This window comes from Hyalella azteca, unplaced genomic scaffold, assembly GCF_000764305.2.
Source record: "Hyalella azteca isolate HAZT.00-mixed unplaced genomic scaffold, Hazt_2.0.2 contig16191, whole genome shotgun sequence".
Taxonomy (NCBI): Eukaryota; Metazoa; Arthropoda; class Malacostraca; order Amphipoda; family Hyalellidae; genus Hyalella; species Hyalella azteca.
The window spans coordinates 13,051-85,139 of NW_025946018.1; the positions used below are offsets into that span (position 1 = coordinate 13,051).

The following is a 72,089-nucleotide window of genomic DNA, read 5'->3' on the forward strand; positions in this document are numbered from 1 at the left end:
AAGTCCTCTCTTATTTGTATCAGTGAGGGAGAGGGAGAAGCTATAGCGAGATTGTACCACATCAGGACGTAAAGTGAATCGCGATACAGACAAGTCTTCTCTTATTTGTATCAGTGAGGGAGAGGGAGAAGCTATAGCGAGATTGTACCACATCAGGACGTAAAGTGAATCGCGATACAGACAAGTCTTCTCTTATTTCTATCAGTGAGGGAGAGCGAGAAGCTATAGCGAGATTTGAGGGAGCGAGCGCTAACGGCTTTACCGATACCGCCACGAACAGCAGACGCGTTTCTCCATCTGATGGTGTTTCTCTTTTAGATTTGTTTTCAGTTTCTTCTTATGCGCTTCTTTTGAGTTTTTTTTAACTTTCTTGCTCTTCTTCGCATTTTTATCATTATGATATTATCCCATATCTCTTGACAGATATGCGTCTCTTGCTTATGATTTGCCTATATCCTTGACGCGTTTTTTCTTGTTCTATTGTACTTCTGTAGCCAAAAATTGTACAATAATTGTTGTAGCCACACTAATAATCACTAACTTCTGTAGCCACTGTACTTCTGTAGACCCTAATTGGAACGAAAACTTTGACTGGGTATATGTGTCATGCACTCTGGAAAATGCATGGATCATATTGTTTAAATAGTGACACACTTGCCGCGTGTGGCACTGATGCGCCTTTTCTGGGCCAAACTGGTTCAAGATGACCCACATAACGGCAAAAGTGCATCGCTATTTGGAATAAGTATCATCAATATCGTTGAATGCGCTTTGTCTGCTTCAGATGTTCTTTTCATGTATTCATACACAAAACTTGGGAAGTGGGAGCGGAAAGTAGAAAGTTATTTTGAACGACTCTATTTATTAAATGCTACAACTGTGAAAATTATTCCAGTAAAATTAATTCATTTCTTGCTTGGCAAGACACATTTATAGTCTTCGTAAGCTAAAATGACTACTCATAATGTATAAATCTTAATGTAACTTTCGTTCCTAATAATCATCAAATATGTTTGAATGCTGAAGAATTCAAACTTATTGTTTAACATACCGCATTGTAAATCATTAATCGTATTTACCAGTAGCACAGCGACCGTCTCATCAACGCGTGAATATGAAGAATTCTTAGCGTATTCCTTTAGGAGGCTCCATCCTTCCCTCTCCTCAGCACTTACAAACTCCAGCGTCTGCGAACAAGAGACTCGTTACGGCACCTCTCAGAAAGTCTACGGTAATTGCTACGAGTGCTTGGCGACTCAACGAGCAGCTCTTGCTTCTTTGCTGTTGCTGCCTTTGGGGTGCGTTTAGCTGTTAAACCTCCAGTTTAGGGAATTTAATTCCTCTTCATTTTAATTGGTCTTATGTTCGTTCAATATTGAGTTTAGAATTAGGATAAATTTTTTTACTGATTCAGTTTTTCATGTGTAACATTCCTGAAATTCCTCTACTTGTTAGCGCATTTTCTCATTTATGGAAAAAATGCACTATTGTGCTCACCATGTCCGTCCGTCCGTCTGTCTGTCTGTCTGTCTGTCCGTCCGTCTGTCCGTGACCTCAAGTTTTCGTCGACGAGAAAATGCGCTCTCTGTCACTCACTGCAGTGAGTACTGAGTTATATTTTTGTTTAATTTACATTCACCCGCTACATACTGACATTATTCATATTTCATAAAACAGATATGATGGCAAATCAGTGTTTTTAACGCAGGTTTGCGGGCAAAAATTTAATTGCTAAAATATTAATTTCCAAGATATCTATATTATTAAATGTTCATGATTTCCAAATTTATCTTCATTGTTATTACTGAGAAATAAATAGTCTCGACCTCTCGTGTTTCTTAAGTGAGCTATTACGTGACTCATGCCATTAGCTCATCAATTGCTTCAAATTGTACAGGAATACAGGATGTATTCACTCCTTCAATTCTCATTATCATATATTTCGTAGAAATAGTCGAATAATAAAATTAAACGTTACCGTTTGTGCACTTATTATGATTTGTTAGTTTTTCATACGAGAACTTTTAAAATTCTTATTACATTCTATTAGTTACAAATCATTTATACAAAAAATCTGGATATCCTCCTCGCATCTGATTTCAATTAAATTGCCAGCAAATATATTATGTTGTATATTAGAAATCGGTTCCAATGACACAGCTCTGTCCTGATCCAACGTTCCATTGTGACATTAATACTCAATGCGATGTTCCCTGATTAAATATTACTTTTGACATCCTTGTAATGCTTCGAACTTTAAAAAAAATACGTTCATCAACTGCAACGCAAGCGACTGCTTTAGAATATATTCAATCACTTAGAGTAATTTATTTTCATATTGCTTCACTTTCCCATGACATACATCAGGCATCTTCATACTACGATCAAATATTTTTATGTTCTCCTCCAACTCAATGATCAACATATGGATTATCGTTATTTACGGACCGTTAATCTAGATCTTCGTTCGTATTTGCAGGCGCTAATGCACTTCTCTCTTCTTTTTTCAAATCTATCCTGTTTTCAGTCGCGTGTTTCAAAAGACCGCATCGAGCTTAGGGTTGTTGATCAGGTTTCAGAATCCACTGGTGAATCAATTCAATTAATTTCTCTAATAATTTCTCTAATCTCTCCAAATTTCTAATTAGTTTGATTTTAAAGAGACTTGAGTTAATTGCTAACGACTTTACGGTATGATTTTTTTCTAAGCTTGCGCGGAATTTCATGTAACCGAAGAAAGTGAATTTTTAGTTTCGCTTGGAATGAGCAGAATTTTTGTTGAATCCGCCCGTTCCAAGATTTTTCATATAGAATCCTATTGAATCTTATTTCTATTAATTTTTAAAAAGAAATTATTGAAAAACATTCAAATCCAAAATTAAATGCCTCACATGAACTTTGTTAGTCGAAAATTTACTCTTAAATGAATTTTTAACCAACAACATAAGTGACAGCTATAAAATGGAGCACATCAATAAAAACATTGGCAATCGCCACGTGACATATCTACTGACATCTGAAGACAAAAAAAGACCAGCTGAAGTTGGAGTTGAAAACTTAAGTTCAATACCGTAGAGTTGTGAGACGATGTCAGAAAAACCTCCGAGCGCGTGATCTGACTGACTCATGATCGAGTTCTCTTCTTGGACGTGGGTTAATTTCACATTAGTGGAACACTGAAAATTTATTTTCTAATTTTCCGCTAGAATTTCAGAAGACTAAGGCATGAAACATTTTCTAACGATTTTTTCCACAGATTTTAACAAAATTTTCTGAAGCGTGTATATAGATCGTCAAGCAGTATTTCGTACCTCTTCGTCTTCTTGATCGTTTATGTATTCCAAAATTTGTGTAACTCAAAATGGTGCATTGCTGGCAATTTGAAAATTTTCAATAGATTCATCGGAATTTCAAATACAAGTTACACTTGCTGATTTACCAAGTAGACGCAAAGAATTTAACCAAAACCAAATAAGACCAAATAAGAATAAGCTCATCGATTCCAGCCTCAGCTCACACTTCTCTCTATTTCACTTATAATAACTGACAAAAAATTATGTGACCAGCCGAATACAATTAAATCGAATTAAAAATTGACAAGGTGTGTGCATCCCTGAAAGCAAAGTAAAGCAGAGAAATTATCTTTTCAATTCCACGTTTGCTTTGAGTAGTCTAGGGTAGTACCGGCAAGTGTCGGGGTAAGTTTTAGGGTAATTTCCGCATGGCATCCGCCGTTTAGGGTCATAATATCCGCCCGACTGCACTCCTTTTCCGGATTCACGGAAACGGACCAGCAAATTTTCGCACTTAACCTTTTATCAGAAGCGGCTGTCTCTGCTTGCTTGTAAAATAAGCAAAAGTAATTATTAAATTTTGACGTGGAAGCAATGGAATGGAATTGCTGCCTCCATCGTTATAAATGCCTTAACCTGAGATATGTTTTTAATAAGCGATTAAATTCAACAAAATATTCAATGGATCAATTACGATTCACATTATTTTTTATCATAAGAAAATTTTTAGGCCAAAATTATAAACTGATTAAACAGAGTTGGAGACTTGAAGATCATTAATAGATGGCGCGAAACCTGCAATTATTATAATAATGCATTCAAGATCAATCCGTAGTACTTAGTTTATGGTATTCTAAATTGGTTTTCCTCGCGTTGATCTTCTGAAATTATTGCACTTGAACACTATTTTACCTTTTCTATCTCCGCAATGGGTTTCATAACATATAATTACATGGAATTCATGCAGACCGTTCAAATAACTCTCTAAATTTAATGTAACGTATAACATTAAAATATAAAAATAAATAATATGAACGGAAAAATCGTCGTACACACCGATTTGATCCGTTGAATGCGAGCGTAGCATAAATTCCACAATTTTATTTTCGAAGTATAAATTAAGAACATTCTTTCATTATATAAACTAGCGTAGTTAAAGAAAGGAAAATAATTTAGTAATGTTTGTTGTTGGCTCACTATTGCATGGCGAGATAACCTTTCACTTCACAGTCCCCAAGATTCAGAAGGCCTGCTTTCATGGGAACTACTTTAATAATTACAGGCGTCCACAGTCAATAATTAGCGCTTTCTGGTAGTGAGCGTACGGACTCGAGACCAGAAATGTAGACTAAATTCTAACTTCAGCAGAACGATGCAAGAGGTGCTAACTCGATATTAGTTTACTTATCTACTTAACTTATTAGTATTTAGTACTGGGAAGTTCAAGGCGCGTGATAGAAATGTAAAAATTAGTTTTAAAATTAACGCCAAGTAAAGTTTGCACTTTCTTGATTTCAACTATGATCCTCTAATCTTAAAAACGATATTTCTTGATCGGTGATCAGTGTTTCTTTCAGGGCTCATAACTAGTTTTGAGAAGAGAAATATCGAGCTAAGAAATAATCAATATCGAGCTAATATATCGAGCTAAGAAATAATGTAGCTCGATATTGTCTCAGTTAATGGGTCTAGTCTTCACTTGGGTATCGTCAAGATTAATCGGAGCTGCTGCTTTGAATAACACCACCTCAATGTGGACACCCGCTAGCTGCAGCACTAAAAAAAATAAACACTAAAAAAATATCAAATCAAAACTATCAAAAAAACACTAAAAAAACTATCAACGAGTACATTCATATGCTGTCGCTAATGGGCAGACTTGAAATAACTGATTTTAAATGTTAAATTTTATCCATAGTATATTGCGCAGTTGACACGAGGCGTGACTTATAATAAGTTCAATTATCGATTATGTTAATCTGTTACGTAGGCCTTTTTAGGCTGCTACGCTGAACAAACCTGCTAATAATTGAAAATTTAAAAGGAATGATGATCTGAATTTTTGTATAAAATGCCTTATTAACAGGCAACAATGGTCATTCGCATATTTTGAAAAAATTAAATTTTCCAAAAGTTGCTGAACATTTTATAACTTTGAGAACATTGGACCAGTGAACTAAATCTCTCCTTCCTACGACAGTCCGGCTTCATCTCACGTCAAAAGCCGGAATCAACAATGTTATCTGCTCCGCAACATCAATTCTAATCTGCGGACCGTCGAACGGGACCGCGAATGGCTTGTGACTGAGCGCAGTCTATATGCTCTGTATTCCGGCAAACCAAGCCCAGATTCTGGTTACTATTGAGAGAAATTCATACGTAGTTTGAAAATAATATCATCCTTGGTTATATTTTTTATAATATATTTTGATGAACATATTTAATTTATTTTTTTAAGGCCTGAAATATTACCGCCATAATATATTATTATTACTTTACGAAATTTACCTATAATATTACCTATATTACCTTATGAAACGCCCCACAAAACATTTTATAGCGTTATGTTAAATCAGTGGTTCCCAAACTTTTTCAGGCTGGCGCCCCCTTTGGCTCCCTAGTGAATTTCTAGCGCCCCCCCAGTGAAATTCTAGCCCCACACATAAAAAAACATACGCCTCTTTCTTGAAATTTAGTACCCTGCAATTTTAAAAGATAAAGGTTAAACACAAATGTGTATTTCACAAATAGAACCACATTTAGTGAACCAATGTGTTTTTAAGCTGTTTTAACTGTTTCAGCACTAGAAACATAGGACGTCGCGGGCGAATTTACGGCCGGACTCGAGGCCGGTTGCTCGACCAATCTCCAAATTCAATTATTATGTAATATCTCCCAAACTAATGAACGCAGCTCAATGAAACTTGGAACATGTATTCATCAGAACCTAACGGTGATTGTTAGGTCGTAAAAAATTTTAAATTTTACCTTCATTCGTGAGTTATATTGCCATAAACGCTGAAATTCGAAGTGATCAAAGAATTTCTTCCAAACTATCGAATAGATTCGAACGAAATTTTGAAATTATAGTCCTAACTACCGAACGGTAATGTTTAGCTCGTGAAAATTTATTCGATTGTGCCTTTGTTCGCGAGTTTTTGTACATTCCTAGTTGTAGTTTATATACATTCCTAACTACCAAACGGTGATTTTTTAGCTTTTAGAAAAATTTTCGATTTTACCCTCGTATGCGAGTTTTTTTCATTTCACCGTCATTCCTGATTTCACGCTTCCTTATATTCGGCCCGTATCGCCGGATAATTTGTCGCTTAAATTGGCGGCGATCAAGAAATTTCTTCTAAACTACTGAACAGATTTCAACGAAACTTTGTATATAAATACCTAACCTCCCAAAGTGATGTTTAGCTCGTGACAATTTTTCTATATATTTTGCTTTCGTTCGCGAGTTATACAGATATAGGAGGAACGACCGGCTTTTAACCAAGAGCTGTAGCGAAAAAAATTGTAGCGAGCTTAACATCACCGTTGCTGAGGTTAGGTATTTAAATGCTAAGTTTCGTTCAAATCTATTCAGTAGTTTTGGAAGACATTTTTTTATTACTGCGAATTTAAGCACTTATTGCTGTTTAAATCACGAATGAAGGTGAAATGAAAAAAAAAACTCGCGAACGAAGGCACAATCGAATAAATTTTCACGAGCTAAACATTTTCGTTCGGTAGTTAGGACTGTAAATTCAATATATCGTTCGAATCTGTTCAATAGTTTGGAAGAAATTTCATGATCACTGTGAATTTTGGCCCGTAGTGCCATATAACTATGGCAAAAACAAATGAAGGCAAAATTTAAAAAAAATTCACGAGCTCAACATTACCGTTAGGTCTTAATGAATACGTGTACCAAGTTTCATCGAGTTAAGTTCATTAGTTTGAGAGATATTCTTTGATCATTGAATTTGGAAATTGGCCGTGAGACCGGCCGTTAATTTGTCCGAGACGTAAACCCAGTAGAGGTTAAAAAAATATAACTCAGTACTCACTGCAGCGCATTTTCTCGTCGACGAAAACTTGAGGTCACGAACAGACGGTCGGACAGACAGACAGACAGACGGACGGACGGACATGGCTAGCACAATAGTGCATTTTTCTATAAATGAGAAAATGCGCTAAAAACAAATCTGCTTGAAAAAACCATCGCTGGGAGTCATGTGCTGCACGTGTTGTGTACGAATCGTCAAACAAACGTTCGAACTTCTGACTTTGACGTCGGACTGCCGCTACCCTATCGCCCCCCAAACGCCCTCTTCTTCCTTACCGCCCCTCAAAATCTTTCCACCGCCCCTAGGGGGGCGATATCGCCCACTTTGGGAACCACTGTGTTATTGAATAATGCGATGTTTCCCATTGCTTTTATAAATTCTGCTCAGAATATTAATATATTATCTTCGATAGTATAAAAGATTTCTCTAAAAATTGTCATTTTAATTTATAATCTAATATCACAATCACCATGAAATATACATGGCGACGATTGCACAATGTAAAATATAAGCACTGGAAATAATTGTATTAGTATTATGGCCGAAGAGAAATATTAATTTTTTTCAATATTGTATTCTTTAGTGTCAGAAAACACTGATCCAACCCGTTGTCTTCAGTGGCGTAGAAGTTGATGGGTTGAATTAAGTTATAATGTGTATAATACATTCGATGTACATGATGACATGGCAACGAATTACATTGCATGCAGTAAAATCCCTGTTGCAATGTACAGTAATAAGTAATGCAGTTAAATCCCTGTTGCAATGTACAGTAATAAGTAATGCAGTTAAATCCCTGTTGCAATGTACAGTAATAAGTGATGCAGTAAAAGCCCTGTTGCAATGTACAGTAATAAGTGATGCAATTAAATCCCTGTTGAAATTTACAGTAATCGCTCACATGTTTGAAATTATTAATTATAGTTATATTATAGTATATAATTATTACGTGTGTTACGTTCCAGACCTCGACTGCGATGGAGAATTGATCGGTTGATGAAACTTATTTTGGTATCTATACTATAATTATTGGGTTAGTTTTTAATGTTTTAAGTGCTTATAAATTTATTAAATTAGTCGCTTCTAAACATTAAGACTGTTATACAATTTTAGATACATTTTCTTGAAAACCCCGCGAACTAGCGCAGATCCGCGACTGTTTATTCTCATTTAATATTTCCGTTTAAATATTATCATTAATATTTAAATCTGTGACGAAGTGAAGCCGCGGTAGGTGAAGCGCGATATAGCGAGGGACTACGGTAAATGTTGCTGGCCTGCGACAACTCAGTGGATGCTAAATGAAATAAGGTAATTCTAATCAGACTACATATAGATGATGGAATACACTCTAAATATTTTTAAAGTATTGATAAAGGTTAGATCTTGGTTATAACACGAATGACTAAAATCTACGGAAGGCATTCACATTTGCAATGCTCAACTTTTCAACGCAACGATGCCATATTTTCCTTCACTAACTTCAACGCTTTTTTTCTCTGTGACTTTTAAGCTATATTAAAACTTTGTAACGATTTTAAAAGTATAATTTTTGAAAATTTATTTGACACTCCATTCAATTATCTTTTGAAGAAAGCATTTGACAATCAAATTATTTTTTGCTAGTACTTAGAGCAAGCGGTTTTAACTATACTCTGATAAGTAGTACTGGCTCATTAAATAATAATGAGTTTGTACATTAAATAATATCTTCGTTAACTTTGATACAAATCCTGCTCAGTCTTCTGTCCATAAATCACCGGAATTAGAAGCGATCAAATCGTTTGTGTCTTCCTTCAAATTCTTCTCAGTTGTCTTACATTAGTTGCCCCTAAAGTTCTAGCAAAGCTTCGTTTAAGCTCTCCAAGAGAGAATGAAAATGTGTGAGTAATTACCATGAAGATGATGCATATTTTTTTCCATATTCGTTCCAAGATTTCTACACAAGTTTGGTTCGTAGAGTTTTGTGCGCGATTGCAGAAGGGAATGTGCCCAACAGATGAATAAGTTGAATTTTCTCTCAATTCTTACAAAAGTCTATATAGAGCAGAGTGCCTAGGGATATTTAAAAGTAAGGAGAGAAGGATAAGTGAAAATTTTACATAAATTGTCTTGGGGTAGCTCTGCCAAAAGCAAGAAGTAACACTTCTCATATCACTAACATCCAGAGTATTTCAGAAGCTAATATCTGCTAGTACTATAATAAAATCGCAATTTGAAATCTGATGCTTTCAAATAAAAATTCCTGGATGCAGGTGTTTTGAGCGCTGTAAATTTGCATGATTATGTACGATAAAGTATTTTTCGCTGCTCGGGATGATAGAGCAAGACTATCGTAGTAACTCATCGAAAGTATGACTACTGAACCAGCAATAACATATTAGTGCAGTTAATACTAGCACATTGAATATCAGGTCATAACCTGACGCACAGCATATTCGGAAATCGATGTTAATAATTTTTACATTAAATATTCTTACATAAATGCTTTGTACCTCTTAGTTAGAAAATATGCTTACAAACATTCTCTCTTAAGCAAATTTTATTCGAAACAATGACATAATAGTACATATTTCATCTCCATTAATTGATAGTTGTACGTGAAAGATGATATTTGGCTAATTCGAAAATGATTTGCGTAAAATTGCAATGCATGAGTGATATGTTTTAAGCTTTTAAATTAACATGAAACCCAATTGACGCGCACCCAACTTTGTGAATGGAATTGAAATAGAAAAATGAGCAATGAACGCAAAACAAATCTGAATCAATTCAAGTCCAGTATATTTCGCATATAATTGAATTAAAGTAATATCGATTGCACTGGTTGTTGATTGTTGTTGCAACTCCATGTTTCTGCTTGATTTTATTCGCATAAAATCTCGGGGAAATTGAAAGGCATTGTTCAAGCAGCTGATTAAGCATTGATTACCCGAACCCCTTTTGTTGTTATTTCAGTCCCGTATTGTTCTTCAGCCAAACCAAGGACAATGCAACGCTGCTATATTCCCTTTACGTATATTATAGGTAACAAGTCTACGAAATTCGCCTTGTGCTTTAAGATTATTTGTAACATAACAGAATTTTAGTTTGCCTAGCATCATTCATTCATCATTCAACACAAAAGAAATTCGAACGATTTTTTCCTAGAATTAATAATTTAGAAAACATGTATTACAGTATTTATGTGTAATGATTCCATTACATAACTTGAGCTGTGTTGAACGTTACTCCTATTCGAGGACACAAGCTTGAGATATCATGATTATTTATTATCTTTATTTATCAAGTAAAATATTAAATATCGTCTATTAAAATTTTTTGTATTATGCTTCTAGAAAAGCTATATCGGATCAAGTTGTTACTCTTTATGAGACATTTGTCAGGATCAAAATTATACATTTTGAAACATAAATGAACGTTTCTGCTTCAATAGCTCACACCTTCCATAAAAAATTATTCACATCTATTACCAATCCTTGAAAATATAGTAAAGTTTTATTAAATGAACAATATTTTAAAGGCTGAACAGTTTTAATTAAATCAATATTTAACCCCGTGTATCAAACAATATTTTCAATACAGGCCACATCAGGCCTACTCTTCAGCGCCGACATCACAATGTTAATACTCTATTTCAAGAAGTAAATATCATACGGCTAAGATCCCCATTTTATATAGAATGGAAAGTTGAGAATTGACTAGGCACCGAATATATGCAGGGAACCCAAAAATATAAGTACAAGGAATAAGCATTATCTAGTACTGTACTGGTACTGCTAGTATTGTAAATGTGGTAGTTTGGTAATTGTAGTAAACGCAGAGTAATCACATGCAGCAACTATCTCAATCAATCGTCAGTTATGGAAAGATCGGGTTCCAAAGGCCGGGTCCCTTGTGAATCAAGTCACGAAAAATTCAAGAATCGGCAACAGGCCATGGGCCTATTTCTTCAACTATTCTATTCTATTCTATTCTATTCTATTCTATTCTATTCTATTCTATTCTATTCTATTCTATTCTATTCTATTCTATTCTATTCTATTCTATAGTAGGTAGCATAGTATCGGGATGCTGAAAGGCAGCATGATACTGCAGAGCAAATCCCGCCTCTCAAAGTGAGGGGACCGTCGCTAAATAATATACAAAATTTACCATAGATAGTCAAATATATTATGTTTTTTATATTTTTAAGGAAAATTTATAGTCAAGAATTAAGTGGAATTGTCGTTTTATATTGTTGAGTGTTATTAGATTTTTAGCGAAACATTTCAAAAACAATAATGAAATTTACCCAAAGTAGTAATCATAGCCACGAGTTTGGGAAAAAATTGAATTTGCTAGAGGATCATATTTAAATTATATATCTTCCAAGGCCTTCAAGAATTAGCTCATGTCCTTATTGAGTCTCATTCGAGTTTAATTCTCCATGACTTAAGACTCGCTGAATTCTTAATGATACATTAAGCCTCGAGCGAAAGATAGACTTCAGGCCGTCTTGGAAGTCATGTTGAATTTTCCGATACATTACCGAGGCCTTTCATTGGGATTCGTAGAGGATCAGTCTGATTTGAATTTTGCCTCGAGGACGAAAGGTTCGTCGACGCTCTGCGGCAGCGTGGCCGACCTGACGAGCGCGCGTCACGCACCTCCACTCACGGCAGCCACAGGCACACTGACCACTTAACCCTCGGTTAGCGGAATTTGTGGCACCTACGACGAGCCGTCCTACCCTCGATGATGCCATACTCAGGCTGTAGGCTTGCTGCTAATTTATACTTAACAGTTATAAACAGTTATTATAAGTTATAACAGTTATTATAAGAATTATATGGTAATGTAATGCCAAGCAGGGGCAACACGATAGGAAAATTTCTGTTTTCGTATTGTTTACATCATTGTTTGATTGAGAGGTCGAATAGATTTTCCGAATTTATAGCTGGAAGTTTTACTAGATATTAAACAATTCTGATTCAATTTTGCTGAATTGTAAAACTCCTTTAACTCATTATCAACAAAGCAACAAAGTCCAAAAATTACGTCGTTTTTTCTTAATAACTTTCGTATGTTAAGAACACCAAAGAACAGTTAGTGCAAGTCATCGTGCATGAGGCAGATGCCGTCTCACCTGGAAGGCCACGCCTCCTCCAGGAGATGGGTCTTAACAGCGATCTTAATCCCTCTAACTTGATTTGTAAGGTTACTGCGGCAGCAAGAATAACGCACGTAAGAGATGAGCTTAAGTGCGGCCCCATATTCTGACCTTTTACTGCCGCTTGCTTCTTAGCAAACCAAACTCGCCTGGGTTACTCAGCAGTTACTGCCAATTCAATTGATGTTGCAAGCCCACCTTAAGACATTAAAAGTTTCTTGCTACGTCATTCACTTTACTTTTCGGACCAAAGGAAAGTTTCAAAGTTTTTTTATGTATACATTAATTTTTGCTCAGCGTAAAAATTCTACGCTTAGTGATTTGTAATTATTTAATGTTAGAAAAAATGTTAAGAAATTAAAAGTACTTATAATCTCACTCAACGTAATTTACAAATAATTTCAGGAGATAAATTGTTCTTTTAATCAACTGGAAATCATTGCCTACGCTTTAATGTACTTTATTCTACTTTTTTCTGGTCTATTTCATCATATTTATCTCGAAAATCCCATGTAAAGCACCTACATTGAACCTCTTCAAAAGAACGTGATTGACCTTATAAATGACAACCCAACACAAATTTTGTTATCATTAGGATTTGTAGGATAATTTTTAATGGAATCATTTTACCTCGAGCATACATGCTGCTAACGCCATTGCTTTTTACATGAGGTGGAAAACGAAAATTTTTTCATAAGTGCGAGCTTTTTGCAACGTAAGATGAAGCCGCGGTGCGGTATGTAAGATTTGCTGCGGTGATGTAGGAGACGGCGAATGATATATTGAGCTATATAAACATGATATATTGAGCTATATAAACATATATTCTATCGTCCCTTTGTAGCATTTTCTTGGCGGTTTATGTTGCTTTGACTTACGCCGAGCTAACGGTGAGGAAAAGATTAAAACCTACAAGCAGTAGTTTGCATTAATTTATTTTGTTGTTTTTTAACATGAATCATTTCCGTAACTCAAGTAAGTCAACGGCGCAGAAAATTAGATTTGTGTTGATAACCAATAAAGATTTTTTATATAATATTATGGTAACTACTGAATAATTTTTATTTTATTCAATTCGTGATACGATATTTGTTGTGAAGATGGGGGTAGAAAGAGTGTTGATATTAAAATTTTATTTACATTGACCAGATTTTTAATATATGAAGACTAATTATTGATTAGTTATATAGTTATAGTTTTATCTCAATTTTAACAATTATAAAATTTAGAGCATGACTTTAGTATAATAACACAATTTTGTAATATGATGATGTTTACTTATAGCTTTTCATTTGATCCCTTGGCATTTCATTCTGACTCAGAAGTCTTTACGGATAAAGAATTATTTACGAAGATAAGATAAACAAGATAAGAATGTAACTTCGTCAAATTTAAATATTTTTTTATTATGACTCTTTTATTTATGAAATAAGAAGCTAAAAATCAAACAATTTCCAACCGAGATATTGTATTTTAACTTCAGCTTCATCTCTCGCAATTCTTAAGGATTGCCTTGAAATACAATTGCGCTCCCTGAAAAGCGATTGCCATTCTAGGCCAGAAACACATGGCCTGGGGCGGCAGACCGAGACCGAGATGCGCCAGACCTCGCCAATTGGAATTTCTTTTCCACGATCCCAGACCGGAATTTTTCGTTCCAACTTCTACGCCTGCTTTGAAAATTTAGCCCAGAGTAACGGTATTATATGCACCTATTAAATTTTATGCATCATGCAAATTCCGTCTATCAGTGTTTCGATTCCTAAAGACCCGCACATGAAATAAAAATTTCGTTTTATTTGTTAAATTTTAAGGTTTAAATTAATTTTTTCCTATTTATTACTAGAACTTATCAGTTCCTATCTTCTTTCAAATTACCATCCTAAAAAAATATATCACCGCTGCATTTCAGAACTTGAATCACGTCGCAAATGACTATGCTTTAGCTATAATGACATCACAGTTTCAGGATAAATTCAGGATGCAGGATAAACAGCAATATCCTACATCGGCATACAAAGACGCCGAACAAAAGAAGCCGAAGCATACGGAGCGAGGAAGCCAGCAGCACGCGATCGCTATCTTCAGTAAAACGGGTGCCGATTGAACAAGTTTAAAAAAGAAACTACTTCCAACTTCAGTTCTCTTTTCCAATTGATGCCGTTACCTCTTGCTTTCCTGAGATGCAATTTTGAAAAAATTTGTACTATGTTGAACACGTTGAAAACTGATAAACAAAGGAATTGCGGAGGAAAATCTTATTTCTACCGTAATTTTGACGTAAAAAGTGCGTGGAAGTAATGTTATGATTGATGAATATTAGTAATAGTTCGAGATCACAGCACTTGGGTTTGGTTTAGATGTTTTGTAATTGCAATATTTTAGTGAAAACACTGAAAATTCTTGAGGAAATAGTATGCTATTTCTGCCATAGAAGGAACGACTCTACTGGTCTGACAATAATCTGACAATTTATTTAATAACAAAAATATAACACACTTTATTTTAATTAGAGAAGATAAGTATGCATTTTTTGTTTATATGAGTAGCATAATTAGGCAGGAACACAATTAAACAAGGAAATTTGAAATTTTGAAAATTTCAAGATTGAAATTTGAAAATTTTTCGAAATTATTTTATGGATGCTTAATATCACGAATGACATTAATATTTTAGAAAGCAAGTGTGGCATTCGTGTAAAATATTGCAGGCACGAAACAAAGGAACCTTGAATGCCGCACCTAGCCGGAGCTAGCGTCTCACGCGGCTTTATGTTCCAAACTTATCCAAAACGCAGCCAAGTTTTCTAATGAAATAACAAAGAACTCAAGCCAAGTGCGTTAGTCACCTCAGGAAAGTGGGAACTTCTTTTTATTTGGACAGACTCAAGTTTCAATGGTCGTAAAGCTTCTCCGTGAGGCACGGTCCGACACAGAACAAACTTCTATTGAATTAGATGAATTCTGGACGCCTAGGTACCGGACATGCGTCGCTACGGCGGTACGAGCGAATGTCACTCTCGTGGATTGTGGCCAATGGGTAACTTTTGCCCTTTATGGAACTGCAAAAACTTAGAGGCTGCTCCCAAAATTATGTGTGACTCTCGTGGTAGTATTTGCGACACTTTGAACGATTAGTGGTGATTTTTGTGCTTGGTGCCGTCAATATAGATACATTGTTGCGAAAAAAATTTCCTTGTGTTCAGGAATTGCTTTTGTTGAATTCATTATCAGTATCTTTTACTTCCCATGTTACATCCCCACACATTCCATCACTGTCACTAGTCACTGTCACTCAGTTGCTCTCACTGGGACTTGTCACTACTCAACATTTTTTCGCACTGCTCTTCTTATAGCCTTCAACTGTTCTTCACAAAATTTATCTTTTTTTATTGCACAGACCTCACTGCTTCTCACTGAGAAATTTGTGAGAATTATTTATTATTTATTCCTCATATTTCTCACAAAATCATCTCTGTACCTCTGAGAGATGAGAGGTACAGAGTGCGTACCTCTGAGAGGTACCTCTGTGCGTTCACGACAAATTGCGAAAGAGTTAGGGGTGGTGGTGTTCTTTAACATTTAAGATTGGCCGAAATTACCGGTAGCACGCTTAAATAGCTAGTCTGAACACGCTGTGCTTCAGTTATCCGCCTGCAGTCGTATGGGATGGTTCTCGTGCCGTCCTTCGCACCATTCTTGACAGAAATTGAGCTCCAGTATCATCTAGTCTTGCAACCTTGCACCCTTGAATGTCTATTTCGAGGCGTGAGCGACTTTGTCGGGCTCTACTGAAAAGTTAACTTATCGTCACGTAAAACCTATCTCCTCCTAGAGTTTTGAAGCTACAGCGATGAGACATATACCATTCGATTCGTAAATAAAATTGCTAGAAACCATCCGGTAATTTTTTTATCGATTTCGTTATAGTTTGGATTATATTTTGCAAAAAGGGAAAAGGGGGTACCGGACAGGGGAGGAATGGAGGGGGGAAAATTTGAGGAGGGGGGAATGAATGGAGGGAGGAAAATTGAAAAAATTCAAATTTCTATGGAGGGGTGAAAATTTGAAATTTTTGGGAAAATTTTGGAAAATCCCCCCTCCTCCCGAACAAATTCGAAATTAAAAAAAACATGATCGGATGGATTTTAGATATGATCGTTACAAATCGAATGATAGGTGTCTCGATGTTGTAGCACGATATTTGTAGGAGGAGATAGATTTTTAAAGTACCCATTTTTTCGCCATTTTCTATGAATTTCACGTTTTCTTTCATTTTTTTCGAAAAATTGGCACGAACAAAAAGTTCTTAGATTTCTGTTTTACATATGTGTACCAAGTTTCAAAACGACCCGTTCGTAAATGAAAAAGTTTTCAAAAGAGGGAGACGGTTCCCTTAAATTACTGCACACTGACCCATGTCACTGCTACGTATAACTCATTTTTACGTCTCACTGCCTCATGTCACTGCTCTGCGTCACTGCTGCGCATCACTCCTCGTTACGGCGTTTCATTGCCAAATGTCACTGTTCTGCGTCACTGCTACGCATACATGTTTGGATCGAGTTTACGATTTGTTCAAGATATTTTACAGAAATTTGCATGACGTTTTGTACTAAATGTTTTCGTCATAATTCAAAATCGGATTTTCATGAATTTGTTCACTTGTCAGAGTTTGTGAAAAGGAATAGAATCTTTGTATCTTTGTTTCGTAATAAAATGAGATTGATATAAAATGTTTCAGTTTTTTTCACTTGTAAGAAAGCTCAAGACCGTCTGATGAGATTAACTTTAGGCGATGAAGTGACTGCTAAACTACTGTGACATTATTGTCGTTGCCGCCAGCGCTCTCCAGGCACTGTATTGTCTCTTCCATTATTATGCAAATGAACGCTAGCCTTTTCAAACTTTGCCAGCGGAGTTCACTGAGAAGAGTTTGGCAAGGTTTGAGTTTGACCTGCCAAGGTTGAATCTCGCCTGCCAAGACTGTCAACCAAAACATTGTTAGTTCTCTAGGAGCCGCTCTGGTTCTGATATTGTGTTTTTAACTTCTTAATTGTGCCAATAGTCAACTATTATTATTACCGGCAATGACGATAACATTATACCCAACATATATGTCAGGGGGTGGTTCAAGTTATAAACTCTTGAATTATCTAATACTATCTCGGTGCAGCGGGGATGCTGGTGCTATATAGAGCATTCCGGTATACAGAGTCCGATGCTGCTATACGAGCCTCCATCCGTCATCAGTGGTGGAAAAAGCTACGAGCAGTTCATCCTTCTCTAATCTGAGGCTCAACGTGCCGTGGTTTATTATGCATTCTTCGGGCTCGCTTGATCCATTCTCTTGGCAGCCTCTCGTCCGCGTTCAAGTTTAGGTTTTATAGAAGTGATGTCGGAACGAAAATATTTTACAAGCGTTTAGGGAATTATAATAATTTTGAATTAGGACATTATAGCAAATAAGAACTGAGATCTTTGGTCCATTTATGTCTTCAAGCATTACAGTTTGATTTGTAAGTGGTGAGTAGATGTGATTTTTACAAATGGTCTAAATATGCAAACGGTAGGCAAGAAATTTGACGAAGATGTCATAAAAATTTTAAAGTTTACATTTAGTAAGACTTTTTGATGTTGCCAATCAGTATGAAGATATTATTGATGTGCATCGCCTCAGCTTTGCTACAACTAGGCCTTGTTGGACCATCGCCGGCCACATAGCCGATCTCGCGCAGAATTTTCAAAATTTTTGGTTGCGGGTTTCCAACCCCAAACCCGCTACCTTTGTGATGATAACCACTACTAGTTAATTAGCCCCGCTCGTTTTTTAGTGTTACATCGATAGGAATATTATTTTCACAGAATAATCATGCAGTTTTGGATTTAGATTTATTTTATTTTTCACTTGACCTGCTGTCAATTATTCTACCACGCTTCTGCATCACATTCTCAGTTGGATTAATTTTATATTTTTGCTATACAGATTCTAACAAGCATTATCTAGGCTCTTCCACCTTTTCTCCATCAGTTCCTGGTTGTCATATTGCTGTAATATAGGGTTCTTAATTTTTCAGTGCATCTTCTTCCAATCTACAAGGAATTTAAAAGCAAAGAAAACGCCAAGAAAATTCACCATATCGATATTGAAAACGTTTTGGAGTCCAGCTCCATCATTAGTTGTAGTTTTCAACTATATAGATCCTACAATATTGAACCTCGTATTAAGTTCTTATTATAATATTAGTCGAACTGATGATGGAGCTGGACTCCGAAACGTTTTCAATATCGATATGGTGAATTTTCTTGGCGTTTTCCTTGCTTTTAAATTCCTTGTGAACTTGCGATATAAGCAGACTGATAATATAACTATTTCTTCCAATCTGTTCTATATTTTATCTCATATTCTTCATTTCAAACTTTCATTTCCCTCCAACTATATAGAGTTCCCCCAGACGACGAGGTGTTCTGGTGGAAGTGGAAGACATTAGTGAGGATTGCTGCGGACATTCATCAACCTCGTGTGACGCGGTGGAAGCGCTCATGATCCACCCTAGAACTGCTACAAAGTAGCAGCGTTAATTTCTTATTAACGTAATTGTACGGCCGTAAAATACAGTCTTAAACGAAAAAGAGACGATTGTTCTTTGCTACGTAAATGATGCTCAGTGTTGTGGATAGAACTCGGTTATAAAATATTTGCTTCAATTTTGGTCCAAGAAAATAAGTTGAATTATGTTCATGAAAAATCTCGCGTATGAGACGGGAAAATTCGCTCTACTGTTTGAGGGATATTACCTTGATATTATTATCATATCTACAAAATTTTTATACTCATTTCATGCTCTATTTCTCAGGCGTAATTCATTTTTTATGAGGAGAAATGAACACAAAGAGAGCTTTTTAAAGCAAGCTTTCTTCAACGTGCCTATTGGATTTTTTTAAGTTTCCTCTAGCCTTAATTTACACCAACTTATTATCTGTTAAATAATGTATTGCTATACATTTTACTCGTGTAATATCAGTGAACGGTGCCGAAATAGCGAGTATTCATCTCTAACTCCTTAGGATAATCCGTCAAAGTTGCAGCTGACCGATATTTGGCCGTCCTCGACCTGCCTCTGATTTTTAATAAGGTTGCAGGTCCGGCAATCGTAACTTGCAGCAAAAGTCTGCAGTGATCTGCCGTAGTTGCTGCCTAACATGCGCAACTGCTAAACATCGCCAGATTCAGACGTCTCCAGAGTCCTGAGTCCCAAAACTCTGGTCAAGTCCGAATTAGCGGCAAAGTTTCATGAGCTACTCTCCTCTAATAATGTTCTTAGCAATTTTGAGAATGCGATGTATTGCATTTAATAATATTCTTTTATTCAATTACAGGATAAACATTCTAACAATACTTTATGGTTATGGTCCCCGATCTTTTGGTTTAGCTGCATTCTCCTTCTATTTAGCCAGGGTAATGATTTGAACCCATTAATTGATAAATCCCTGATAATGATTTATTTAGTAAAATAAATACAATAAAAGCGTTGATAATAAAATAAGTTCTAGATGAATGTAGGGGAATGGATGAAAATAGTCTAAACCCGACCATCTCAGTGTCCGAGGCCAGTGGCTGGTCCTATGGCTGGCACATTTAGTAAGCTAAATAGTCTAAACCCGACCATCTCAGTGTCCGAGGCCAGTGGCTGGTCCTATGGCTGGCACCTTTAGTAAGCTAAATAGTCTAAACCCGACCATCTCACTGTCCGAGGCCAGTGGCTGGGGACAGGCCTATGGCCTTAGTCATCCAGCAGACTGACCGTACACCCAGCCATCTCGAAGTCTCCGAGGTCGGTGCCTGGGCTCCGGGCTGTAGGCTTTAGTCAGCCAGTTGGCTGACCGTACACCCAGCCATCACGAAATCTCCGAGGTCGGTGCCTGGGCCCCGGGCTGTAGGCTTTAGTCAGCCAGCAGACTGACCGTACACCCAGCCATCTCGAAATCTCCGAGGTCGGTGCCTGGGCCCCGGGCTGTAGGCTTTAGTCAGCCAGTAGGCTGACCGTACACCCAGCCATCTCGAAGTCTCCGAGGTCGGTGCCTGGGCCCCGGGCTCGTAGCCTCACTGTCAGGGCGCCCGTGTGGCTTGTGAACTCGAAGTCTTGCACAAAGCCGCAAACCCTGCACAAGTCCAATTAATTAATTAAATTTAATTAATATCAAATCAATATGGTTTCAATACATGCTGCTATCAATTGAGAAAATTTCGATAAGGAGATACGGCGGGGGTTTGGGGACTAACTTCCAATATGAATAAAAAGGCTAACGTAAGTGGGGTTGAAATCAACAGTAAAAGACACGAAAATAAGGAAACAATGACGAAAATAATTTCTTGTAGTCTAATTCGCTATATCTAGCATCATCACTAACCGTTCAGATCGTTCCATAGTGTCACCCACAATCATGTGATTGCCTTTCGCACACTTGCGCTCTGAGTGCGTTTCATCTCCTTGTTGGCTACTCTCTGTAACAGCTTGTGTTGTTACGTCATTTGGAAGTACATTTTCTCCTAGGCTTCGTTTTTCGATATTTCCATGAATATTAGTGTTATTCTTTTCGATATTTTCATTCCTCTCTTGATCATTATTTTGCTTATTACTAACTTCAGTAGAAATTTCATATTTTTCATCATCTTCATCATGGTTGACATTTTTCTCCACGTCACGCTTCTGAATGCTTCCACCATCATCGCTGTCGCTTTCCCATTCGTAGTTTCCTACTAGTATTAAATCTTCACAAGTAAGACGCAAATTCTTCGATACTTTTCTTTTCATTTCAACTTCGGTTCCATGTCGCACCTCTGCGGCGTAAAGGTCAGAATTGGCATCTGCGGACGAAGCGTTCAGTTCCGGGACGGCCGTTGCGTTGTTTTCAGCCTGACAAAAATCCGACATCAATGTTAAAAAAATAGTTATATATAGTAAACTAGTACATTTCTCAACTAAAGTTGCAATTATTATACGGATCAGATTTTAATGGAAATTGAATTTTGCAACAATCCTGTCAAATGAAGATCGGCTCTAATAGCGGCATTTTGAATTCGACTTCAGATGTAAATTAGGTGAAAAGTTGTTCCAAGAAAGAAAAATTACAACACAGAAAATCCATAATTTTTGTCACGAGCAGAGGAGTAAACTTTCACGGAAGAAAGTGCTGGTCATTGATGCAAATTTTATTAGAAAATATATATGATTAACTTGCAGCTATCTGGTCTAGTGCTGACCAAGAAAAGCCACATGCAGGGGCGGGGGAGGGCGGCGAGGCTGGCTGTGAGTGCCACTGGGGCGCCGACCCTCACAATGGCGGGGAGGGGGGAGGCCGAGCAGAGGAGCGGGGAGTCCGCTGCCAATATGAAATAATTTTAGCCAATCAGGACGTGCATATAATTAGAAAAGTCTGTGTGTAAGCATATTCAATATTTGGTGAAGGGAATAACATAGCGTTGTTAAATAGCGGTGAGTTTCGTGCTAGATTGCGGTGCTAGAGTAACAAATGACTCAACTTTTTGATTGAGAGACACGAGTGTCGGAAGCCAATAGGCGATACATTGCCAAATCACGAATAATGCGTGTGTTGGATGTATAAAAGTTATTCGAGATGAAAATTGTAATTAAAAATTACTTGCAAAATATAAGATTAATTTCAACCTTCTAGCCCAAATTATGGGATAGAAAACCATAAATTATATTACTTGGCTACATTTTTCCTTCTTATACGTACTCTCTGCTTCAATGTGCTCCAGGCTAACGACCACCATAACCCTGGCCTCATCATCAGTATCGTTGAGAGACACGGCAAGTCCAGTGTGTTCCGCTGGTCCCTTTTCTATTTCTGGTGAACCTCCCTCTACTATTAGAACAGTTGTGTTCTCAAAAGAAGAATTGGATTCTATTCCAGGAGTGCTCAACTCAGTAAACCCAGAACTAATCTCAGTAACTGATCCATCTTGATGCTCATCTGAGGTTCGGTTCTGGGTTTTCATAGCGCTAAAATCCGTAACTGGAGAACTGATCTCCGCATCTGTGAAGTTCAAATATGTTGCCCCAGACTCGAGCGATGAAGCATCAATCTGAGGCTGAAATAGAAAGAACATAATAACATAAGTTCATAACATAACATAACATAGTGACGTCGGCGCTGAAGTGTAGGCCTGATGTGGCCTGTCGCCGATTCTTTTCCTTTTCGTGCCTTGTTCATAGATCTAAACTCGTGTCATTTGACCGGATCTTTTCTCTCTTCATCATTATTTTGCTTATTACTAACTTCAGTATAAATTTCATATTTTTCATCATTATACAATACAACTAATATTCCACACATTGACTCAGTGACACAATCAGAATTCAATATATTAAAAGTTAAAGTTTTGATATCAGTTGAAAGTGTTCGATTTAGATTTGAATAGCTTCCTTTCTATACTTTAGAATAGAATAGAAGTGTCGGCACTGAAGAAATAGGCCCATGGCCTGTTGCCGATTCTTGTACTTTAGGAGAGCCTCGGGTTAAAACCAATTGTTTATTAATTGAATGACATTTCTGAAATTGGCTGCATTAAAAGCCTCTTGTTAACTGAAGAAATGAGTTAATTAAAGGCCATAAGAATGGAAGCAATTGACAGTGAACTTTTCACATATGGTTCACAACTACAAATAACTTTAAAGAAGTCAGTAAACAAAAAAGTGTTTTTATATTTGTCAATTAACGTAAACCTCGTAACGCACAATGTTGCTCTTGATCATTCTATAACCTTTACTATCTTCATATGCAATTCAATGCATGACAATTTATGTGATTCTTTGTATGATTTCTTCAAGGCTCTCAGCCTGCCTATTAAAGAAACTACTGCCGTTTTTAGTGTCGTCTAGGACACTAATACAGCCTCTTAAAAGGTTTCTTTCAGAAAATTTTACTCACCGCAGCATTCGAGGGCTGACTAACGGAAATTAAAGACACCACGAAGAAGAAATTTATCGCACGCATGACTGCTGTATATTAGATTTGTGGAGCTGTTGGGTCTTCTATATCAAATCTGCTTGGTATAGTTGATAAATAAAAATAATTAAAAATGCATATATGAAGGTCTCAAAGGAATAATTTTTCCAAAATATTTTTTCTTTTCCTCAAAACTTAAGAATTACTGCGTTCAAGGCAACAAGTAAACTAATTGGCAAAAATGACTATAGTTTTCTAAATGACTGTAGGACGAAACTTCAAATAAAGTTAAGGCAAAAATGTGAACTTAATATTTCATAAATAATAAATTTTCATTTCCTAATTCTTTATTTCCATACGGGTTCGTGAATGGCCAATACTAAAAATACATGTTACTATTGTCGTCTTTCGTTTCGCTCATTAGCGATAATTTTTCAGTTATACAGGTCGTAAACCTAATTATATACAGGTAACTTAAACCTAATTATCTAAGTTTTTAATAAAGCTTAAGACAATTGATAAATTGATTGAATCCCGAAATCGATAATCTCATTGAATCTCTCAGTCAATTCTTCAATTACATTTGAATGGAGGTACCGAACCTAACAAAGGCATCTCAAAAAGCTTTAAACAGGATTGACACACGATGATAGTATTCAAATGATGAAGTTTTATTGATGAAAATTTTTATCACGTTTCAGAGAGTAACACATAATAACGTGAAACGATTCAGAGATACCCACAGTCCGTGCACTTGGTCACGCTGCGGCTGCGACAGCTCGAGTGTCCGAGACCACCAGTCTGTGCACAACCTAAACTTCCTTACATTGCCATGTTTTATGAACATCATAACAATGGCCAATGCAATTGCAACGGCTTGATTGTTGCGTACTCAGCTGCTGAGAAACAACAGCTCCCTTCAACATGTTTTAATAAACACCAGGTGAGGAAATGTACGCGACGCAGCGACTGCTTCATGGAAGTTTTATTGCTACATTCGTTAGTTGGCTACAAGCCGCGTCTTTTAAAGTCGAAGAACATTCTTTATTCTTCTTAAGTTGAAGCAAAGTAAATTATGTTAAGGAGTTCCATATTTCAAGTTTATTTCGCTATTATGCCTTTAAGGTTAGTAATGATGCTTCAGTAGAATTGTATTTATGCATGTCATGACCACTCTGGACTCGCAGCTAAATCACTTGGACTAGGATGAGATGACGCCCAGGCTATCTCTACCTTCATTTGTCGAGACGCTGTTACCCATGCAAATGCACCCGTTACTGCTGCTGTTTTGTTATGTTAATCAAACTAATATTTCAGATTATCCTGTTGTGTAATAGCGTTTATAGAGGCCTCTTTGGTATCATGGATGCATTTCTTGGATACATTAATCTTTTATTTGCTCAATCAATCAACTAGTGTCGTTGCAATTGTTCGTCGGTCGCGAAAAAGGCTTCATCGGCTCAGACAGTTCCCTATGTACTGAGGGCACAATGTCACAAGATTTACCATACATTTTCTTGAAAGTATTCAAACCTATTTAGTACACTCTCCGTACATTATAAACGTGGATTATACATTCAACTTTCAAAAAATTGCTAAACGTCTTCTTCGTATTTTTCAGACATTTCCATTTCAGTTCTCTCCGTTTCTCCCGGTTTAAATCTGAGTTCAGTTAATAGTGTTAATTTTGAAGCAATGTCTTTGTGGAACGCTGTTCAGTGTTGTAAATTTGCTTTGCAGTTCGATATTCTGTAAATCTTACGAACTTTTATGAAGAAAACTGTCGACTGTCCGTTGTCTTATCTCTGAAGCTGGCATAGGGAGAACCATGCTTTTTTACAGTTGGTACGTATACAGTTAATAATTCTAAGGGCAACTTACTTTGGATTCTAACTTAATTTCATCGGCGCACTCAAATATTTTGTTCCATACAGAGGGTTTAAGGTCGAGGGCCATTCGTTGGGTCCTAATTATAAACAGTGAAGGTCATGTTTATGGCATTACGCTACTCATGCTGCGCGCCATAATCTCATTCAGAACAACGGGACGAATAATTCTGCATATATTCAACACTCATATAATACTACATAAATATGGATGGGTAAATCGGCTAGCCCTGGCCCAGTGAACGACGAATACTCTGCTCTGTATCCGCAGATTCCACGCAGTTTGGTGCTGGGAAATTATCCGTTAAGGCCTCTACGAGGATCAGCTTTAAGCATACAAAAAATAACAGAGATATCGTTTCCTGAGTAATTTATTACCGAACAAAAGCCCTATAACTGCATCGATTGTTACGGTAATCCATCAGTATTATATTATTGTGATACCACACAATTCCCGAGTGAATTTTGAAGATGCTTGCGTTAACTATCTATATTTTTCTTTTGTATGAAAACAATCCCAGCGTCGAGAGCAGCGCCACACCTCGAGGTTTCGCGCACGAGCGGCGGCCTGTGTAATTGCAGGGCAAACTCCCCGTGATTACACTGCAATCTCGAAGCAACTTAACCGAGCTCTTAAGAATCTGATAAATCCTGACTGGGAAAAATACTGAGAAATATTCGAATTAAAAACTTCAACTTTTGTTCAGAAATAAACTGAGTCGGGAATTTTTGTACCATTATTTGTTGAAACTTGGAGAAAAGAAGAATCAAATTGTAAGGAATTTGAGAATATGATGCTTGGCACTGCTCATGCAATGAGCGATCAGAATTTTCACCTATGTTACGAAACTTGATGTGTTACATTGTACTTTCGTCTTTTTCATAAATTCGAAAACATAAAATATTATATAATTCTTCACGCATAAAGTTTAACGTCTTTCATGAGGTTATTTGTTTGTGGGTTGAAATTCAATTTCATTTATTTCTATTTTAAGCTGTGTTATATGAAATTCTTCACAAGAGGATAACTAAAAAGACCAAACCTTTCTCAGAAATGTATTCAATAGACCACTGAAGAATCTAAATTATTCTGTACAAATAAGTAAATAAAAGGAAATTAAATTCTGAATGACCCTACGAACAATAGATATTTTGTGCCTATATAGTCGCATTAGAGGTTGTCATGTTTTCATCTAACCTCAGAACATAACGAAACTGATCAATTAAAAACTTAGCGGAATCGTTCACTTCCCTACAAATTTGTGGTACCAAATAACATACACTTTAGAATCAATATTCTAGTCCAATACACATTTTAGCTTAAATTTAGCGGAGTAACAAATTCTGCAGAGGTTTTATTCATCGCATTCTACATGAATTAGCATAAATTACATGTTTAAGGAATTCTATGTCACCACATTGATAAAGAATGAGCCCACATGCCTGGGGTAGAAGGCTTTATGCAGTATAGCATGCTGATCAGGATGTCGTCGTAGGTTTTAAGAATGGCATCTATAACCAGCTATAATAATTGTTCAGATTCAAAATTTTCACGCTTTACTTAAAATATTCAGATTTCAGAATTTTTATTCGAAAACTCGATTGAAATTACCGTTTATTTTCTTTAATGACTCTCTAAGGGGTTCGTGTTAAAATTTGAAATTGTATCACAACTTAGAAACGAACTGAACATTATATGAGCACAACAAAAATTATCCTTGGAAAGTAAACAACAATTGACGAAACATCAATAAACAACAATAAAAATAATGCAAGGGAAAATAACGGCACAAATTAAGACAGTTTCCTGTATGAAAACTGTTCTTAAAACCTGCTTATTTCTTTTAAAACTTTTTTTTACCGTCTGTACGCCATGATTGCAATGCATCGACGTAGCTTGTATGTAAATAACATTTAATAATCGTATAAAATTATATCTAATATTTTGAAGTATCGTACGTCCGTTGTTTACTGATATTGGAAAGTATATATGCCACTTTTTACAATAACTGAAGTTGGGGCTGCTGTTCCGCAATAGGAATAATTTAAAAGTGCAACTGGTTATTTTGAAAATGTTTGCGTTTAGATTTCAAACTGGCGCAAGTTTTAATGGGTAAATGTTTATAGATCCTTTTCACCTTAAAATAGCGTTGATCAAGCCCGTCTAATGAGAAGCTACAAAAGAGAACACAATGAAGTGCCACGCATACATAGATGTAAATGATTTATAGTACTCCTCACATTATTTTTGTTGAGCGTCGGTTATAAAGTTGTCATAACGTCGATCTTCTAAATTATGACAATTGATTTTAATACTTATAAATCTGAGGTTGTGAATGAAATAAAATAAATGTTCAAGTCAAGATCAAGGGAGTTGAAAAAGAAGGCGACACGATAGTGAAGAATGATTAGAAAGAAAGTGACTTACCACAAAGGCCATCAACATGGATTTATCAGTAAATATTTTTAAAGACCAAGAATAACATTCTAAGATTATCTGCATGGTCGAAGAAAATCTTAAAAATATCAACTATTATTCAATTGAACATTTTTCGAATGCGAGCAAAATAAAGTACGAAAAAATGTTACCACATTCAAACTCAACGAAAAAAAGATTACATTTCTCATATGCCATCGTTTAAGGAGCATAAGACTATAAATTAAAGATATAAATAAAATAAACAAACGCTTATTGAGGCATGGAGTGGATTTTTACATAATGTGTATCGTACAATATATAAATTGAACCTACAATTTCTTATTGTCTTGTGAAATCTGACTATTCGCTCTCGAATACGGCTGAAAAATTCGCACAATTAAAAACTTATTTCATTATATAATTTTTGTGGCATAAGGCATTGAAAAATTAAAATGGAACACAATATCCTAGAATTAAAATTGTAACTATTGTGCATGAATACTTGACTAGAAATAATAGGCTCAAAACACATTTCTGATTGAACAAATATGCTTTCTATTTTTTTTTACTGAACATATTCCTGAATTTTTAATTCCGATTTCATGTCGTGCATTTATCATCTTCTTTTGTCATTAAAATTTATCCAACAATGATTAACTAGACGTGGACTTTTCCGGGGTTCTTACATAAGGAGCCACTGGCTGCCAGTCGCCGTCGGACCAGTTCTCGGGGATCTCAACCTGCCTGGCTGTCCGCAATCCTTGTGCGTTGCTCCGCTGTTCGAGGGTCTTGCTCTGATCCGAGTTCACCGGGATGGTTTCAGAGTCTTTATAAACAAGAACACCGCTAATTTTCTTCCCTTTGATTTCTGGAAGTTCGGGAATGGGAGTTTTGTCATCATCGGTAGGGGCGGATGAAAAGCTTCGAGATTCCTTTTCGTTCATTTTTACGACGCCTCCGTATCGTGCAGCTGCGAATTGCCTGGGCTCTTGAATTACTTCAGATTTTGAGGTTTCAGACTGCTTGTGGTTGGCCAATCGCTTGGTACGAGTGTCAGTTTTCGAGACTTTGTCCTCGTCTGTTTTATTTTTTGGTGCATCAACAACCGTCGGTAAGCTCTTACTTTCCGAACCATACACTTCTCGCAGGGCATTGCGAACGTTAAAATCTAGTGAATTATCTCCAAGTGCAGTATTCAAGTCAAGAACTTCGATCTGGGCATTGTCTAGGTAGCCTGAGTTAATTAGAGTTTGGCTCAACTCTGAGGGTAAACCATTGGGGAACTCTTCTCGCACGCCCTTCAGAGCTCCTGTTAAGTCTAGGTCGTCAATTGATTCATAGGGCTTATCATCGGAGACTTCAATAAAGTAAACTTCGACATCGTCAGCCTGAGGTTGATAAAGCGAAGGATCTATCTCGATGGGAGCAGGAGTGTGCGTGGGATCTGCGTCTTCGAATACGATCTCAATGATAGGATCGTTGTAATTTAAAGGCGAATCATATGTTACGAACGCTTGAGAGGACTCCGAGAATGAGCCAGTTTGAACTGGTATTCCTCCATGAGCATTAACGATTGAACTTGGCACTCCGGTGCTAACCGCAGCGTTGGGAGCAGAATAAGAGGTGTCGACATCAATGCTTACTGGATGCTCAACCCCATGGGTCACTTCTTCGGGGAATGGGATTTGTTTCGATGGAATGAAAGATTTATCTCCTGAATGAATCGATGACACACCAGCGCTGAGAGAAGAGGACCCAACAGAGTTAAGAGAATAAAGAGGGGCAGGCGGCTGCTCGAGGTATGATATGGAGGAAGTTCCGTGCTCTGCCATTGGTAATTGGGCAGATCCATGCGCATGGGCGATAGCAGAAGACAGGCCACTTCCAAACGATAAATTTTCCTGAAGTTCCTTAGCTGCCAATGGGTGGCCTGCAAATTCACCAGCCAGTTGATTACTTCCTGCTTGGTAAACAGGGGGGCGATGATCGATTTGTCTTCCGGTCTTCAGAGCTGTGCTGAAGTCAATTTCATTTACTGCTTCTACGCTATGACTGTCATCTGTTTCCGCTGGTAGTTCATGTTTAATTTCTGCAGGAAGATCGTGCTGTGGTACACTTACAGACTGATGAGAGAATCCTTGTGGTACCGAGAGTTCATCAGAGATGTGAACACCTCCTACACCACCGGCTGAAGTTCCACTTAAATCATTGGACACGGTGATCAGGTCATCATCCTTAATGGGCCCAAAACCTTTGTGACTACCACCGCCATAACTGCTTCCATAACTACTGGTCGTATGAACGGCATGCGCGTGGATATCATTTGAGAAAACCTCTTGAACTGGAGGGGCGATGAGTCCAGTACTGTCACCGTAAGATGTAATTAGACTTCCGTCTTTACCACGGGAATGGTGGAAGTTTCCATCGAACCCTACTGTTGTGTGACTGTGACCAAGAGATGGACCAGACGAATGAGTGATCGTTTCGACGTGGGCGGGTATACTTGAGAACCCAGTGCTACCATAACTACCTAGACTTCCAAACGACGATCCAGAGTCAAAGGATCCTACGCTTCCGAATGATGATCCAGAGTCGAAGGTTCCCAAGCTTGAGAAGGATGACGAACTGAATCCTCCGCCGCTGTGTGAGCCTAGACCTTTTGAATGGATCTCAATAGGCGCTGCGTGGGAAGATTTGAACGAAGCAACTGGAGTGCTTCCGATACTGTGACCACCCAAGCCATAGCTTCCAAGTCCATGGCCGCCGACGAAACTGTGTGTCCCATAACCGACTCCATAACTGGGTACCACAGGCTTCTGGTAGAGTGGTGGAGGGGGTGGAGGAGCGTGCTGAACTATGGGGGGCGCGTTAATGTAGATGGGTCGGTATCCCCCATGGGGTCTTCGTCTGCCGCCTTTTCCTTTGCCCTTATCCCCACCGCCTCCGCCGAACATCCCTCCAAACCAATCGTTCATCCCCGCTTCTGACATCGGGACGAGAGCACACGCCATCAATACGGCGCTGGCCACCTGAAAAATATGAACAAATTTAGTGTTGTTTCTAGACAACTGTACAGACACTCATTTATAAAAATAATGCAAAAGAAAGATTTAAATGACACGTGTGAAATGTATGAAAAAATGTACCGAAAAAGGCAAAAACCACAACATAGATTTCTTGCTTGTTACTACGAGTTGATGGAAATAATTGAACCTTGACGGTAATTGAAGGTTTTCGATGAAACATTTGTGTAATAATCTGCGGCAGGTACCCTGAATCTGCAATCATTTTCCCGGTGGTTAGTCAATCCCTTCGACCTTCTAATCGTTATCGATGTGCGGAAAGCCCAATTCTTCGAAATATGAGCGGTTGGGGGATTCGTAAGATGCGCGCTGTCACTCAGGGCAGTGACTCAGCACTCAGCAGCATCCTGACACTGGCAGTGCAGCCCGAGATCATCTCTTGCATTTTTTCAACAATCCAAAAAGTCTGATTATATCAGCCGTTGAACGGACATCAATGAAAATGTTTTCCTTTGTAAAATTTTCAATTCATTATTTGCTCAGTATATATGTGAGATTCAGTATAATTCTCAACTAAAATTCGTAGATTTGTCAATAGAATATTTATGAAGACTTTCTATAATGCCAATTTATGAAGACCATATATTGGTGAGTTGCATGATGCAAAGTGAACGAAAAGTTCAGTCATTATTATAATATGAGGTCGCCATGAATAATGTTTCATTAATTTGCAAATAATTGTTACTCTGAATAAATCCTTCGAATCGGAATGTTTAACTGATCAGTGGAAAATTGAGAACAATAACAAATGAGTTCACAGAACAATAGTATTAAAGTGTAAATTTACAGGAAAGTGCAATAATATTAAATTCTAATTATAATAGTTTAGTCCGTCGTTCGATTCATAAATTGCAAGAAAACCATCACCGCGTAAATTTCATTTGGTCTGTCATCTTTCGTTAGAATCAAGAAGCAAACTGTCACAACAGAAATACAAAAATTTTCTTACTAAAGCAACGGCATTATGATACATTTTCTAAGGCTTAAGAACGAAAACAGAAAAAATTTAAAATCTGTGAATGTCATCCGATGTCAGCTATGATAATACAGATTCGGAAAAATGGAGAAATGAAATGGTAGTGGGTATAGAAGAAAGTAAGATTATCTAAGAACTTAAAACACTAACAAAAAATTATTTACTCAGAAATCAAAAGGTTATCTTCACGGCGATTAATAATTACAGATATAAATTAATTTAATTAAGTGACATTTGTCATAACTTTAATAACGCTCCCAAGCTCCGTTCAGTCTTTAAATGCCTAGCAAATTACGGACCAGGCAGCTATCTCAATCAATCGTCAGTTATGGAAAGATCGGGTTCCAAAGGCCGGATCCCTTGGGAATCAAGTCACGAAAAATTCAAGAATCGGCAACAGGCCATGGGCCTATTTCTTCAGTGCTGACACTTTTATTCTATTCTAAGACCCGCAAGACTGGGAGTAAAATAGCACAACACTGCGTTGGTCAGCTCACTTTCCCCAGCCACGAAGACAATGCTGTGCTGATGCCATCATGACCGTGCTCAAGTTCCGTCCTTATTCGGTTAACAAACGAACCATAAATTCTGTTTAATTTTGCCCCCTTTTGCCTGGCGATGTAGACTTGGGCCCATACTTTCAAAAAAATTTAAGAGATCGTAAGTTCATCAGCCAATCATTGACGGCCTTTCAAGCAAAATCCACCAATCATTGACAAGGAAATAGAGCGTAAATACTTACGTTCACTTAGCGAGTTTTGAAAGTATGGCCCTTGATGTTTAAAAAGTAAACAGAGAAGTGCGATTCAAGCATCGGATGAAATATCTGCAGGCGTTTAAATAAAAGACAGAGAATTTTTCATTGGGCTTTTTGAATCTTAGTTGAAAAAAAAAACTTAACGAACATGTAGACTTTCTATTTTTTTGCGCCACATCTAACGTGCATTTAATCATCAAAATTAACAAACCGAAAACGAGGTTTTGGGGATAAGAAATAAATTTTATAAAATGAATAAGATCCGGGGAATTTCAAGTTTCTGTTTTTCAATTTGAAAACTGTATTATATAATAATACTCATAATAATGAAAAGTGATTAAATGATATTAACTATTGCTGATAGTTACTTTGACTAACAAGAATCTGAGTCTGCAGTTTGCCTCAATAAGTGTGTTCACGATTAATACCGTTCATGGAATTTAATTGTTTGCTCAGCAGTATAATTCTAGACTCATGAGGTGTCAGAATGAAGTGCATTGTTAAATTACATGGTATTGTTCCCTTTCACTGCGCGCTTCCAGCTGCTTGAATACTTCAAGGAATTATTATGAACTACGAATTAGTGAACGCGACCTGAACAATGCCGAGCAGTACGGCACTGCCTCATTCGCTTCAACATTGGAGCTCCGACGGTACTAAGATTTGCACAACATTGATAACCTTTTGTACGTAATTGCAAAATTTGTATATCATGAATATTTTGTGAAATAATTTCATAATGATAAGCCACTCGCATTAGTTTTGATTCAGAAATAAACATCATTGCTCAATTTTTAACCTTAAAGCAAATGCAGATTGTTAATGGAGGTACAAAATATTTGCGGAAATCGACTCCTATGCCGAATTTATTCAAGGAAAAGATTTTAGTGATTAAACGTGAAGTTTGCTGTTGTAATCCAAAATATTGTTAAAAAGAACCAGAAGTTTGTTCCTGCATAGCAAACATAAAACATCTTCTTTACAAAGCCACTAGCTTCCTCAGTCCAGCGATTTTGGATAGATGATTTATCACGATAACTCTAATAAAAATAACATTTTTCTTGCTAGATTGTATAAGATGCTAGATTCTTTGATAATTACAAAAGAATTAAAAATGATTAATATGACAATCTCTACTGTGAGTATTACCGAATTTATTAACGTGATGTTGAAGTGTTCTGAAGTTTCGTGCCTATAAACTTTCATTTTGAAACGTGGGAATTCGAAATGGAACAGATGGAATGCCTAAAATATATAGTGCAGTTACATAATCGAGAATTTTCCTTATATTCGTTAAAAGATATTATTAGTTTTCACACTTTTTCAGACAAAATTATTTTAAACAAAATCATTACAATCAATAGAAAGTTCATAGATTCATTTTCACGCACTACAAATTCAAAATGTTATAATTAGAATATTTAGCGTACCTTCACGTAACTAAAAATTTCTAAAGCATTATTAATAACATTAGTTACATATTCAAACAATGATGTAAATCAGTTTCCTTCGCACTTTATAACTTCAAAGTCCAGAAAACTGCATAGGTTAAATTGTTTAAATAGTAACACGCTCTCTTACCCACATTAATAGTATAGTGATTCTAGCACCGATACATATTTTTACGAGCCAAAGTGGGTCCAGATAACCCCAAATTAGGGTAAAAATTGCATTGCTATATCGACGGTCTTACTCATTTCTCTGCTTGATATGAAAGAAACCTCCGCACAATTTTATGTAAGCTACACTCAGCCAGGATCGATTCCTGTCTTGTGCAACTTCCTTGCAGTAGAAAAGACGTTGAGAACAGTTGCCGGCGTAATACTCTATATACGAATATAAATAAAAATATATAAGTATATATAAAAAAGTCAATAAGTTCGTATCAGTATTCACCTCAAGGCTCTTGGCTGAGCTTGCAGGTTTTTCTTTCAGGTTGAGTTTCACTTTGCAAGGAAACTGTTTTTTAAATCAAGGTTCGCGTGTACAGGTTACTCGTATATAGGCACAAAAATATCATATCGTGAGCACCTCGTTTTTTGAGCTACGATTCTTGCGCATATAAATGATGTGTGCGATCACCTTGTGGAAGGTATACTGAAATATTCTTGGTTTGATCATATTGAGTAGATTGATATCATTGTCTCGATCACACAATCATAAGCTTCCCTATTTGATATGAACAATATTTAAGGGGCAATTAGAATTTCTGATTGTATATTAAATAAAAATAATGTGCGACTGTTTTTTATTGAAAAATTTCAATATTTTTCTGCCATTTATTGCAAATTTATGTCACAAGCACCCCCAACAGCGTATTTTTCTGTTCACAGTCAAGCTCTTCCTTAGGGTATTCTTTATTTCTTTTCAGGGGGCAAACCCTGCAATTGTCGCAGGGCTGAAGTGTTTCGAGGGCTCAGAAGTCTGTAATTATTGTCATGCGTGATTACAATGAAGAAAGGAAGTGTTGGGTGACACGGCAGCTCTGAACGACCGCGGGACGTGACTCTAGTAGTTCTGTCGTTGTGAGTTATGTGAATGTTATAGTGTACCACGACTGGATAATATGTGGAAAAATTTCCGAGCATTTTGCACGTTGGCAAAATTTTGAAAAAAGCTCCTAATTGCAGACGTATTGCGATAAAATGACCTTTTATTTTTTATAATAAACCAGTCGTTGTACTTATGCTGTAACTTTCACTTGAAAACTACTATTCAGTGCCCTACATGTCAAATTATTATCGATTGAACAATTTACTGATCTTTTTATTGCCTATCTTGTGAACACAGTCACTTCTCTGTGGTGGAATATCACTGACAGTGACTTATACAAACCATGGCTAAACGAGGCTACGTTCGTGGTGACTTAAATCCTAAACGAAAACTTACAATAATGCAATAGCGATCACTCACACTATTAATTCCACTTCGCACATTATTTAATTACAGTGCTCACTGCAGTGTAAATTTCATTAAAACTTCATTGTGGAGATGACTATTTTAATTAATATATTCACAGTTGGTGCAGTGCCGCAGGTCATCGTCATCATACACGATGGTAATTAAGATGCATGAGGCTTCAGGGCTCGGCCGGAGAAAGTGAAGCAGACCGCGACCAATCATAGAGGCGGGGCACCGATGCCCAGTATACCTTGAGCCTATACAAATGTGCTGTGTTGGTGCTATAGATGTTGTGATGATAATAACTGAGGGTAGTTTATACGCTCAGTGAAAGTGTTGAGGAATGTGGCGACTTAGAATTAAATTTACGTTACTTAGAGAAATCAATTATTTGAACGATCATAGAGGATATTATTTCCATTTCTGCGTAGAAATCGTTAGAAAAAAGCTCTTAGGTTAGAGTTCAGAAAAATGAGAGATGGTTTCGAGTTATCAAACAAAGTATGACGAAAGCGAGAGTAGTTGAAAATAGGCTATATCTGGAATGCTAAAATTATATATTTAATAAATTAGATGATAATCCAACTTGAAGCGGCATAATGAAAGCCTTAAATTCATTTAGAATGCTTAACATGTTATTACCAAATCGCGCAATGAATATTTCAAATGCACCGGCTTCTACATCGTTGTAAGTAAAATTTCCAAAATATAGGTAAGCGATTTGAACCGGTCTATGTTCAGTCCTGAATTTATCTCAGCCGAACACATTAGCCGAAACAAATTTTTTAGAATGCCCCGCTGCCCTCAGAACGCCCCAGGTGCCCTCGGAATGTATGCACGGAGGGTATGCGCCCGGTTTCTCTTGACGGTTGCAGTTTCACATTTTTTGTCTCTGCCTGCGGACCTGCCAGTCATTTTAGAGTTTTTTGTCGCAACGTTGAGCAACGTCCAAGAAAGCGGCGGCTGTGAATGTCAGGAGGCAGTGAAAGTAGAGCTCTTGACCGGGCAGTTCAATATGAAACTATGCCGCGAATATAGTGAATATATGCTGCTGCATAATTGCAAATACCGACAATGGCTACCTCATGTGTATGTTCACTTCAGACTATTTATTTAATATCCTTTCCATTCATTCATATACAAGATTTTTTTCTGTATGTTTCAGCAACTTTTGTTTTAGTGTATTGTATTATTTCTTTTAAAGAATGAGGCACATGTAAATTTCACCACAGTCTGCATAGTTCCGCAAAACCCTCAGCCTTTAGCTGCAAAATGTCTGGAGACCTTTATTATATGTCTGAAGCTGTTATTAAACTTCGTTTATACATGTCTTCAATTCATATATAGAGACGTGGCGCACTTGCTCAGAAAGTACAGCCCGATTGGCCAGGTGCGTTCATTAAAACACACCGAAGCCTACATTTAGAACCCGGTAGCCTGAATTAAATTTCTACTTCTTGCCTCATGCAGCCGCTGGGCTAGAAACTGGGCCGCGGTATATCAGTCCCTGGAGCACGCGCCGCAAGCATTCAACCGGTCCGCACAATCCGGTGCACGTCACATCCTGATGTGGCTTCAGGAGTCCGCGGCCTGCGCTTCATGGCTTATATCCTGCTTCATATCCTGATGTGGCTTCAGGAGTCCGCGGCCTGCGCTTCATGGCTTATGTCCTGCTTCATATCCTGTTGAAGCTTCAGGAGTAGGAGTCGGCGGCCTGCGCTTGATGGCTTATAATCTGCTTCATATCCTGTTTAAGCTTCATTAGTAGGAGTCCGAGGCCTGCGCATGATGGCTTAATTATATCCTGCTTCACAAATTGACGTGGCTTCGAAAGCAAGAGTCATGGGCCTGCAGCTTCATGAAACCGCAGCTCTAATGATAATAACATTTGAAGCTCATAATGAAAATTAAAGTCATTCCAAAATGGGCAGAACTCCCTCTAAAAACATTCACAGAAGTCCATCAAAGAATGAGATTAAATTTCCTCTTTAATGGATTCTTACCATTCAAAGAAGATAAAAAATTTTCTGAGAGGCCAGCCTTCGTCGGACTGTAGGCGCATTATCATGGCATTATGCCATCGCGACACATCGGGCAAGCAGGTAAAAGGAAAGTTGCTTCTCGTTATTGTCTGCCAAGTCATCCTTGTCGGCAGCGTGAGCCACGACGTATACTTCCCCCGGCCGCTGAGCACACACTGATTAGTCTGAGGGTAAACCTTTGAAAAAGTTATCGGAAATGCAGCTTTGCCTCGTGGATAAGCTGGATGACCTTGTATGAAAGTTTATAAGATAGAAATTAGAACTGAAGATTTTCTTTTGGCCAGAAAGTATCGTATTTTTTTGCAAGTGCGTGGTTTACAATTGTTCCTAAGTCCTGAGATTTTCCTACTAATTTTAACACAAAAAATTATGAATTTAATTGTATTACGTTTCTAAAATTGTTCCCACTTTTCTAACAAATATCAGTAACTATGAGCATACGGTAGGAAGAATTTAATAATAAGGAGGGAATTTTAGTTACAGGAGAGCTCCTCATGACTGGCAGCATCGACAGCAGCAAATAAATTCGACTTCCCTTGATCGCGCGGCGCGATCCTGGCGCTGCGTTCATCCTTTCAGAAACTGGTTATCTGACGTCCCTGCTTACGCCGTGTTGCTGCACGCGTCGTGTTGCTGCACGCATCGTGTTGCTGCACATGCCGTGTTGCTGCACGCGTCGTGTTGCTGCACATGCCGTGTTGCTGCACGCGTCGTGTTGCTGCACATGCCGTGTTGCTGCACGCGTCGTGTTGCTGCACATGCCGTGTTGCTACACGCGTCGTGTTGCTGCACGCGTCGTGTTGCTCCACGCGTCGTGTTGCTGCACGCGTCGTGTTGCTACACGCGTCGTGTTGCTAACACGCGTCGTGTTGCTGCACGCGTCGTGTTGCTGCACGCGTCGTGTTGCTACACGCGTCGTGAAAGGTTTACCACTTTTTGTTAGTGATCTCTGATTTTCAATGATCACGATCAATGGTCGTTTCTGAATCGTGAAAAACGTTTATTTATAATTAATTAATTTAAAATGATTATTCATGATTAGAAATGAAGTTCGATGGAGGATCATGGCTGACTGTTGACCACAAATGATTATAGGTCAAGTTTATCAAAAGTGAACTTAACGCGCAGTCACGACTGTGAATTTGCTAAACGGTCAGTGTTATGGTGTTTGTGATTAGTTATCTGCAAAATGGTGTTCATGGGTAATAGTCAGTTAAATGTTGCAGCGCGATCACTGATCATTAGAAAGGTGCTGCGTGATTAATGATCAGTAATGGTGTTCGTAATCAATGGTCAGTTGAATGGTGCTCGTGGTTTATGATACGAACGATGCAAATTAATAGATCAGACAATGGAGATATGATGGAAGTTGGACAGATAAGTCGATCCAAATTCATTAAATCCTGAACAGAACTCTATAATAAACCATGCTTTAGGATATTCAGATAAAAGACATATGAATACGATACGTATGCTGCGGCTATAAGTGTAGCCTGGTCATCTTAGCACCTGTGCTAGTGCTACTTGATCGAAGCCTAGTGATTCTACACATGTACGGACCTTTATAAAATGTATTCTCCAGAAATGATCCCATAAATTTCAGCGCATGATAAATTACGTAAAATAAGTCTCAGTTTCTGATAAGGTGTCATCAGCCACTCATCCGTTTATTTTACCGAGATTCTATAGTAATATCTGTTTAGGCACCACAGACTTATTTGTACAGATATTATTTAGTTATCGCTGCTATGCTGTATTTATCAAACCTCACAGACATATTTATTCACTACTCTACTAAATTTATCAATTAATATTCAGTTAAGTAGGTGCACATCGCGCTAACGTTTGCTCTTGCGTCAAGGAAAGGCAGAGGCGACTGCCTGAAGACTACGTCGTTAAGTCCGACGTAAATGACGTAAAAATTTCCGCGTTGCGCAAGACGCAGTCTGCAATTTTCTCTCCCGAGCGACGAAGCAATTTTCTCCCCTAAGGACGTGGAATTTTTTTCCTCTGTAATTTACGACTGCGAATATGTCAGTTCAACGATTTTTTCATTTATTGTGGATTCTCGTTTGTGTAAGGCAGCCATGAGTGTACTCTGAAAATATTTTTATTTATAAATTTTTGTAAGTGTAACTTAGATTGAAAATTCTCCTCTACTGCTAAAGTATGCACTTTTGATTGACTTATTATTCATATTACTATTAATTATTGAAAGAACAAAATACGTTGAATAAACGTCATCCCTTTGTTTTTAAATGAAAGAGGTTATCGTATTAAGGTATTACAAAGGGGTATCTTAAAAAATAAATGTCATAAATTGATGTTGAATTCAACCATGTGCACTGGAAAGCCACAATACTTGCAAAATTACTAGCTATTAACCGGTGCAAGTCCGACTTAAATTGCTTCTTCAAATTTATACGTACGAATAATTTTAGCGGCTTTGATGCGAAGTGAGGTTTTGAAAGCATTTTTAGCTGCAAAATCGTTTGGGATTGGGAACGGGTCTCATAATTTTTTTTAACAGCCGCACATTTTTCTGATTTATTGCAACTTTTTCAGCAGGCTTTCAATTTTCCCGGACTTCGTCGCTTAAAATTCTTGTCAATAGCGATAAAATTTCTGAGTTTTATTTTAGTGATAATAGATAATTTGTCTGAGCTTACCTTATCTAGCTTCAAACGTGGCTAAACGCTAAATAACTTGGGAGCGTGAGCGAAATTTCGAGTCCCAAATTTTTTGTGACCTAATTCTGTAATTATAAATTTGAACTAATTTCATCTAAAGTTCTAAACTTAATGAACCTGATCAAATATAGGATAAATTAGCTAAACCCCATAAAAATTTTGTTACCCTGTATAATTCATGTATAATCACTACACACAAAAATCAGAAGCCAGGCATAGGCCGCCGATAACACGGACAAGATTTATACAATGGGCGTCTCCTCCGTACAACTGCCGCACCCGGAACTATTTTTCTTTCTGAATTAGAAAACCAAGTTTTTGCGCCAGACGAGATTTGCGATCGATTTGCAGGTTTTTGCTCAGAGCGAGAAATTTGGGCAGAGTGACCAGGACGTCTGTTGCGGTTTTCTCCTTCGTCCAGCTAAAACTTTCTGATCGTTATCATTTTTTTTTCTTTGCAAGAGGGTCTATGCAGGCTATTCATACGGATTAAAAATCTAATATCACAATATGAAAGGATGCATGCGCAAAATATTAAAAAATATCATTACTTGTTTCATGCACAAACATCAATTAACCAAAGTTTTCATTAAGTAAAAAATCGAAGGTCGGTTTTTCTTGAATTTCCGGTTTATTCTGTATTTTCATTCAATTAAATTAAATTATGCGGCGTTATTTACAGATGCATGTGATTATTTCGTTCCGATTATCGCTTAGAATTCGATTATTTTAAATATAGAGGTTTGCGCTGCTACGCATGAGTTCACAGAAGGCAGTGCGTTAACATCTCCCTCTTACGTAAAAACTGAACCATGCAAGTAATAACTGGTACGTACTACCTTCCAGCCATTATGTGCCACGTACACATTATCCTCTAAAATAATGCTAATCACATTGAGGTATTTCGTAGACATTGAAGCTCTAGGCATTACGCAATGTTACACTTCCGTACAATAGCCTTCAGCCAAACGAACTCGCTCTGCTACTTTCCTTCTGAGCTCCAGGGCTTCTGTCCAGCCAGTCTGCCTGCGCCCTGCGGGTTGGAGTGAAAGCAAACTTGCATAACATAATCAATTCAGGAGACATCACGCCTTGGCTAATGCAGCTCACAATAACTTGAATAAAATTATCACACAAAACTAATGGAAAATGGAGGGCTTGTTGTTGACATGCAGACTAGTTTGTGAATTTCAATACGGGGAGAGATAAACACTGGTCTGAATCACCACAAATTTAATGTTGGTCTTCGAGTGTCTCGGCCCGCTTATGTTATAAATTATCCGCCGATCATCCTGTTTGATATCGCAAATATTGAACCTCATGATCAACATCTACGCTAGAACTTGAGCAAGTTTCGTTTTCATTCTACTTCGTTTCCTTTTCGCTTTCATTCTACTTTGTTTCGTTATCGTTTTCATTTAACTTTGTTTCGTGTTCGTTTTCATTCTACTTTGTTTCGTTTTCATTCTACTTTGTTTCGTTTTCGTTTTCATTCTACTTTATTTCGTTTTCGTTTTAATTCTACTCGCCCACCCCATGTTTCATTGTAGTTCGTCGTAGTGCCTTGCCCCGGAGCCTTCATTCATGAGCTGCTGATTTGGAATGCATTCTCCAGCCCTGCGTCGCTCATTGTGAGCTGCAATGACTGGGCACTAATTGAACACATTAGGCCCGCTAAGTGAGGTCTGTACACACTTTTTTCGCTTTCGATTCTTCAATTAGTAACTCATGAATCTTCGACATGCCAAACTAAGGATGCCGGATATTTAAGAACTCTTTTTTTGTTTTATAATGAACGTTTTTAAAAAGAAGGTTTTCTAAGAAGGTTTTTAAGAAGGCTTTTGAGAAAGGTTTTTTATACACTTAAAAAATTTAGCGCTAAAACTCTTCTTATTTTTATAAGAAACGTTATTAAGCCCATTAATTGGAGCTAGAACGCAGTGGCTCTATGGCAACTGATTATTCGCTCATAATGTTCCTGTCCGCTGGTCGGCTGTCCTACAGTTTTCAGTAGGGATAAGTGTGACCGGACAATGGACCCAATGGATCGGCATTGAATTGCATAGATCATGAGTGATGACTTCATGCAGATCCATACTGAACAAATCTCACTCAGTGGCAAGCAAAGACGCTGAAATGTGTTTGTTGAAAACAAGATAGATGAATAATGTAAAGGATTTCATGCCACCAGCGAAAAGTTTCGGTAGTTGAACGGACGTTTGTGCGTTTCACTCACCTCTTGCTGGAAGAAAAAATGAATCAACGGATCAACGCAAATATTTTTTTGCAAATGTTGCGATGTTCGAATTGACGATAATCACTTACAAAAGAAACCATTTACAATCCAAGCGTAATGGAATGTAATTCCCTTGTGTCATAATTTAAATTTATAAATAATAATTTTCTTACAAACAAAAGTATTTACTTACAAAAGAGAATATTTAAAAACATGTTTTCCGTAAGTTATGCTTGTGACCAAGCTCGTCGGGAAGCTCGAAGTGAACGCAGCCTCAGAGAGGGCGCATGGAAACTCCTGACTCACGCTCCTTAAGTGCCTTCACAGCGTTGGTTTTATCATGTAGAAGCAGGATTCTCATGCATCTCAAAGCAGCCGAGTGTGCCCATAGTTTGCTCTGAAAGCATTTAAACAGCACCACCAATTTATGGAAACGTCATCTGTTTTGATGTTTTTCGTTGATTATTAAAAAGCAATTTAAATCAGTAAAAAAATTCACTCTCATGTAATAAAAATCATGCAATTCTATTCCGAAAAGATTCATGTCGCGGGTGATTGCAGTCGCTCTTGCTCAATATCGCTGGGATTTTTAAAAAAGAATGTTTAAACATAAATACGTTCTCCTTGTTGAAAAGCAACGTAATTATACTGGTGGTGCCGAAATAACACTAATAAACGATATAACACTAATCATTTCTCATGGGATAATTTTGCCAAATAATAATTTTGTAAGATCATAAATTTCATATCTGAATTTATTTCTATCAGTCATGCTCACGCGAGATATTTCAACCTGCTTCAGAACAGAGCGAAAAGTGTCCAAATGTCCCAAATATTCAATGTCTTGTGAACTATAGTGACGTCAGCGATTAGTGTGCGAAAAGTTGTTAAAAATGGCTGACAATTGAAAGAAATACCTATCAGTTATACCTAATAGGTCTTTCAATGATTGATCGCAAAAAAATTAATGGTCAATTGACGATCGGTAATGAAACATGATCTAAACAATTGACCGACATGATCCAAACAATTCTTTCGGACAAAAGATTATTTTTTGTGCACAAAATGCCTGTGGCGAAACAATAGTTCCATCCCTGATAACATTTTCAAAGGAGTGAATATCAAATTAGCAATATGCAGAAATTATATGTAATTAATAATTATAATAATAATAATAACAATAATAATAATAATAATAATAATAGCGGTTTCAGCGTTTATTAGGCCATAGGCCTGTCGCTGATTCTTAAAATCGCAGAACATGCACAGCTTGTTGCGGTCTCGAACTCGCGACTCACTGATTCAAATTCTGCTGTGCTTAACCGCCCGGCCTCCTTGCCGATTCTGACCAGAAACTGGCGCACAGAGCTGGGATCGAACCCGCGCCTCTCTGCGCCAATCTTGGTACTCTGAATTAGATGAAGCCAGTATTTTTAGCGTCTTGTTTTTCTGCCTGATGAAGAATTCAAAAGCTGATAAGCTTGACGCAAATATTTCAGGTCGTAGTCGTAGGTTTTATCTGTGATATTTAATTTTTTCTGCATCGATTTATCAAACTTCTGATGACATTTGTATCGTCACGATAACTTCATCTTACGAAAGCATTGATGATTTAACTCTTACAAATTTTCCATGACAATAGGTGATTGTGAATACTATACATACTAAGAATTCTGGCAGATATCAGAAAAATAGTAGACCTAACAGTCAGGCAGAGGCAGTGCATTCTGACCGCGATGATTGTGCTTTAAAAATTACCTAAAACCAGGGGGAAAAATTCTCCGAGTGGGATAAATTTTACCCTACGGAAAGAATACAGACGTTAAATTTAACCTGAGATCCAGTAATGTGGAAAGTGAGCATCAATATTTTTTTGGAAGTTCTTATATTGGCGATTGAGCCGTGAGAATGCGTCAAGGTTTATAGACGCAAGCCAGATATGCTGGCCATTTTGATAGACGTTGGAAACGACAAGTTCTAAAGCTGGAAAATTTCCCTTACTCATAGTGGAGTCAAAGACTCATAATGAAGCCTGATAATGAAGCCTCCTGAGAAAACGGCTCAAGTCACTTACTGTGGAAAAAAATCCTCTGATATTTAGCATATACATTATCCAAGCGACAAAGATTTCATTTCAATTAGTAGCGTCCATTGTTTAGAATTGATAATTTAGACGCTTTATAACACTAAATTAATATGGGATGCGTTATCAATCAACATAGTTTACTACAATTTGAATTTGAAACTTTGCAGACTAGAGTGAAAAATATTTCAATGCATTTTCCTATAATAATCTTCATTTCAGTCTGATTATAGAGTTCTTGTGCCACTTAATTAAATTAACTATTGCTCGAAGTAATGTTATGCAAATTATTCAGACATCGAGTCCATGATGAAAATTCATGTAACTAGTGTTGAATTGTAGCCTAGGGAAAAAATTAAAAAAACTATCTTGCAAAAAAGTAAACTAGTGCAGCTGAGCTAACAAAGATATGATGTCAATTTGAGAAACTATAAGAAATCTTTTCAGTTATACATTGCTAGACTCTGCCACTACAAACAGAGAGCAGGAAATATAAATAATCATGAATCTAGCCTTAAATCGATAAATGTGATCCTTAAGACGCTTGTATATTTAAGTACGAGATGTCCCGCAGACACTTTCACTCTCCAGCCTCTTGAGAAGGATCGAGCAAGATTTTTATGACTTCCAACTTCACATAAAAACATATGTGACGGCGGCTGCTGGCGGCCATGACTATGCGACTTGCGGCTCGACGACGCAAGCTTGGATTTAGCTTCACTTCCATTAGAAATCTTGGTCGACTTAGAGGCGGCCGACCACCGCTGCTAAGTTTCAATAAGCAATTTTTTGGCGGACAAGGAGGGTCACAGAAGCAAAAATTGTTTATCAGACAATAATATAGGTTCAGACAATAATATAGACAATAATAATAGATTATTAGTACAGGAGATTGTGTGCTAGTAATTCGTATTTTTATTTTCGATGATCATTTGTTGTCTCCAGATAGCTACTAAATAAACCAAAAATAATATAGGACAACTAAGAGATAACATGAGGCGGTTTATTGATTCATGCTGGATATTCCCTACTAAATCGAGAAGTGAGCCCATTCTGTTATGTCTCCACTACAAGAAGTTCAAACTGCGCCAATACGCAAACAAAAAACTATGTGTTCGAAGTGCTTAAAGACTTGAAAACAAGACTCACTGCCTAATTTATCGTTATTGAATGACGGGAAAGAAAGCGAAAGGCGCGCCAGGAATTTACCAGAAGAATTTGAGAAGGGAAAGTGTATCGGGAAAGAACAGCGCAAGGAATGCATAGGCGATAACTTTCTAGAGTCGGTCAGCTAGAAAGATGAATACAAGACGATGAAAAACCGAGGCTGTTCGAGATCACTGAGGCGTGTTGGTACATATGAGGGAGGCAGACATACCCTACTAAAAGATTTACGGGCGGTACATTTGCGGCCGACAAATATCTAATTGGTAACAACAGTTTATTTGAAATTAGATCGAACATGGGACGAGGCTTCGTTAACGGGAGTTTATGTCCCTTTTGGTTACCAACGTTGGCAATCGAACAAACAATCTATTGTAGTTTTTAGCGCATTTTCTCATATATGGAAAAAATTCCCCTTTCTGCTCGTCATGTCCGTCCGTCTGTCCGTCCGTCCGTCCGTGACTTCACGTTTTCGTCGACGAGAAAATGAGCTCTCTGTCACTCACTGCCGTGAGTACTGAGTTATATTTTTTTTGTCCCTCGGTGCTTTCAAACTCGCAACTAGAATTCCCCACTGGATATGGCCCTCGATTCTAATACCTGTAGAAGGCGGAGCAACTCATACACTTGGTATTTATCCATGCGTCGCGACGCAAAATTAAGCATGAGTTGCAGTAACTCCCGACATGCGAGAGGGTAACTCGAGTCTGCAGGCCCCGTACAGCGTTATGCCTCATGCCGCGATGCCACGCCTCATCGCGCACGAGTGGTTTTTATTCTCGCCTGATAGCCGTAAACGCTCGGGCGGGGGATCAAGGTACAGGGCGCGGCACCGCAAATCTTTGGGGACTTGGTAATGCCGGAATGCCGAACGCTCCCTAAGACAAATTATAAGCTTTCTCTGTTTTTTTTTTTACCTTTCTTGCATGCACACGCGGCGATGAGATGCCTATAATTTGTGCAATACATACAAGAAAGCACGCGCTATAATGGATACTAAATATTTAGAACATGTGGTACGATTTGGATTAGGACTTGTATTGCAATGCACAATTATACGGGACACGAGCGTTTATTGTGTTTTTCTATTACAAGATTACTAGTTAATGCTGAAAAAATCAACGGCATTCCTAACCTGTTACATTGAGTCAGCTGAAATGCCGAGAAATTCACGGACACAAATCATATCAGTTTGTTGGACCCATGGCTAAGCTGTTATAAATAAATTTTCCGCACATTCTACCAAAAATTTCTTCAAGTAAATCGTCCATTCTTATATCCTTTTCACTGTTGGTTCTAACAGCCCTATGACACTGCCGTTCGTGGGAGTGGCATAACTGGGAGTAGTCGGGGTACGTTACATGATATTAGTTGATTAGCATACTAGCGGCACGCAGCAGTAGCCCTCTAGTCCGGCGCACGCTCTAGCCCTGCAAAAACTGGTCCACTGCACACCGCACTTTCACCCTCCAGGGCGGCCAGATTTGATTCAGTAAAGAACCCGAGCGCGGGTAGAACATGTGGATGACAGATATTATGTATGATTCGGAATAAATTATCTTCGATTTCATATAAACACGGTGTGAGAATTTTATACGATTAAAATTAAATAATGGCGAAAAAGCTTCTATGGTGGTTCAAATTAAGTTAGACAGATTTTTTTATTGCTACTCGTATCAGACACGATTGTAAAATTTTTGCAAAGAGCTCACAAAATTCATTTTATTTTTGCAACTTTGATGTAATGATGAGGTACAGCATCGAATAAAAATTATTTTTAATTCGATCATACCATTGTCGACAACGTTAATTCAATCATATTATTGTCGAGAATGTTAATTTGTGCATAACATTGCCCAGCTATACAAAGTTACGTTGTTGCGACATCGAGTAATGCAATTAACGCACTTTTGAATGCTGTAATACCACGCATAACAGCATCGCTGATATAACTCTTCAACAAAGAAAGCGTGACAGCAAAAAGTTCTCTTACGCTCGATTGAACGAAAAACTTTCTCACTCTTACTGGCAGGAATATAATACCAAATAAATGGTAACCATGTTCCAAAATAGTGGAATACGAAAATATTCGAGAACTCAGTTCAGTATATAGCCCTCAGTTTTTGAGGGCTAGATGTTTTGATGATAAAACACTGTAGTTCATGATCAGTTACCGTGCACAAAAAAAAACTCCATCATGATTTTACGGACAAGGTACGGAATTAGCTCGTAACCTTGGGCGTCTATGCTGTGCCGTGCTGATGATTGCAGTCGATTAAATATTAAAGGGAAAGCGGAATATCTTGACGTTCCATTAGTGACAAATGTCACTGTCATGTGATGAATTTCAGTAATGTATGGTGGGAAGTGGAAGTGATTTTCCGCTCCAATACAGATAGGAAATCAGACACACGGATACTCGAACATAAAAGTAAAAATTGTTTATCAGACTACAATAGGTTCTCTATAAGTCAGCGATCTTGAACACGTTGGAGCTACTTGAAGCAAATACGTCAGTTGTGCAGTTCGTGTATTGCGTGGATATTATATGAATACTACAAGACACTTCATTTTTATTTACTGGACCTGATGTCGAAGGAATTTCACTGATGCAAGTGATTTGAAAATAAAACGTTTGCGAAGGTAGTGTGAGAATTTTCAACTTTAACTTGGTGACCATAAAAACGTTCAACTACGTACAAGCAATGTTCACAAAGAGATTCAACAGTACCTTTCGATATTCAGTTCATGATCTCTAAATAATTGAAGGCGAGGAGACCTTACCGCTACACGTTTTATTTTCAATACGAAACACTAGTGAGGTTAAGAGCCTCAATATTTGGTGCCATTTCGTGTTTGAGTACGAAAGTCTCCCAATAATCGGGCTGCATTATAGAAAGAGTAACGAATGAGGGGAAACCGACGCTCACTGGCGCAAGGGAAAGCCAATGTTGATCGGCTGGTGCATGCAGTTGCCTGCGCGATGACCAAGCAGTGCACTTGACTTCAGATTTACACGCACTTGATTTCTTTACAGTATTGTGACTATATAGAAATAACCACCGAATATTATTTTCATGTTGTAACTAAAGTTTTTACTTGAAATGCGTTTCTTATAAAAATTGTAGTTACAGAGAAAATGATTCCAAATAGCAGACGAATATCTAAAACTTATAATCAGTTCATTTCCCATCTAGTGGAATTAGGTAACTTAATTTAGTTTCCACGAGATTCGATACTAGGCTACGTAATTAACCCTAGCTCACTACGGTTGATCTTCAAAATACTTGGCTCACTTATTCATACCCTACTTTTAAATGATCCGCTAATTATTACATTTATTGATCAACTGTCATGTTTCAACTTCAAGAATACAAAAGTTAATTCGGTTGCATGGATGATGATCGTAGTCAAATCGTTAATTCTTCATGATGCAGGATGATAATGAACGATCCTTTGTGATTGCATTCGTGCGAAGCTGCGTGAAGCCGTAAGCATTCGTGTAACGCTGCGTGAAGCCGTAAGCATTCGTGTAACCCTGCGTGAAGCCGTAAGCATTCGTGTAACCCTGCGTGAAGCCGTAAGCGTTCGTGTAACCCTGCGTGAAGCCGTAAGCGTTCGTGTAACCCTGCGTGAAGCCGTAAGCGTTCGTGTAACCCTGCGTGAAGCCGTTAGCGTTCGTGTAACGCTGCGTGGAGCCGTAAGCATTCGTGTAACGCTGCATGAAACTGTTAGCGTTCGTGTAACGCTGCATGAAACTGTTAGCGTTCGTGTAACGCTGCATGAAACTGTTAGCGTTCGTGTAACGCTGCTTGAAGCCGTTAGTGTTCGTGCGCTCAACGTCTCCGTTATTCCTAGTGCATACGACGGCAGTTAAGTTAAAGGACAACGAACGTTGTAGAAAAATACTGCACGATAAACGTGGTCAATGAAATTAATAAATGCATAACGCCACGAGTTTAAAATCAAACATAAAATCATTAGTATGTTGTTAGAATAAATATTTCAAACCATTTGTGCAGTATATATGAATTTTTTAATCAAAATCAAGATATATTCTTAAATTTATGCGTTAATTTTTGCCACAATCCCCTAAAAAATTCACGTAGGAGAAACAAAAATGAAATTGAGTTCCAGCCTTGCAATTTTCGTGGAATTTTTCTGCGTACGTTGCGTGTTGCGGACGCCGCGCGAGTGCGCTATGTAAATGAATTGCGTAATTACGCAGCGCAGGCACCCTTAACAACCACTTGAGTTCCCGCCTCGTCTTAGAGTGAAAGTTTGCCGAATATGCTTTGAGATTTTGATCTCTAATTGAAGGAGCTTAGAATTAAGCGAGTTCTATCAATTACCAACACCGTATTGTAAAAAAATAACGTTTTTATTGTATTTAGAGTGCCCCGAAATTCGTGTACCTCATTTTGAACTCGTCTTATAAGACGGATTCAAAATTGCCGGAATGTTTTAATTACTTAGCAATTAAATCATATTCTTTTCATAAGTTAACGAACGCGACTCGCACCGTTGCAGATGAACTTGTTATTTTTATTTATTTTATGATAAGACAATAGCTCACAATCATCACAATTGGTAATCAAAATCAAGCTGAAATTAAAATCAAATGATATAGGTTGACAAGAATGTCGCCGCAAAACAATTTTCTCCCAATTAAAAAGTACTTAGAAGCTATCTAGCTATAATACTAATTTTTTTTTCTCATTTAATTATTAAAGGCCGATCTTATTGAGCAAGGTTTCTCAAAAAGAAAGTTTCTGTGATGTTTTCCTAACTCTAGTGTATTCACTTCCAAGAAAAAAAGTTGCAGATAACATTTGAATGTCGACGTATCAAATTTGCTAAGTTTTATTTGAAGGCTGCCATGTAAATAATTCTAGGGATGACTCGACAAGAGTCTTCAAGCGTTAAGTCGTAAATGTTGTGAAAATTACCCACGTCCGCACAGTTGCTGAATAAATGCTGGTCGGTACAACACTCCTATAGCTTTACTCCATCGCGCTTATTTGCAATGGTGCAGTAATCGTGACGAAATTGCAACTGATGAGCAAAGAAGCAGTAAAAGACTGGACAAAAAACCAATAAAGGGGAAAAATTAGATGAGTATGCAAAGCGCTTAATGTCCAAGCTGACAAATTATCCCGCCGGTGCTGATGCCATAGTTACTTAATGTTGCCAGCCTGTATCGAGTTGCTCGATAAACTTGTAACATACATTATATGTATGCATTACGAGTAGATCATCTATTTCAAATGAAATTTAAGAAATTATGGACGTCTTTGATGACGACGAATGAAAATATTTTTGTGTTTTAAATATCAGCCGACGCGAAAAAAATTTAGTGGCCGGTCAAAAGATATATGTTAACAAACACAAATTTGTTTCATTGTAAATTTCGAACTTTACATACGGTTTAAAATCATGATTCTGTGCCATTAACTGGTTTAATTTCTTATTTATAATTTAATTAATTTATATTCCTAATTAATATCATAATTCATTTATTATTTAATACTATTATTTAATAATATATTATTTATTTAATAATTTAATAAATAATACCATCGCTACCGCAAGATGCTTGACCCTGCGTTACCATTTATTATTCAGCAAAGCACGTGCATATCGATGCATTTGCTTTCAAATTCGCTGCCCATATTGCAGTTGCTTTTATTGTAAACTTCAAATTTAAATGGAACAATGGCAAATAAAAAGTGCTCAAGTGCATAAACTTTCTATCCTCGCACGTACTTTCGCTCCATGAAAACTGAACTTGCCATGTCTTCTAGGCGATGGCCTATGCGCGCAATCCGGCTTTGCGGTTTGAAAAAAAATTTCTTCGTATGTGTAAATAAAAAGTTTTCTGCTTGATTATTATATTAGCTGAGGTAAGAAAATAAGAATGAATAAAAATGTGAATTGATACAAGCATTTGGGTTTATAGGGTAGCTTCGATTACTCTGATCAAGAACTTTAACGGAAAATAAACAGAGGTGTGTGCCCTAATGATACAAAAATTGACCGTCTGAATTTGATGAATTGTCTGTTTCCGCAATCGCGAGCTTATAGTTACATAAAATAGGCATTTGAAATAGTGTTGTGAATTTTATTTCGGCAGTAAAGGGAAAACAGCAATTATAAGTTGCACTGGAGTCTATACAGAGAATATAATAGGCCCTTTGAAAATTTTCAGAATCGCTAAGTAATTCTGACAAAGAGTTAATAGAATCATGACAAATACATAATTCTGCCAAAGTCAGCTCTGAAAATTATTTCTAAATAAAACATATCCATCTTATATTCGTATGGAAGAAGTCGCCCTAATGGACAACGTACAATCGGATAGAAGACATTACAGTCAAAATTTTTTTTCAAAAGGAATAGCAATTCACTATGAACCTGGAATATCTATGCTAAGTTCATGAAGCATTCTTTTGAATCCTAATTACCATGAAACGAACGGTCGTATAAAACGGGCATATGCCATAAAAGGGCCTAGAAAATTGCGGGCTGCACGCTAAGTTCTTTGGAAGCCAACTAGAGTATCTGGTCCAAGTTTCATCCCCAGCGGCGTCGGCTGAAAGTTTCTGCCCAACAACTTTTTCTGACGCGCACATGAAAGCCAATTTGCACTCATCACATTACACACCACATTACACTCATCACATTACACTCATCACATTACACTCACCACATTACACTCATCACATTACACTCATCGCATTACACTCACCACATTACACTCATCACAGTAAACTCATCACTTATTTTGAGAAACATTCACCTCCCTAATAAACCACTCCCAAAATGCTGCAAAATACTGCCACTGATATTACATTTTACCAAGGTTCTGCGGAGTTATTAAGATCTTGCTCGCTATCTGTTAAAATCATAATTAAATAATTAATAATGACTAAAGTACAAGAAAAGGAAAAACTTAACCGGTCAATTTATAAATTATTTTAACGTAAACATACGTTTTAACGTGAATTAAATGGCTAATTTTGGCATAATTGCTTGAGGACTGCAAAGCGACTCCGGTAGTGATCCACAGAGCTGGCGACGCATCGTTTGCTCGAAATTCCCTTTTATTAAAATAACTTTTTATGATGTTTGGATTCATCCAGAGAAAAGTCGTCAAAAAGGGTGACATAAACAAATAAGTCGTAATCAAAATTTTAATAAAGCTAGAGGAAAATCGATTTTGTACTTTAATTTTAGCTTAACATCATAGAGAAAGTTGGTCCAAAATATACGATAGATTTGGTAGGCTGGCGAATGCTTGTCGTGAATTACCGCACGCTTTCTCAAACGCACGATAATAAATCCAATTAATGATCACCACGACGCATCTCAGTTCCCACATTGCGTCAGCAGGTTCATCATCTAGGAAATAATTATAGTTCAAAGCCCTAATCTCGGGGTTATTTAGGTCCAAACTAGATTACTGACATGTTTATGATGGTTGGCATCCGGCATTGTTAAGGGTGAATCAGGAACCTATACCTACTTTTATATTTTTACAAATTTGCAAGGAAAGGAATGTATAAAAATCATATATAATAATAAGCGATCGAAGCATTCCTTCAGACGAGCACCGCAGATCACGCTAAGAAATATGTTCACTTTTTCGTTGTTCAAATTAGCTATCATATTTTTATTATTTGAGCTCACGACGAGGCGAAGTGACGAATAGATTCTGAAGCTATGATTTGAAATTGTAAAAAGAATTTATTGTAAGGTTATTTTAAGGGCTGGAGAGGTGTTGACGACGACGCAATTGTGATTGCAATGGTTTAGGTACTCCCCGAATATATATATTGTTGACATTAGAAACATGAACACGTATATGTTCATCACATATACATATGTAATGACAAAATAATATGCAGGCTTGCGATTATCAGGAAGTCAATCCTTGCTTTAGTGGAAAGTTTTAACAAGGCGATGGCCAAATAAAAGCAAACAATAAGTTCCCCTGCGATTAATTCAAGCTATTTAATCTATATAAGCTCAAAGATGTAACTCAGACAAAGTTTGAGTTACAGAGTTGAGTCTAAGTTACCCTTGCTCATTGAATAAACTGTAACCACCACTAATCATGTGTTACGAGTGTACACTTTTTTATATTGGTTGTGTTTGAATTTTGCTCCGTTTTCACTAATTTGCAAGCGAATGAACTTATTTCATTTATAAACCATTCTATTTGTTACATATGCGCAATTCACGCACGGAATTTAAGCAGGTATTCACGACCAGTTCGAGTTTTCCCACAACGTTACAACAACGTTACGATTTTCCCCACAGTAGCGCAGGCACAAGATGCGCGCGTGAGGGATATAGCGTGGGAATAGCGGGACGTGCGATGTGTTGAGCAAAGCACACGCCCTAGCCGTGCATGGGAAAACCCGTCATCAATTCCCCCGTAATAGATACGTGTTCGGCTGTGAAATTCATCTTCGTCGGGGGATTTTTTTAATTATGAATAATTTCGCTTATATTTTTATATATATATTATATTGGTACAGATTGTAGATAATAGTAAAATATCATTATAAATCTTATTTGCCTTTGAATAGGAGAACAAAGTTCATAATGTGGTTTTTATTACAAACGTTTCATTTGGATACTAACAATCACTAGACAGCATCGCGTTTGCAGAGACGCAGGTAAAAAAACTTATCTAATTATTCAATAGCCTGTGTTTATTGACTAATCACTCGAAATTGAACTTTATTTCAAATCGAAAGCTTTAGAATTTATTCATAATCCCATACATCGAGCACTGTAAAATATTTTCGCTAATTCCTTCGCTATAAATCCAACAGAGAACACTCGATCATCCCTCCTCCTGACATCGAACGCAGCAGACAGGCACCCACCCTTTCGTCATGGCGGTCTCTATCACGGCTCTAATGGAGGCTCTCTCTCATAACCATCATACTTCACTTTAACTCACTTGCCTGGGAGCTTTCGCGACTTGAATATTATTTTGTAGGTTATATTCAGAAATATTCGCTATTTTATTAGTCTGCTTAACCTTGAGAAGTTACAGTATTAATTAATTCAAAGGATTTAACTTGGACGGTTTTACTGGACTAAAAACTGAAACTTTAATTAAAGCGTTACTGTATAGTAGTCCTTAAAGAATAACGTTCGAAACTATGAACAGAAGCGAAAAATTGAAATACCTTGATACTGACTAAAACATGTTAGAGGTTAATTAATAAGTATAGAGGTTAAGTAGGCGGGGGCGCTGAACCTAGGAGCCGCAATGTAAGTCACTCGTGATGGTTGACGAACGGTCGGTTTTTCTACATTGGTTTTTCATACTCTAGTAATTCTGGGATCCAGGTCACGGTGTTGGTAAACCAAATAAAAACCACGGCCCTGCAGCCTTCTCATGTGTTTTTCTGCACTCCTCACTGGTGCTTGTGTCTGGTATAGTCGATGCTCCAGAAACGGTCCATTGCAATTGCTGATGAAACAGGGACCAAGAAAGTAGCCGCGGTCGACGAGTATTGTACAGGCAGCTTGTATGGAAGATAAGTAAGTAGTGCCACCCGATAAATATCGGCGATTAAAATATAGATCTAATCTTTAATGGATAGAATGATAGAATAAGATAGATTTATGAAATTAGATAAGAAATCCTCATTTTATATTAAAAATCAGAATGCGCTCTGTATGAACGCTCGTAGATAAACTAAAAATAGTTGTGAAATTAAATTGATATTGAGATCCAGTTAACGCAAATATGCTGACAATTATCAATAAAACACAATTCATAAATATACAACGAGCGTTAATGTATCATAGATATTTAAAACGTTTCCGAATCTCATTTAAACTATTCTGTTGAATGTCATAATGAAATGCAATTGAAATGCATTCTCTTGCTCTACAACTGACACCCGCTGGTTAAGAATCAGTTTTATGAGCTGGCGTGACTACAGCGCGATGTTCACGTGTGGTATATCAGCGCACAATCAGGGTCTTTGTTTCCTTATAATGAGACTTTTAAGCGAAGATCTGCATTGAAACTGAAAGTTGTCAGACCAGCTACGTCTTTGTCGGTGCACAGTCAAAATTAATGTTTTATACAATCAAATGCATAACATGTGTTCGAGTGAAAATAAGCTGTGAGCCGAAAAAATATCATCGGTTTTGCACGAGAGAGATACATTATATCTGCAGCAAGCAACTCTCTAAAAGAATATAAAAAATGCATTACATTTGCCTGCTCAGAGACTTAAGAATTGGTCAGAGACCCATTTTTATTATTGGTCAGAGACCAGTTCTGACCAAACCCGTTGTTCGATCAGAGACGTAATATCTGCAGCAAGCAACTCTCTACAAGAATTGTAAAAAATGCATTACATTCGCTCGGTCAGAGACGTAATATTTGCTGCAGGCAGCTCTCTGCAGGCGTTGCAAACATATGCATTATTACATTTGCTATGTCGGAGACGTAATATTTGCTGCAGGCTGCTCACAATATTAATAATATAATTAATAATAATGCTCACAATAATATTTGCTCACATTTGCTCGGTCATAGATGTAATACAGCTTGCAGGCATTTTTCTACAGGCGTAGCAGCCAAAGGCCTCACAATTTTTAGCGGTCAGATACTTACGCCAGTTAATTGGAAGCTTTAATTCTAGCAAATTTTTAAGAACGCAGCAAGAGAACGAGTGGGAAGAGAAGACGGAGAAAGGTAAGAAAATTCATGAACATGTATAGAATTCAGGGAAAGTAATTCATGAACGTTTTGAGTGTGTGGAAGCAACACGAGTGACTGTATAGCAGGCGTGAGAGCCTCTCAGACGTGACGGTCGAATACATGTACCGATCGAGAGGGACATCGACGATGAAACATAGAAGGAAAAAATTCCTGGGGCGCAGCTGTGATACAATTTTAGAATTAATATTATATTAATTTAATAGAATATTTAGAATATTATATAAAGGGAACAATAGAGGAAATCAGCTAACGAAATGAGGCGAAGGTTTACGAATTGAATCCTCGAAGGCTTCGCATAAAATTGCACCGAATATATTAACTGTTGTTATTTTATCTCATTTTTGACTAAGTGGTCATTGACTTTAAAGTTACGAATGAAAGTTACGAAGTATTCTAATATTTTTTACATTTAAATTGAAACACAGAATCAAGTAATAATCTTGAATTTAATATTGAGTGCGTTTGCCAATTAAACTGTAGATTGTATTAGTCTATATTCATTACAACTTGAATCACCATCTCGAAAGCAATGATCCAAAATTTAATTGCTAATTTATCGGAGAAACTCTCTATAAGTAATTTGCAATACAAATAGTTATCAAAAAGCTGTCGATTTCTAATATATACTGAGAATAATTTGTTTTTATTTAATATAAATTTCACTCACCAAGAAGTTGATCTTCATTTTATTGGATGTAGCGTGCACAATATCACTCTCACACTTCACAAGATTCGTTTAGTTCAATAAAGTTTATTTTTAATATTCCACTAGCGGCTGATCACAATAGTTTCTCACAAACATGCATCTACGCAACAAAATCGTGGAAAGTTCGAAGTCGTTAAGGGAACCATGCAAAACTGGCAGTGGTTAGGATCGAAATTAAGTTCTGTCGAGGGTTCTTCAAGTAAAACAAATGGAGCAGCTCTCCATGTACAATGGTACCTCTGGCACTGCCGGTGCACAACTGAGCCGCGCGGGACGATCACCCCTCCTTTATAGCTTCACGAGCGGTGCATCCACGCTACCTTCTCCAAGGACTCGGACCGTCGCTCAAAACATCCAGAGCATCCGTGTTCATCCGCTTCTCCAATAATTAGTTAATCTCATGGTGAATAACTTAATATTCTTATCATTTATATGGGAATGATTCTTAATTAAATACACTATTAAGAGTGCATTTAATACGCTATTAAATACACTTAATTAAATACACTATATACCTGTATACTTAATGAATCACATTATTTTTTTCCGGCGAAGTTCATCATATTTATATTAATATTATTTATGTTGCAATGGTTCGTAATGAAATGAAAATCGCAGTATTGAAATTGAAACTAATTAATACTTCATGTTTCAATTAATGATATTAAAACTAATCATTCGTGTGGCATGTCAACTACCATCGGTTTCTAGGTTAATTTATACGCTAAATGAGATGTCATTAATGAGATTGAAACAGAACTCCGCAAAATACTTAGCGCACCACGGCAACAACGACGCAAAATACTTTGCGCACCACGGCAACAACGACGCAAAATACTTAGCGCACCACGGCAACAACGCAAAATACTTAGCGCACCACGGCAACAACAACGCAAAATACTTAGCGCATCACGGCAACAACAACGCAAAATACTTAGCGCACCACGGCAACAACAACGCAAAATACTTAGCGCACCACGGCAACAACAACGCAAAATACTTAGCGCACCATGGCAACAACAACGCAAAATACTTAGCGCACCACGGCAACAACACAATAATACTGAACCGGAATAAAATTTGCCATGAAGAGGCCGCCTCTTCACTCTACTTCCTCTTGCACTCTTGCCGCTTCCACCAATGCTAATCGTCTTTTGTTCGATTTAATACGGGAAACGCTCGTTCAGTTCACCCTCTTTATACGACCGGCGTTCGCCTGTCACTTCTTTCAGTCAAGGACGTCGGGAAAGTCGCTTGCACTTGCACCAGACTTTAAAACTAACTGAATTTTTTACCTCGTTTTCTGTTCGTTTCCGATCTGCAACTATTATCCTTTAGGAATTTTCATCGAATTATTTGCTCGAGATATTCCTATGACATTGTTATACGGACTGAATATTGAGTTTTATGAAGAGCTTGGGAATTGAATTTAAATTTCATGAAGTATAATAAAAAATTCTAATCAAAAGCGCGGAATATATAAATATCAAACTACATAGCGTAATGCATGCATTAAGTTATCGGTCAATTAGTGTCCGTCTAATTATAACGCCCTGTAAAATCGGGACTTATTGACGTCCGAAATTTAATAATGATATCACGAGCAAGCTTCGTTGTAACATACTGTCACGATTAAAATTCTTTTTTCAATTTGTCCCAATGTTTCATTGGATGTGGATATTTGATTTTTTAAATAAAACTATGGAATAGGTTTAGCGCAATTTTCAAAAATCTTACAAATTCATCCCGACTTCAAATATAAATGCTTTATTAAATTGTGAAAATGACTGAACATCCTAAATTTCTAAACAGCTGTGCGAAGTATTAATTTACAATGAGCTAATGGTTTACCAATTGCTGAGCCGAAATTTTATTACTAATCAATATTACTAATCTCATCCAGGATTTGCTTGCAAATTAGGTTAGAAAATCAAATATAAATGTTTTAACTGAGTAATACATTAAGTTGCTTTACAAAGCTCATCTGTGTCTAGCCTCCGGTGACCATTTTAAACATGCACGTATTTTGTGTATAATATACCTTCATATTCTTACTTCATGTAACATGTATTTTTTGTGTATAATATTGAACTATTTTCATATTTCCCATATCCTTTTATCAGGGTAAGTGGTGACTCGGAGACTGCGATGCGGGACAGGTAGTGATCTACGTCCTTATGACCTTATGACCTTATGATGAGTTTAGGACGTCGTAGTCCAAGGTCACGCTGATGCGCCGCCTTCGTCGTCCTCCGTCTCCGAGTCGTCGTCGGATGTAACGTTGGACGTGTTCCGTCTATTTGCCCTCATTTGGGCCAGCTGATGCAAGATGCTGTTGCTTGTCACTTGCTGAGGGTAGTTTCCCATTACTGGACAGTCCGGGATCTTTCTCAACCACTTGTCCAGTCGTCTCTTGAATGTTGCAAGGGTGAACTCCCCTCCTCTCAGCGCTTTTGGCAAGGCATTAAAGAGCCTCGGTCCTACCACGGACAGTGATCCCTCACGAAGAGTCCGTACTCTGGCCGCGGCTCGGTAATTAAATGGAGGAATCCTGCACAGTCTCCCCCTTCTTTCGTTGTAATATGTCGTTAATTTGGAGGTCTCACTCTCAAAGTTGGGAGCCAGTCCGTTTATCATCTTCCAAGTGTACAGTATGATATACCTTTCCCTTCTTCTCTCCAGTGAGTACAGTTCCAGGTGTTTCAGCCTTCCCCAGTAGTTCAGGTTCAGCTCCCTCATGCCGCTGATCCTGTACGTGAAGGTACGCTGCACTGCCTCCAGTTTCCGCACCGCACCCGCCTTGAGTGGCGACCAAAGCTGGCAGCAATACTCAAGATTGGGGAGCACGAGGGCTCTGAAGAGTGTAATCATTGGTGCTGCTTCTCTCGTTCGAAATGTCCGCCATATCCACCCCATCCTTTGCCGGCTGCGCGCGACTATTTCCTCGATATGGGCATCGAACGTGGCTTCAGTACTCATCAACACTCCGAGATCTCGAACTAGTTGCTTCTCCTCAATTTCTGTGCCATCTGATGCCAAGTAGCGATGTGGCATCCCGATCTCTGTGCGGTCTCTGTATCTCATTACTTCGAACTTGGTGCCGTTGAACTGCATATTGTTCACTAGGGCCCAATCGTAGATTGACGATAGATCATCCTGTAACCTCTCGCAGTCTAGGCCATCTGTGATCTTCATCAGCACTCTTGTATCGTCCGCAAATGACGATGTAGATGCGTGGGTGAGTTCTGAGTCAATATCGGCAATGTGGATGAGGAAGAGGATCGGTCCAAGCACTGAGCCCTGCGGAACTCCGCTTTTCACCTTCGCTTCTCTCGATTTCGAGTTTCCAATTGCGACAGCTTGTACTCTATCTGTAAGGAAGTTGTGGATCCACCTTAACAGGCTTCCTCCTACCCCTAACAGCCTCAGCTTTCTAAAGAGCACCCCATGGTCAACTTTGTCAAATGCTTTGCGATTCGTAAGTCATATCAAATTATAAGAAGCCTTTACAGAGATGACCTCATGGTAAACTCAACAGAAAGAGATATCTACAACAAATAAGTCGGCGACGTTGGCTAAAGAAACAATTTCGATGGAGTCATTACTACATAGACACCTGCACTTGAGTCAGGCACAACAAAGTAGTTCAAAACATAGTTACTGATTACAATGTCATCCACCGCAAAGTTACCAACAAGAAATTAATTAATTAAACTGTATCCAGTGACAAAGTCATGCACTACAAACTCGCCTTCGAAAAATTCGTGTCATATAAATTCAGATACGACAAATTCTTGCATATAAAGTCATTTAAGACAAATTCGTGCGCTAAGAAGTCGTTCACAACAAATTAATTCACAAAAAAAGTTACCAACAGCAAATTCCTCGGCCAAGTCATTTGGTTTAAGCAGTATTGCACCCTGGAAGACGCGGTGTTCTATAAGAGGTCTGTGTGTATTGACAGTCTAGCTTTGGCTGTTAACAAACAGCCTTAAATGGCAGCCTGAACTGAAAGGCTGCCACGAGAAAGCAATCCACAGCTTCACTGTTGACGGAGCTGAAAATAATCGACATTTGAGACACGAACTTCAATTATTGCCCATTCAAAATCAGTGATGGTTCGAGCAAGCAGCAGCAAACAGCGAACAGTTATCAATACTCGTCGCACCAAAATTTGCATCATGGTAGGTAGAACAAATAATGAACTAATTTCAATGAAAGTTACACGCATATTCGCATCATCAACTTCCAAACATTCTTTCTGTAACAAATTATTCAACTTCAAGGATTCCTACTCTACTGAATTATTCTTGCTTCGAACCGTCGTTCTTCACTTAGTATATTTCCGAAAAGATTCCCTAAATGCAAATGAAGCGTCATTCAATTCACTCTGATAATCTTCGGAGCAGCTCATCGTAAAACAAACAAACCTTTCGCCGGCACTAATAAGCCCTTTGAGGGAGCGATTTGAATAGGATGCATGCGCAGGCGCAGGGGCGCCTCTGCGTTACGGCGGCTGGAGGGCTGCTACCTTCAGGTGCTGGTTGCTCTGCTTCACCTTGCAGCTGGAGTCTGAAATGCTGATGTGGAAATGTGGTGGAAAATTATGTGGAAAAATTTTATTCCTATTCTTACCAATAAAACTTTTTATATTTTTTACATTAGTTCAGATGAAGCTATTCTTTCGTGATTCATTTTAAGGAGTAATTAATTAATTGATGATGACACAATTCCCCAATGTATTAAAAATAAGCCGGCTTTAGTCTATTGTTTCATGACTTGGCTTAAACTAATGATATAATTTGCAGGTACTTCCAACCCCTTGTCTCATTGTTTATTTATTTCAATATCTGTTGTAGAGCAATAGAGCAGACCTGGGCAACTTGGTTGACGTGATGGCATCCAGCAATTGTTTCTTCATTATCCTTATTAACCCGTTCTCAACCGAATATTTATTAAAGGATCTAGTCTGATGATAAATGTCAAAACCGGAAACGTCCAAAACCTAACAAATCCTCACTCTTATTCGCGACGAAGCAATTCTGGTTGAAGAAAGATTTTATCCCTTCTATTTTTTAACCCTTTCATAATTTCTCAGTTACGACAGCGAGAAATTGCAAAATCTCATCGAAAACACTCTTACTTTCATTTCTAAGTCAACGTCACACCTCCACTCTTTCCAGAGAACGACGATAATCGATGAACAGAAGTGCCTCTCAAGCGGCAGTCACGTCTCGATGGTCAGCAAGGCGATCGTTTGGAGCATTCATGTACAAACAAGTAACTTGGGATGCAATAAATAAAAAACTTAGCGAAATAAATGGCTTGTTGTAGGTACAGATTATTTTTGAGGTCGCCTTAAGCATTACTGATAAAAACTTGTCCCTTGAAGAAATACGATTAAGTGGAATGAACTTCTCGAATGGATGGACAAAGTGGTTTGAAAGGCGGATTCAGAGTTAAGAGGTTGCTTTGCAATAAGAAAAAGTACCCATTTTGACTGACATGTTTGACATTTTGCATTACGATGAAAGTAGCGGATTCGAATTTATTGTAATGTAATTCTGCCGCCTTTTCCCTTGAACAGCCCATCGCATGGAGAATTTCTGGCTGAATCTTTAAATTACTGGCTGAATATTTAAATTCTCAAACTTAGTAAGATTAAAACACGAAATCTATTTTTTAATTCGGTGCTTTACTTTAAGTAACTAAGCTTAGATCTAAATTAGTGCATCAAATTCGAGGAATGTGCACATCTCAGGACAGTGCAGTAGTTTTAGTCTACAGATTGTAGATCACAAATATTCTAGCCTACAACTTAAAGCACCAATTATTTAATGCTAAATTCTATTTAATGCTAAAGTCTATTGCTAAAGTCTATGAAAGGAAATACATTACAGCTTAATGAAAAAATGCAAGGTTTTTATTGTATATATGCGTTTATTGTGTTCCTTAAAAATACATATATATCGTATTCATAATTGACTCAGGAAACATTGAATACGTACGAGTATATAATTAAGACAGCGTTACAGTTCAGTGCGCCGCAGTCGACCCCTCGTGCGACATTCACGGGCCGTCAGAACTAGAAAGTGTGGGTGACCCGAGCAGACCGCACCTCACCCTCGGGCACGCGGGCAAAACGGCAAGAATTCAACCGATATTTCAATGGAACCTTGTGTGTGTTTGAGATATTATGATAAAAATTTTGTATTTCATTCAAAAGAATACTTAGTAACTTATTAAATATTATTAATTATTAATTCAATTATTTTGATTTTTCGTTTCCGAATACCCTGAATATTACTGATTAATCCAAAATTCCCAGCTTACATTTCTTCCGGCAGCCGTTTTGGCGGAGAAAACCGACACGTAGTTGAAATACCACATAATGCCCACACCTCAGTGAAGTGTAGACTATGGAAGCCTCCGCTACTCGATGCTCGAAATGAAGCGAAAGTTGAACTGGTGAGCGCTTGTGTAGCGTAAGGCCTGCACTGCGGTGACTCAACAACCTGATACGCGAGCGATGCTTGCCCTGAACTGCGGATATGCTGCGTCATTCAAGAGCACTTTTCTTCTCAGCTCTAATTCAAAAATTCTAATCGAACAAGGAGTAATGGTGGCAGTTTAGTATATAGTTGGGTATTTTGAAGTCAAATCTTCGGTTTTCCTCTTCCTATATCTCAAAATTTGTCAAACAATAGCGATTGGTATCCGAATTTTTGTTTTGTGTATCCCATTACGGTTGGCAAACAAACTTTTTAACTTTTTAGATGTTTAAAAATTAAACATTGGTCCCAAAAACCAATGTAGGAAAAGTATATTTCTGCAACTTATTTTATAGCAAACGAGAAGTAATAATGTTGTGAATTGTAAATAGGAACAATACAAGAACGATAACTTCGAGAAACGCTCACGTTTTCGTGAAGTAATGATGACGAGGAACAACGCATGTCATGCCACGCAAGTTGTTGCGTCGCAAGATGCTTGTTGCTGCGGCGTATGATGCGTGTTGCTGCGTCACATTGTGCGTGTTGCTGCGTCGCATGATGCGTGTTGTTGTTGCGCATGATGTGCGTATGGTCCAGCAGTTCACTACCGCCGCATGATTGAACACAAGCACTGCAATGTCAGGAAGTCGCGTACGGCGACACTGTGACGCTTGAGAGAAGTTCAGGCTGCACACACGAAGACCTGTGACAACCCTGGCCATTGACCCATCATTGTGGTGGGGGTATTATTTCCACTCGATTTTAGTGATCAGAGAGATTCAATTAAAGCAATTAAAGAGTAAATGGTAATTAAGCTCATAAGGTCTTTGTGTTTTGTCACACCATAATGTGATTTACTATTGTAGTAACATGGCTTCAATTCAATGTTCGAAGAGCTCCATTTTCAATTAATTATTGTAAGACCAACATATCATCGTCAGACCATCATCGTCAGACCATCATCGTCAGACCATCATCGTCAGACCATCATCGTCAAACCATCATCGTCAGACCATCATCGTCAGACCATCATCATCAGACCATCATCGTCAGACCATCATCGTCAGACCATCATCGTCAGACCATCATCGTCAGACCATCATCGTCAGACCATCATCGTCAGACCATCATCGTCAGACCGTCATCGTGTGACGATTACAGTCACGACCTGCGTCGTCACGGTCACGTCACGACGCGCTGACGCTATTACTGCTGCAGTTTGTTTAGTGACGCAGCGTTGTCGGAAAATCAACTCTAACTGATTATTAACTGCGACTAACCTTCTCAATTATGTCAACTGTCTGTGGTTACTTTGTAAAATATGTCAATTAAATTATTAGCTTCAGTAATTTTACAATTATTGATCTTATTGAACATTAAACTTATTTTCAAATAGTTGAATTGTTATGGGAAGAAATAATTCTTTATTGCAAGGAATATTTTAGATATGTAAAAAGTAACTTTTTCATCATGAGTGAAGGAGTGGGAAATTCAGGTGGCTTGGAAATTCAAAACGAGAATGAAAAATATCTTTTACGAAAGCTTTCTTTCATTCACACGGGAAAGACACATTCATCGTTCCGTGAAATTTTATTAGCCTAAGCTAGGAACATTCCCATCAGACTCCGGCAGGAGATGAGCTTTCAAGACCTTGACTTGACTAACCGGTTTATGAAAACCGGCTAGAAAATCGTTATAGTGTGCAATACTGTTGATATCAGATATATATAAAGTGATTTTAAATTATTTCAACATAATTTAATACCTTAATAACTAATAACTATTAAACGAACTTTTTATTCGCATTTCAAATCGGCTCATTGATCAATTCCTTATAAATACACGAGCAATATATTTAATATAAAATTTAAATTGACAAATTCAGCGTCACTACTGTAATGAATTTAGAAAATCTACTTATGCGATTTCCATCTAATATTGACGCGACTGTACAGGGGAGCCGGCAAGTCACGTTTCTTCGAGTTCCCTCTATCGATTGTGGGCATTCGGAGGTGACAGCTCAGGTAATTGGCAGAGTTGTTGTGAGTCGGGCAGCTCAGTCAACGGTCACGACGTCAAAAAAAAAAAAAAAGAATCGTAAAAATGTCTGCGGCAGATTAAATGGTTCTTTAAAAAGCGTCAGAGGACTCCATAAAATGGACCAAGAAGCTGTCGGTAACATATTGGGATTCTATGGAAACGAAGGCAGACTCCAGATGAGATTCAAAAGCGTTTTTGCAGCTTTAAAGGCTATCTATCATTCGGTTGTGAGAAATACAGTACAAATGGTAAGGCAACGGCATTCACAGGACACCATTTGTGAGTCTCAGACTATAAAGCAGCTCTGCAGGAAGCGTATTTTACATTAGAAGGCTATCAATCAAATATACGGTGCCAGTCCAGATTCTATAGATTATATTTCAGCTTAATTATAGATTCATAGATTATATTTCGTACGAAAACATATGAGGGTGAATTATTTAATGTCTTCTATTTAATTTCTTCTAAAATTTAATGTCTTCTAAGCAATAGAAATTTACGAGATACAATTTAAACATTCGGATCAATGTAACATTTAAGATAGGTAATTTATTAATTATATATGGTCATCATTATAATACTATATCATTGCATTTTTACCGCATTTTTCTAGTTTCTACCGCGTGTTTCAAATGTCCTGCTTATAAGCTAGAGGAGCACTACATAAAAACATTTTTCTTTGTTATTTCATTAAACTTTGGAGGTGGAATGAAAATTTACAGTAAATATATTTTGAAATAATCTTCCTTCGCATTTTCGCTTTTTTCCTTTTCGCTTTGCTCTAAAATTATTAAAATACTGAATTCAGTCTTAAGTGTACGTGAGTTTCACTGTGAACTTATTGCTCAATATATTCCGCAATCCGTCATTTATGGAAACCTCTCAGCTGTGAGAATACCAACGAGTCTTGTTCCGAGTCCTAAGCGATGCAGCAGGCAAGCACGGATAGGCTTGTTACAGCAACGAGGTCTCAGGAACACTAGAACCTGTTACTGCTTTCACTCGCCGTCTTTATACAGATGTGGTCGCCATGCTCATACCTTCCTCTTGTATACCAAGTATACAAGATACAACAACCTTGTATACAACCTGGTACGTGCTATCTTACTTTGCACTTAGTGGGCATGAAGTAGTTTAGTTATGCCTTCCTTCTTTGATGAACGTCCTCTGGCATGAACTTTTATACTCGTCCTATCACCTGCAATGCACTATGAATAGATGTATATTTATGTTTCTTGCTGCACATTAAGCATACATAGACTGGTATATACATATGTATTTCCAAGCATTTACTTCACGTGAATGTCTGATACATTCACACTTTCTTCTTGCACAGGAATCGAAAACTAACTGTTATATCTGTGCCTTGCTGCTGTTTGCAACGAGGGCTAGTAGAAATGAGGTAGAAATGAAAAAGACGTAGACTCATAAAATGAATCTTCAGAACTTGTTTCGAAAGCAGACTTTGTGTCAGTTTATTGCGAAGCCTCATGAATCTAACATTACGTCCCATTACAATATTTTTCAGGATCTCCTCCAAAAAGCAGAGACGTGCGTGAATTCAACAGGCATTGCGTAGGTGAGTGTAGCGCATAGAAATTGTGCCATGCCGCAATGAGTACGGCAATGAGAAGACAGACAGGATGAATGTGGTGAGTGTACGGCAATTAAAGTCAAGGCATGCCATAGGTGAGTGTAATCGTACGGCAAGGAAGGGATATGCCTGAGGCAGGTAAGTGTTCAGCTGGGTAAGGCATGACATGAAGTAGGAAAGTGTACGGCAAGACGAAGCACGGCTTGACATACGCAAGTGTACGGCAAGGCAAGGCATGACGTAGGTGAGTGTATGGCAAGACTAGACAAGGCATGATTGGGTGAGTGTACGGCATGACAAGACAAGACATAGGTGACTGTACGGTAAGTAGAGGCAGTGCATAACTTATATGACTGTATGGTAAGTAGAGGCAAGGCATATCTTAAATGACTGTACGATGAGTAGAAGCAAGGCATAACTTAGGTGACTGTACGGCAAGGAAAGGCAATGCATTACTTATAGGGGACTGTACGGTAAGTAAAGGAAAGGCATAACTTAGGTGACTGTACTATAAGGAAAGGCAAGACATATGACAGCCAGAAAAGGAATCATCGCGCTAGAGTCGTAAAGAATCAGAGATTTGGGAAAGTTGTCGTCGTCATGTCGTCCACCGCAGCGTCGTTCCCGCTGAGAAGTGCTGGCGAGTGAACAAATACGAACAAATAGAAGCGTGTTAGAACAGTACAAATTTACCAGAAATTTTGCGTCATTTTTCTATTACCCAAGTCGACACATTAGTGGATGAATAAAGTTTTAATGTAACCAACGATCCACAAAGCAATCTTGGTACGGATGATGAATGGCATCGAAAATCATCGCAGAAAAAAAGTTAATGTATTTCAATTGAATGAAGCAAAGGCAATCCCAAGTTGAACTTTTTCAAATTCATTTTGATTATATAATTAAGATATGACAATGCCATTCTTGAAATTTTCATTGACTAAATAATTAAAATCTTTCAATGATGAACTTGACGATCAGCGATGTCATTGTTCTATCAATGGAATTCCGATTCTGTTCCGAAGTGATATAATTGCTCAATTAGACTCCAAAAGGATTAAAAGAAATAGAGTGCACATTTTATTGCACGAACGTTGTGAACATTGAAAGATGCAATTGTCATCATTGATATTTTAGGAAAATTGCGAAATAATTCCGTCCTAATCGATTTCTCGCGGTGGGGCACCAGTCATGACGCATCAGTCATGATCTTAGATCTTCATTACCTTCATTTGCCTGGGGACGAAGGAAGAGTCGTGCTGATGGCAACGGGACCAGAAAAATACTGCACTTCAAGCATAAAAATTAGCCCCTTTGTCCAGACGACGTGACTGTACGAAGAGGAGGTACCGTGAGATGTGGCTAAATTAAATGAGTTAGGAGAAGCGGAGAAACCGGAGAAGTCGGTTGCTCTGTAATGTGAGAGAACGAGGTGAAAATTAGTAACGATTGAAATGGAATACGTTCACTATGCCAATGTAATTGAAGTGAATTTCTTAAAAATTGTAATTTGGTCTCGTGAGTTTTGTTATTTAGTGAAATACGTCTCACAATGTCGGGCAATTCTTTGATTGCAATGTTTTTCAATGCATATTTGTTGATGAAGATACGACTATTTATAGGGTAAAATTTTTGTAAAAGTATTAAAGCCATAAACTTTATCGACTACTTTATAGAAATATTTTTGTTACTTTAAAGTTATACTTGAACGGTTTACCTTTGAGAACTTCAACTGACTAAAACAAACCTCTTATTTCAAGTTCGTGTTGTTCAATCGCTGTTCCAATATTTACGGAAGTTTGTCACGCGGGTTGGGTCATGAGATGAGAAAATCTTGAAGAAGTGAACGTAATTCCTGGCCTGTCTGCACCGTGAAAGCCTGAACTCGGTCATAGGAAGCTAGCTCAGGAAAGGTCGTAGGATGTTACTTGTACAGGTTGTAGGACGTTACTTGGATACCAAGTATGTTGCATAACTTTATGGCTGGCAAAAAATAGCGCAACGCACCTGCAGTAAAAAAGAACCCGTCCTGAAACTTAATCAATTCAAGACACAGTTGCTTTTTTTCATTCAACACTGTTGCTCTCTTGTCGGAGCTCAGCACTGACAAGACCAAACACCACCGACCAAACATATATGAACTGAATATCTAATATTAAATTGGATGTATGAGGCTGCAGATTGCAATTAATTGCATAAATCAATCAGTTTATTTCTTAATGAATGCATCATTTCATTAGTTTGAATTAAACTTATCATCACCGTTGTGACTTTAGAAAGGAAAATCACTAAATCTTGCCAGCAATATGAAGCCCTCTTTTAAATAAATTCTGCAATTCAATTTTCTAATATCCATGACTGTTTACCTACGAATGTCATAATTATAAAGTCGCTTTAACTTCAACCAATTCTCGTATTAATGAAGCTCTCATCAGTTTTGGGTGCCTACTGCGCAGAGAGAACGGCACTAATGAATCTTTTCATCTTCTATTCGAGCCCAGCCCAGGTTACGCAACGCGTGTCGTTCACCGGATGACGACCTTAATGAATTTTTGTGCTGCGGCGCGCACATTTTAATGGTTGATACGCGTGAGCCTTGATGAACTTCCTCACATGTAACGCGCCTTATGTAACTTGCTGCACTGATATTAAAAGGAAGATCTGCAGTAAATTGTGCAACCTTCAGGTCTGAGCGGGACATGCGCGACCACGTGGAACTGATTGTGGATCCGGTAGTGGGAAATGTAAACATGGAAAGAGTGATTGTGAAATTTGGTTTGAGTGCTATGGAACTTTTATCGTGTTATTTTTGTCTAGCGGTGTGGTGAAATATAGTCAGAATTAAAACGATCATTATTGGTGCTCGAATTTCCAAGAGCCATTTATCAGAAAAAAGAATAACTTATCTTAATAAATACTTGTATGTGCAATAATCGCGTGTTCAATTAAAAAAAAGAATAACTCCAATCATATTCGTGTCTCGTGATCAGTTATAACTTGCAACAGATCAACGCCAAATAAAATTGTAGGACGACATTCAACGAAATTACAGTTCAATTTTTCGAGAATCATTGTAATATTTACAATCGAGGAATTATAAATTTCCTTTAATTTATCGATGGGTCCCTTGTAAAAAACGAAACAGGCATAACCTTGATAAAACAAACGTGTCTATCAATTAAGCTTTGCTCACATTTTGCGTCGTGCACGGTCATGCCATGCACCGTACGTCAAGTAGGCTTGCACATCAAGCATCGTGCACGGTCATGCCATGCACCGTACGTCAAGTTGGCTTGCACATCAAGCATCGTGCACGGTCATGCCCTGCACCGTAAACATCAAGCATCCTGCACGGTCATGCCATGCACCGTACGTCACGTTGGCTTGCACGTCAAGCATCCTGCACGGTCATGCCATGCACCGTACGTCAAGTTGACTTGCACGTCAAGCATCCTGCACGGTCATGCCATGCACCGTTCGTCAAGTTGACTTGCACATCAAGCATCGTGCACGGTCATGCCACACATCGTTCGTCAATACGACACGCCTTTCTTCCGATGTGATCGCGTCGTCTAGGTCATCATTGTCAGCTACACAGCCTTGAATTAAGCAGTGATGCAGCAGCCGTGATACATGCGGGAGAAAGTGTCACGGAGGAGCTTTTACCTGCAATTATTTTAATGGTATTAGTACCAAGTGATGATGATAAAATAAAACGATAGTGGGAGGAAAGTATAATTTTTTGAGCGCTACTTCAAGATTCTGAACGGAAATCAGTTCATTGTGTCTTCTTTGACACTCACTGCAGAGAGACAGACTTCAAGTTCTTTTCATTTTCGTCTCGTGGGTCCAAGTTAGTGCAGATTTATTGCCTACATTAAAATTGCTATTCTTAAAATGTTTAGAGCCAAACTTGACACACAGGAGTTTCAAGAGTTACTTCAAGACTAAACTTTGCAATCATTCAAGTCAGATTTAATTACCATTAAAAAATAAATTTGTTGTAATCTTGAAAGTCGACAAGCATTCGAAATTATTTATCATTTTTTGGCTTCTCCACAATAACAAAGCATAAATTATTGAATAATTTTGCTTTCCGCCGTCGTTTGCAACATATTTCACGTCGCTACCAGCGCGCATGTACACCAAACAGCGTGAATGTACTTCCCTATGCACCGCAGTTTGATTTTACGGTGTGCACCGACAGCGCTTCGGTCAAAACAAAACATACGTAAGTGCTAAAAATGTTTTGCAATGCGATGCGAATCAAAATATCTTGGAGGAAGTGAAGAATAAGAACATCAATCGAACGGATATTATTTGTGCGTTTTGTATTTTGGAGGATTTGGATGGCGACTTGCGTGTAGAAATAATCAAAACAGCGAAACAACAGGAAAGGGAATAAAATATTGGAGAAAAAATAGGAATTATGTGCTGGCATATAAGTTGTAAAGCAAATAGTATTAGTATCTGTTAAATGAATAGCTTATACGAGGAAAGTTGAAACAATAGTACACTGAAGATTAAAAAATAAAAGAAGATTAAAAATGACTTCAACAAAATGAATAAAACTCTTCATTTTCATTCAACATGGTTTCTTGCGATAAAAGCTGAAAGTCTGAAATCTCATTGATATAATAAAAGATTTTTAACTCGTTATATAGTCATACTTGACAAACTTATTTCTCCTCAACCATAAGAGCATCCAGTTTCTCAGTTACTTCGATTTCTCATCGTGCATGAAACATATTGAAGTCCCAATGGAAGATTTTCTCACGGT

At 37.7% G+C, this 72,089-nt stretch overlaps 2 protein-coding genes across 2 annotated transcripts; both read right to left on the reverse strand.

The window, feature by feature from the left end:
- Positions 1-20,000: 20,000 nt before the first annotated feature.
- Positions 20,001-23,570, reverse strand: LOC108681568. Its single transcript, XM_018170612.2, has 5 exons — positions 23,459-23,570; positions 22,265-22,619; positions 21,768-21,886; positions 20,915-21,420; positions 20,001-20,665 (listed from the first exon to the last, which is right to left on the reverse strand). The coding sequence occupies exons 1-5, from the start codon at positions 23,522-23,524 to the stop codon at positions 20,527-20,529; spliced, it is 1,185 nt and encodes a 394-aa protein (XP_018026101.1). The 5' UTR covers positions 23,525-23,570; the 3' UTR covers positions 20,001-20,526.
- Positions 23,571-27,739: 4,169 nt separating this feature from the next.
- LOC108681575 lies at positions 27,740-57,428 on the reverse strand. Its single transcript, XM_018170621.2, has 2 exons — positions 57,143-57,428; positions 27,740-30,810 (listed from the first exon to the last, which is right to left on the reverse strand). The coding sequence occupies exons 1-2, from the start codon at positions 57,158-57,160 to the stop codon at positions 28,435-28,437; spliced, it is 2,394 nt and encodes a 797-aa protein (XP_018026110.1). The 5' UTR covers positions 57,161-57,428; the 3' UTR covers positions 27,740-28,434.
- Positions 57,429-72,089: the final 14,661 nt, after the last annotated feature.

Excerpts from the sequence above, each read along its gene's own strand:
- LOC108681568 (XM_018170612.2), bottom strand. The coding sequence starts at position 23,524 with ATGCGTGCGATAAATTTCTTCTTCGTGGTGTCTTTAATTTCCGTTAGT. Across the intron at positions 22,620-23,458 it reads GTCAGCCCTCGAATGCTGCG|CCTCAGATTGATGCTTCATC; the intron begins GTGAGTAAAATT and ends TTTCTATTTCAG. Across the intron at positions 21,421-21,767 it reads CCTGCATGTGGCTTTTCTTG|GCTGAAAACAACGCAACGGC; the intron begins GTCAGCACTAGA and ends GATTTTTGTCAG.